Source organism: Monodon monoceros, unplaced genomic scaffold, assembly GCF_005190385.1.
Source record: "Monodon monoceros isolate NGI ecotype Baffin Bay Population unplaced genomic scaffold, NGI_Narwhal_1 Super_Scaffold_9, whole genome shotgun sequence".
In the NCBI taxonomy this organism is placed as follows: domain Eukaryota; kingdom Metazoa; phylum Chordata; class Mammalia; order Artiodactyla; family Monodontidae; genus Monodon; species Monodon monoceros.
Genome location: NW_021703786.1, coordinates 46,643,738 through 46,712,551, shown reverse-complemented (window position 1 = coordinate 46,712,551; position 68,814 = coordinate 46,643,738). Strand labels below are relative to the sequence as shown.

Genomic DNA, 68,814 nt, shown 5'->3' with positions numbered 1-68,814 from the left:
TATAAGAGCTGGGGCGGGGCGGGGCGGGGAGGGGGGAGGGCCTCTTGAATTTTACTTTCCACGAAAGTGCTTAACTGATAGAAAGTGCACTCTCCTATCAGATCTTTGCTTCCCTTCTCTCTCTTAGTCAACTTGGGAAACGGGGGTGGGGGGATCTACACAGAGCAATGCCACTCTCACCCTATCTGGTTCTTCCCCCAAGAAGGAGAGAGCGTCCCCTTGGCTCCCCCGGAAGAAAGACAGCCCCTCCCGCCAGGCAGGATCACCACCAACCAACCCCCCACCCCCACCCCGCCTCCACTGCCAAAGCGCCTCTGCCAGCATCACCCTGCCGATGTCTCGGCAGCCCGCCTGCTTGACAACCGGCCTTAAAGAACCCTCAAACTCTTGCCTTCAAGGTTAGATGCAAGCATATCTTCACCGATCATGCTTCTAGCATCCCCGTTCAGCAAGTTTCTGACACGGAAGTTCCAGCTGGTTTTGCGGTGTGCAAATAGGCCTGAGAGCGCCGGGGAGCCGAGGCCGGGGAGGGCCCAGAGCTGGGAGGCCAGCGGGACCCATCGGCCTCCGCACACGTCGGGCTCTCTGGCCCTTTCCCAGAGTCTGTGCTAGGCCGGGAGATGCCCTTCTCGCCAGCTCCGCCCGGAAAGTGTGATGAAGGGCATCTGCCAGGCCGCCGGGGGACCTGCGGCCCACTCCCTCCCCCACTGCCCTCGGCCTCCGCCGGGGACCCTCTGTCACCCCCACCCCCGAGTAAGCCCCGCCCTCTCCAGACTCAGGCTCAGTCCTGGACCTCCGGCCAGGCCCGAGTGAGTCTTCCTCCTGGGCCGGTTCTGAAGGTAATCCGCACTCTGGGTCTTAAACTGTTCGCTCTGCCGTTGACAGCAGGTGAGTTCTACCTCCTGGTTCCGTCTTGGATTCATCCCCCAGGTTGTTCCCACCCCCTCACACCACACATACCTCTGGTCTCCAACTCCTTACACCCCCAGGCCAGCCTCCTGCCTCCGGCCTGGCTCAGGGCCACCTAGCTGCCTGTGATCCATCCAGGCAATAGCTTTTCTTCTAATTAACTTTTAATGATGAAACACCGGTGCCTGGTTAAAGGCACATAAGCTTCTTTTGTTTTCCCAAGCTGACAGGTAAAACTTGCTAACAAATTCTCTGTCTGCAAGTGACTTTGCAAGAGAGAATTGCTCTGCTAGAAGCCCTGCAGCCTCTCCTCAGCTGTTTAAGTCGGGAGCCCAGCTGCCCACAGCGGGTGGGGACACAGGTCCTGTCCCCTGGCTTGGACAAGACTGCTCTTCTCCATAGGTCTTGGTGAGAACTTTTCACAGGGGCCAGAGAACTTCCCATTTCACTCATCCCTACTTATACCCCACCTCTGGCAACCACCATTCTGTTCTCTGTATTTATGATTTTGGTTTTTTGTTTGGGGAATTTTTCTTTTTTCTTCTTTTGGTAAGATTCCACATATAAGTGAGATCATACAATATTTGTCTTTCTCTGTCTTATTTCACTCAGCAAAATGCCCTCCATGTTGTCAAAAATGGCAAGATCGGGCTTCCCTGGTGGTGCATTGGTTAAGAATCCGCCTGACAACGCAGGAGACATGGGTTGAGCTCTGGTCTGGGAAGATCCCACATGCCGGGGAGCAACTAAGCCCGTGCGCCACAACTACCGAGCCTGCGCTCTAGAGCCCACATGCCCCAACTACTAAAGCCCGCGCGCGTAGAGCCCGTGCTCCGCAACAAGAGAAGCCACCGCAATGAGAAGCCCGTGCACCGCAGCGAAGAGTAGCCCCTGCTCGCGGCAACCAGAGAAAGCCTGCGCGCAGCAACAAAGACCCAAACGCAGCCAAAAATAAATTAATTTTTTTTAAAAAATAGAGAGGTTTAGTAAAAAAAAAAAAAAAAAAAGAGGCAAGATCAAAAGTCTTGCTTTATTTGAGGAAATGACTTTTTTTCTTAAACACACAGCTAAATTACTGAACAAAAACAAATTTCTGCATTGGAAACCACGGGTAGATTTGTTTTTAATGTCTGTTTGTGTAGGTTGTACCTCCAGTGTGGAATTCATGTTTTAAGTGTTTCTAACTGGTTAACTTATTTTTTAAACGGGTTCCCCACATCCCCAAACCCAGAAAGGGCTGATAACAAAAGAGTTCATTTGTTCCTAAAACAAACCCAAGTTTTTATTTCCCCAGTAGGCACATGACCCTCTGTTTTTGGTCTGTTTGCAATAAAAATACAATTTGTCAGGGTACCTAAATGACATGTTCCTTTAAGGATTGAGCCCCTCCCTTGAACCACAAACCTTATTGTTTGAGAACCGTCCTCTTGTTAAGGGAGGTTGGAATATCTATTATGTTTCTAAACAGTATCCAAGACAAAGAACAACAGTTGGACTGTTGTTGAACTGTAGTTGTTAGATCAAAAAATGTTATTATACATTGGATTGAACTTGAAAGAACTAATTTTGTATTTTAGGTTTGTGAGTTGTTCTCTTTTCCTCCCTAAGAGCAGAAAACACAGCCCTGCTGTGGGAGCTGGTGGGAGGGCAGAATGTTCTCCCTAGGCGATAAAGCCGCCAACCTCCGGGGAGGGGCGGGGGACAAGGAGCTGGGAGACAAGAACTACAAAATCCAAACCAAATTTAAAAGCTTCCTGTTGAACTTTTGCTCCTTTCACCCCAGGAATGTCTCCACAGCAAAACAAACTACTAAAACTACAAGGCAGGCTTGTTTGATAGCAAAGCCCCTCCTCTGCCTTCTGCATGATGGAATGCAGGTCGCTAGGATGATGGGGGTTTAGATTGGAGGAAAGAAGGCATTTCCTCTGCTGTGTGGCCTAGAAACTGCAGGGGTGGCCAGAGGGGGCCCTAAAAGGACACAGGGGGCCAACCTCATTGTCAACGCTCCCAGCGGGTATCTCTGTTCAAAGCAGTGCTATCCTTTTACACCGGCCTTCCTTGCCCACACTGACATCATGCAAAGGAGGAATTTGGGGATTCCAAAACAGGAATTCAATACAAATCTTGCTGGATGCCTTCCTCGCTTGTAGGGTTTAATTTCTTAATAATCCTAACTGCCCTGGAGAGAGATTTTTATTGGTGGATTTGGCTCTTTTGTAGCATCACAGATTTTCAGAGGTGGCTCTTTTACATGCATCCACGTAGGAAGGGAGCTGTCTTCGTTTGCTAGGGCTGCTGGGACAAAGTACTGCAGACTGGAGGGCTTAAACAACAGAAATTCATTTTCTTGTAGTACTGGAGTTTGGAAGTCGGAGATCAAGGTGGGGGCAGGTTTCGTTCCTTCTGGGGGTCGTGAGGGAAGGATCTGTTCAGGGCCTCTCTCCCTGGTTTGTAGACGGCCGTCTTCTCCTTGTGTCTTCACTATATGTGTCTGTATCCAAATTTCCCCTTCCCAGTCATATGGATTAGCACCCACTCTAATTACCTCTCTTTAACTTAATTATCTATTTAAAGTCCCTGTCTCCCAATACAGTCACATTGTGAGGTACCGGAGGTTAGGACTTCAACGTATGAATATTGGGGGGACACAGTGCAGCCCTTAACAAGAGTATAATACAAAGTTTATGCACCTAGGCTCTGATGGCCAACTTGAAGATATGCTTTTTGGACAAAGCCTGCATTTGGGGGCTGCTTCTGTATTTGTACACAGGTATAGGCTGCCCTCTCTGAATATATGTCCTTTCTGTGGCTTTACCGCCCCCCCAAAGAAATTGCCCCCCCCCCACAAAAAAAGCAGTTGCACTCTCACTGATTGTTGTAACATTGGCATTTGGTCTCGGGTTCAGGGAAGCCAGTCCTAATGTCTCTGGTCGTAAATGTCCAGAGTGAGACAGGAGAACTCTGCAGTCCACATCTCTCCCTGAGAGATGCATGCCTGCCTTTCCCCTACCCGTCCAGGTCTCTCTTGGTATCCATGCTCTACTCCTCCCACTGTGGAAGTCTGCCTGTGACCACCTTGAGGCACCCTGGGGTGACCCACAGCCAATGCAGGTCTGACTAGGAAGCAGGACCTGGTCTGATCAAGCTTGAGCTACCATGGTCATGATCTGGCTAGGCTGACCTTGGCAATGCACTTGAGACGTTAACCATTGCCCATTTTGAGCCGTAGGATTAAAGAGACAGGTCTGTGTGACACCTAGTTATTTTATTGATAGGAATGCACTTCCGAGAGATTCTGGATTCACTGAGTTAGTCAAAGGAGCTGAGAGCAGCTCTAACAATTTGGTTGATCGATTGAAATCTGCTCTGTACTGGTAGAGATTGAGATAATACCAAAGTGTCCCTGGTATCATGCAGATGAAAGAATACAAAAGCTGGACCTCATGATGGGGGCGGGGGAGGGGAGGTTGGAGACCAGCCAGTCACCCACCTAGTAGCACTTTACTGGTTAATGGTATTGGACGTCATGGAGGTGGCAGCATATATATCTAGTCATTATTCAGCCTATAGATTTGCCTTCACTGCCTGCAGTGCTTCTGCCAGCACCACCACTCATGCCTGGACTTTCAGAAAGCCTTACTCACAGTTGTGGTATACACAACGTACTCCTGAGCCTGCAACTCATTTTACAACAAAGGAAGTACAGCACTGGGCTCAAGCCCATGGGATTCACTGGTCCTTCCTTGTACCTCGTCGCCCAGAAGCAGTTTATCTGACTTCTGGTGGGATGATTTAGTCAACACTGCCTAACTGTGCCAGCTGGGCGACAACACCCTGTGAGACTGGGGTGCTGTCCTACAGGATGCTCTGTAGACTTTGAACGGTTCCTCCCATAGCCTGGATTCACAGGTCCAGAAATCAAAGGGTTCTTCTCCCTATTCCATTTAATAACTAACTCATATTTAGCTTCTGTTCTACCAACTTTAGAGTCATTAATTCCCAAGGGTGAAATGCTTCCATGAGGAAACATGATTGGTTGCACTGAACTGGAAATGGTATCATCCCCATGACCATTTTGGGCCCCTCCTGCCACTGAACCACAGAGAGGTTACTGTACTGTCTGGAATGATCGAGCATGGTTATCAAGATGGAATGGGGTTGCTCCTACACAACAGGGGCAGGGAGGAGTATATCTAGAATTCGGGGCTTCCCTGGTGGCGCAGTGGTTGAGAGTCCGCCTGCCGATGCAGGGGACATGGGTTCGTGCCCCGGTCTGGGAAGATCCCACATGCCGCGGAGCGGCTGGGCCCGTGAGCCATGGCCGCTGAGCCTGCGCGTCCGGAGACTGTGCTCCGCAACGGGAGAGGCCGCGACAGTGAGAGGCCTGCGTACCGGAAAAAAAAAAAAAAAAAAAAAAACACCTAGAATTCGGAGGATTCACGGGCAGCCCTTGGTCCACCCATGCCTTATAGTAAAACTTAATGGAAGACTACAACAACCTAATAAAGGCAGAAAAACCAGCGACTCTCCAGGAATGAAGGTTTGTGTTTCCCACCAGGAAAAGGCACCCTGTCTGCCTACTTTAGTGCATGCTGAGGGCAGAGGGAACAGGGGATGGGTAGTGGAAGAATGACATCATAAAGATGAACTACAGCTCTGTACCCATAACAGAAAGAAGGACTGTAGCAGATATGTATTTCTTCTTCCTTGCTTGTTACAGATTTGAATTCATTAACCAGTTATTTCCTTTTTCCCCTTTTCCTTTCTCCTCCCATATCATATAAAGAGTGGTGGTGGTGGTTAACTTTAAATTTTATTTTTCAGGTCACATAATATCCAGGAGTGGTTGTGACAGAGCTAGAGGAGAAATTAACATCACCCAGAGATGGATAAGGGGAATGATAGGACTTTCTGTCTCCCCTTTTTTGGGCGTCTTTACTGGAATGAAAAACAGTTGCCCCATGTTGGGTAGAAGTGTGATATTGTTATTATTATATGAAAATTAAGCATGGGTAGAAGGGTGATAATATTGAACCATCCTTGCATTTCCTAAATAAAGTCCATTTTGTCATAATGGTACCAATTCTTTTTTTAAAACAATTTTTTAAATTGAAGTATAGCTAATTTACAATGTCATGTTAGTTTCAGGTATACTGCAAAGTGATTCAGTTATATATATATTCTTTTTTAGGTTCTTTTCCATTATAAGTTACTACAAAATAATGAATATAGTTCCCTGTGCTATACAGTAGGTCCTTGTAGTTTATCTATTTTGTATATAGATATTGGGTCCCAATTCTTTTAATGTGTTGCTGGATTACATTTGCTAATATATTATTTAGCATTTTTGTATCAATATTTATAACTAAAATAGGTAAATAATATTTGTGTAATTTTTATTAAGTTTTGGAATTAATGATGTATTGCCTTAATTAAAATAATTTGGAGATTTCTTTCCCTCTTTTTCTGTGCCCTGGAACAGTATCCATATAATCCCTAAAGGTTTGTTAGAATTTTTTGCAAAACCATCTGAGTCTGATCCTTTAGGGGAAGCTATTGGCTCTTTGAAAACTACTTCTTTTATTAGAAATGTCTGTTTATATTTTCTCTCTTCTGGGATTTTTTTTTTTTTTTTTTTTTTTTTGCAGTACGCGGGCCTCTCACCGCTGCAGCCTCTCCCGCCGCAGAGCACAGGCTCCGGACATGCAGGCCCAGCGGCCACGCGCGGCACACGGGACCCTCCCGGACCAGGGCATGAACCCGTGTCCCCTGCATTGGCAGGCGGACTCTCAACCACTGTGCCACCAGGGAAGCCCCCGCTTATGGGATATTTTTGATGAATAATATTTTTTTAGAAAATGATGCAGCTTTTCAAATTTGTTTTTTATGAACAACAAATGAATTAACGTGTATTTCCATCTTCCCTCCTTCCTTCTCTCAACTCTACCACTGAATTTTTGTTTTAGTCTTATTTCTACACTAAATATATTCAACATTCACTACCTTCCTCTCACTAAAATTTACTCAGTTATCCCTTGGTTAACTCAAGTTCTTCCTCTAGTAATTTCTTTAAGAAGAGCTCGGGCTTCCCTGGTGGTGCAGTGGTTGAGAGTCCGCCTGCCAGTGCAGGGGATACGGGTTCGTGCCCCAGTCCAGGAAGATCCCACATGCCGTGGAGCGGCTGGGCCCGTGAGCCATGGCCGCTGAGCCTGCGCATCCGGAGCCTGTGCTCCGCAATGGGAGAGGCCACAGCAGTGAGAGGCCCGCACACACACAAAAGAGCTCGTGAGAACAATATTTCCTGAGATCATACATGTTCAAAACTGTCTATGGTTTAGAGAATAAAAAGACAAGCCACAGTCTGGGAAAAAAAATATTTGCAAAACATATATCTGATAAAGGACTTGTGTCCAAAATTTACAAAGAACTCTTAAAACTCAACAATAAGGGACTTCCCTGGCAGTCCAGTGTTTAAGACTCTGTGATTCCACTGCCGGTCGAGGAACTGAGATTCCACATGCCACACAGTGTGGCAAAATAAAACAACAACAACACCTTAACAATAAGAAAATAAACAACCCAATTGAAAAATGGAGAAAAGATCTGAACAGCCACCTCACCAAAGAAGACACATGGATGGCAAAGAAGTATCTGAAAAGATGCTCAACATTATTTGTCATTAGGGAATTTTACATTAAAACAACAGTGGGTACCACTACACACTTATTAGATGGCTAAAATCCAAAACACTGGCAACAAATGCTGGCAAAAATGTGGAGCAACAGGAACTCTCATCATTGCTGGCGAGAATGCAAAATAGCACAGCTACTTTGGAAGACAACTTGGCGGTTTCTTACAAAGCTAAACATAGGCTTACCTTACAATCCAGGTGAGGTAAGCATTACCTTACAACGCACCCAGGTGTTTACCTAAATCAAGAGAAAACCTAGGTCCACACAAAAACCTGTACACGAATGCCCACAGTAGCTTTACTCATAATTGCCAAATTTTGGAAGCAACCATAATGTCCTTCAATAGGTGAATGGATAAGCAAACTGTGGCACTTCCATGCAATGGAATATTATTCAGTGCTAAAAAGAAGTGAGCGATCAAGCCAAACAGGAAATTTAAATGCACATTACTAGGTGAAAGAAGCCCATCTAAAAAGGCTACGTAGTATATGATTCCAACTCTGTCAAATTCCGGGGAAAGAGAAACTATTGAGACACTAAAAAGATGCCAGAAGGAGTTGGGGGTGGAGGAGAGAAAACTGTCAGTGACCTTTTTATAAAATCCTAACCCATGTTTTCTTTCCCTGACTATCTTGTACCATCTCTTCTGGCATTCGATATGGGTCTGCAGACATCCAAGGCTAGCCTGATTTTTATCCCCTTTTAAGTGACTTGACTTTTTTCCTGGCTGTTCAAAAAATTCTGTATTTTTAAAAATTCAATAACTTGATCAGTTTTCCCTGGCATAGAGCTTTTTCTTTCCCTGTATAGAGTCAAGTCTCTTTTATCTCAGAAAAACTGTCTTGAAGTCATATATTTAAATGTGTGTTCCCCCAATTTCATTTTCATTTCTCTAATGTTTGTGATGTTTTCCTTCCATTGCTTCTTGAAATTCAGCCAGCTCTCATTCCATCTGCCCCTGTTGTCCCATAATCTCTTTTCTGAGCTCTTGCACCTCTGCCTTTGTATCTTCCTTCATCAGGATGATTGCTTAATTTTTTTTAATCCCTAGGAAAATGTTCAATCGGTGTTTTCAGCTGCTCCCTGGCAAAATTTTTTCTGGTGGGTACTCTTCCTCTACTTGTGAATTTTATGGCTGTCTCCCACATTTTTTTCCCTTTGGTATATCTTCTCAGTGCTGTGCTAGTTACTGTCTTGGACTCGTCATTGAATGAGCTGGATTTTCCTAGGTCAATATTTGCACAGTGTCCTTCCCAGCATCACAGCCCAAGGCTCTCTCCTCAGCTGCTTCCTCTAAATAAGGCCCAACTGTGGGAGTCTTTGTGGAGCCCCAACTCCTCTGCTTCACTGAACAAACAGTGAACAGAATAACCTCACTCCCTCCAGTTCCTGCTTCTTGCTCTACCCCGAGGATACACCAGAATGGTCCTCTCACCTTCCGGAACCATATTTTTGCTCAGACTTTCAGAAAGCTGCAGCCCCTCCATCCTCTTGCCGTGTTCCCACCTTCCCTTTCTCCTAATCACAATCTCTGCCTACTCACAGCTGGAATTTTGCTGTCTGTGGATAGGTCTATTTTCTCGTTTTATTGAAAACGGAATTTTCCATTCTCTTTATTGCTTTTATGTAATTTTCAAGCAAAGCATTTAAAGTTGACTTTTCTGCAGACGTGTTTGAATTGGAAGTCCCTTTTGGAGATCTGAGGATGTTAGAATGGCTAGCAGCAGTGGTTATGGCCTCATGGAGAAGCAGATCTGGGAGAAACATGCCAACGTGCAGAAAAAGACAGAGCATCCTAACAGCATTTGGGTTCCTTCCAGGAGCCTCAAAGATCAGCTCCACCCCTGTCCTTCACAAGGTTTGGTTTTATGAGTCAATAAATTCTTCTTTTGGTTTCTACCACTTCCAAAAAGGGAGTTCTGACTAATACAGGATGTAGCCACACTCCCCGGTAATCTTTTCCTTGTTTGCTTGGTTTCTCCAGGTCCCGCTGCCCCAGCCTGACACATAACACAAGGTGACTGTTGTCCCCCAGGAGGAGCATAAAATAGGTCACCACCATAAACCAGCATCACACGTGCCAGGATGCAAGAAACGGTCAACCGTTGGAAGCCTTACATCCTTTTACCTCGTCCAGCGGCATACCAAGTCCATCCTCCATGCCACGTTCCCTTTTTCCTCGCCATGTTGTCTCTGCCCTGCGTTCCCGTTCCACCTTGGACATCGTTTCCAGGCTTGACTGCTGATCCCAAGGCTGCACCCAAGCTTTCAGAGGGATGTATTGGCTAGTGGTCCTGGACCCACAGAAAAGGCATTTCAGAGATAGAGGGCTTACTATAAAATGATAAAAGATTCAAAGATTCTTTAAAGATATAACAACTAGAATTCTAGGAACTTAAATGAAATAACCTCAACAAATATAAAGGGAAAACTTGATAGAACTACAGAGAGAAACTACCAAATCCACCATCATGGTGGGAGATTTCAACATGCTTCTTGCAATTACTAATCGATCAATGCCCCCCCTCCCAAAATAGCAAAGATATGGAAGATCTGAAAAACCCAATTTTAAAACTTGATTTAATGACACATATAAAACCCTGCTCCAAAGAATTAAAAATTACGCAGTCTACTCAAGCACACCTGGAATCTATACTAAATTGGCTGAGCAACAGGATGGAGGCAAGTCTCAACAAGTCTCAAGGAAGGAATATCATATAGATCTCTCATCAAACCTCAGTGAGTAAGAAGCCATTAACAAGTAGAGAAATTTAAACATTCTTGTACAGTTGGAAATTTAAAAACCCACTTCGAATGTCTTATAAATCAAAAAAAAAACCAACAAATTTTAAATATTTAGAATTGAGCAATATTAGACATCAAAACTTGTAGGATGCAGCAAAAGCAGAACATAGGAGAAAATTTATATTCTCACGTCTTTTTATTAGAAAGCACAGACTGGACTTCCCTGGTGGTCCAGTGGCTAAGACTCCGTGCTCCCAATGCAGGGGGCCCGGGTTCGATCCCTGGTCAGGGAACAGCTCCAGCCTCACTCCCTCCAGTTCCTGCTTCTTGCTCTACCCTGAGGATACACCAGAATGGTCCTCTCACCTTCCGGAACCATATTTTTGCATGCCGCAACTAAAACCCGGCGCAGCCAAAATAAATAAATAAGAAAAGTATAGACTAAATAGCCTTCTTTAGAAGTTAGGAGTGGGGGCTTCCCTCGTGGCGTAGTGGTTAAGAATCCACCTGCCAATGCAGGGGGCACGGGTTCGAGCCCTGGTCCAGGAAGATCGCACATGCCGCAGAGCAACTAAGCCCATGCGCCAAAACTACTGAGCCTGCGCCAAAACTACTGAGCCTGCGCTCTAGAGCCCGTGAGCCACAACTACTGAGCCCGCGTATGGCAACTACTGAAGCCCACGCGCCTGGAGCCTGTGCTCCACAACAAGAAAAGCCACTGCAACAAAGAGTAGCCCCTGCTCGCCACAACTAGAGAAAGCCCACGCACAGCAATGCAAGACCCAACGCAGCCAAAAATAAATAAAAATAAAATAAAATAAATAAATTTAGAAAAGTTAGGAAAAGAACAGAATAACTCAAAGAAAGCTGAGAGCCAAGATTAATTAAATAGGAAACAGAGACTCACCACAGATTATCAGCAAAGCCAAAGGTTGTTTCTTTGAAATTGACTGAGAACACCAATCACGAAAAAAATGCAATTCAAAAGGAAATAAAACTTCAGATATAGCAGAGATTAAAAAGAAATAGAATACTATAAACAATATTGGGACATTTGAAAATAAAAATAGAATGGACAAATTACTAGAACAAGTATAACTTTCCAAAAGTTACTCAAAAAGAAATAGAAATCTGAAAATTTTGTTATAGCCAAGCCTTGAAAATAACCCAACTGAGCATCAGAAGGAAAATTAAAATGGGAGAGAGGGAGATTGTAGTAGTCAAAAAATGGAACCCTTTTGAGGTTTTATATGGACATAAAAATATTTCTACATACATTGACATGGATACATCTCACAAACAAAATGTTGGGTGAATAAAAGCAACTTGTAGAATGATTTATAAGTAGGATATTATGCATGTAAAGTCTAGAAACACACAAAATAATGCTAGCCTTTGGTAATGGGCACATACTACGTAAACAAATTAAAACACAAAAACTCATTAACTTCAGGGCGGTTTGTTTACCTAGGAAGAGAAAGGGACAGGATGGGCTTGGAAACAGATACGCTGGTGGCTTTAAATGAGTAGGTATCATTTTTAAAATATATCAGCAATACATGCAGCCAAATATTAAGACCTATGAAAGCTAGATGCTGGGTATATGGATTATTTTTCTTCTGTTTTTCTGTAGGTTTGAAATATCTCTTAATATTAATTTTTTTTAATTAAAAAGAGACTAGGAGGTGAGGAAGTGAAGACAACGAAAAAGCAACTCAAAGAGTTTCGCTCTAAAGAGAAGCAAAGAAGCTGAGAATTCGCTGAAGTGGTCCGTGTTCCAGAGAGCGGGTGTCTGAGGCGGGAGTGGGGAGAGCTTGTTTGTAACTTGTGGGAATGGCTCAGCAGGGAGAGAAAACTCATGGGTGCAGAGGGGAGGGAAGCCCTGGAATCAGTGAGGAGGTGTGGGCTCCAGGGTCTTTGATAGGAGCAGAGAGGCTCCACCGCCATTAACAAAAGGGAAGGAGAGGTGTGTGGGTGGAGATGCAGGCATGGGAGTTGGTACCTGGAGGTGGGAAAGTGAGTGTCTCCTTAGCTGCTGTAACACCCATCTCGGTGGTTTAGCATCACAAAGCGTGTTTCTCACTCACATCACAGTACACAGGAGGACAGGTTTCCTCAGTGGGGCGGCTTAGGGGTCCAGGCCCCTGCCAGCCTCGGCTCTGCTGTCCGTCAGGGCCTCCTTAGGATCCCTTCCATCTGGCAAGCTGAGAAGTAAAGAGACAGAATGAGAAGGACCAAGTAGGACGCATTATGGCCAGGCCTGGACACACACTACAGAAGCCAGTCACACTGACGCAACCTACCTCCAAGGGAGGCTGGGGTGTGAATTCCCCCACGATCGGTGAGAGGAGCTGAGATCAGTGCCGATCCAGGTGGTCTCCACCACGGAGTATGGGTCGGTGGGGCGGGGTGGGGGGGCTTCTCATCAGACCAGACATTTTCTCAGTGAAGTAAGAAGCAAGGTCATTGACTGAAAGTGAGGAAGGATCAAGAGAGGGAAAATTATAAAACAGCGATCTTGGAGAAATGGAGAGCAGATCAATGTATAGAACCTGCAGGAATGTCGGGCAGTGATGAAGAGTCACTTGAAGTTGGTCACAATTTTAAAGTCAGACAGGTCATCATGTGCTGGTGGGGTTTTTTTGGTTTTTGTTTTTTCGGTACGCAGGCCTCTCACTGTTGTGGCCTCTCTCGTTGCGGAGCACAGGCTCTGGACGCGCAGGCTCAGCAGCCATGGCTCACGGGCCCAGCCGCTCCGCGGCATGTGGGATCTTCCCGGACTGGGGCACAAACCCGTGTCCCCTGCATCGGCAGGCGGACTCTCAACCACTGCGCCACCAGGGAAGCCCTGTGCTGGTGTTTTTGTTGTTATTGGAACTGCTTCATACAGCCACATCCACCTGCCTGGGTGCAGGACCAGAGCAAGAGGAAAAGAATTTAACTGGGGTTGGAGTTTTGCCTGGTGAGAAAGACAGAGGGAAAGAGGAGCAAGGGAATTCAGGGTACGAAAGGATTATAATTATAATTTTAATTATAGTTGCTTCAAGCTCGCCGAGAAGGGCAGTAAGCATGACAAGGGAAAGATAATTTGAAGGGGCCACAAGGAGCCCCTGCAGTGTCCTCAGGAGACAAGCTTGCCTACATGGCTGTGTCCAGGCAAGGAAACTCTGAGGAAGGTTTTGAACCACTGGACCTTGCATGATTTGCTTAAGAGCAGTCATGTCTGGGTAGGAGTCTGGGCTCCGTGCAGAAAAGGCTAGTGTGACCACCCCACTGTTGATGGGAGGCATCCCTGGATGGCACATGGGGTTCATTTTCCAAGAGGTTGGAAAGTTGGCTGCAACATCTGTGAGAGGTAGATTCTCTCTTCTCCTTCAGTTTGCAAACCATGCTGGGTGCATCAAAGTGTACTGGCAGCTTACTTGAATAAGTAGTTTTCATGTTTTCAATACGCAGTTTTGAAAAATGAAGATTCTCCTACATCTTTTTTAGATTTACAACTAGGAAACCTTCCTCATATTAACAATCCATTTATATGTATTTTCCTTAAAGTATTCTAAGGCCTATTTTCCAAGCACAGTTCTGTCCTGATTGGCTTTTTATTCTGAGAGGTTATGCAACATTTGCTTCATGATAGAACTTTGAGGTCAGTTCCTATTAAATGAGTCCTTCTGCAGATAGCACATTCAGTAGCCTTATCCTTTCGATGGAATACTGTACCATATGCTCAACTCTGAAAACCTTGAACACACCAAAATCCATAAAGATTATAAAAGCAAACTAAGCCGTGAACCTATAGTACATGTAGGCATTTAGTTAAGGATAGCAATTCAAACTGACCGGCATCCATTCAAAGCAAGTTCCTCCTTCAACCTTATTTTCACTTGAAATCTGCTAGAAGAAACAGCAAACTGAAATTTGTTTTATGCACAAGTTAATACCACTGGCTCAGCAAATACAAGTTATTTTGCTTTGGGCAGGAGACTTTTTTTGTAATGGAAAAAATGCTCTACCAATAAGAGGACAGATTTTTGCTTAGAGCAGGAGGCCCTTTATTATTGCTGCAGAAAACAAAAGCCTGGCTGCATTGATGTTTGACACTCACCGTTACTGAAATCTACATGACGCTTCTTGCTGGGTTTTTGTACATGTGACTATTGTCAAGCTGTGAAAGAAAATGGCTGGAGGTGTGCTTTGTGTGAAAGGTGAGCAATAAAGTATTTGTACTTTCAAAAAAAAAAAAAAGTTTACTGGCATCGAGTAGAGAAGGATATGAAGAAAGCCCAGAAATTGCTGAAGATCCCTAAGAGCAACCAGATACCTATTGACCTCAAAAGCAAAACCAAGAAGATGGCATCATTTGTGAGGAAGAATGTTCCAGTGACAGGGGTACTTTTCGGAGGCTTTTGGCTTGGTATGGCATCCTTAGGAGGACGATTCCACTTCCATTGTCCCTGGATGGGTTTTTTCCCCTTCCATCGTTCATCAAAATGTGTCAGTTGTGTTTCCCAACCAGCAGACTCTACACTCCATCAAGAGACACTGAGTAGGAAATGGGGGAGAGGACGTATAAAAAAAGAGAGAGAGAGAGAGAGACACTGTCTCCTCCTCTTCTTCTCTCGGGTCCTCCTCCCTGCCGTTGCAAATCCGAATGGCTTTCTACAGACATCTGTTGGTACAGGCTAACTAATATGGCCCTAACATGAACTTGATGACCATGGAAGAGACCCTTCTCCAGCACATGCCTCACTTGGCTAATCTCTAGGTCAGCAGGAATGTTTCTTCTCCCCCACACCTTGGATACTTACCAGAATTGTTCCAAGATGTGTCACCTTGGAGGTTGAGTGGATCCTCAAATGCTGCTCCAAACTGTTGATCTGGAAAAGAAGTAGCAAGTGCATAGACCTGGTTATTATGTGCTGCGTGGAAATTAACTTAAAGCATTTGCCTTTAAGTATGAAATATTTTGCCATCTAGGTTTCTACTTTCCTTTTTAGTTGGTTTTAGATTACAGAAACAGAACTGTTGGTACCTGCTATTATTATCCTGACAAAAATGGCAACATAAGCACTATAATTGAAAAATCTGAATATGAGCGAATTTATGCTAAATGTATGTGCTGAAGGTATGGTGTTTGGTGGAAGGTCCTTAGGGAAATCAGTTGATTTCCAGACGGTGAATCATTTAGGGGCATTAAGATATTATCCATGGGAGGACTTCCCTGGTGGCACAGTGGTTAAGAATCCGCCTGCCAATGCAGGGGACACGGGTTCGAGCCCTGGTCCGGGAAGATCTCACTTGCCACGGAGCAACTAAGCCCGTGCGCCACAGCTACTGAGCCTGCGTGCCACAACTACTGAAGCCCGCGTGCCTAGAGCCCGTGCTCCTCAACAAAAGAAGCCACCGCAATGAGAAGCCCGCGCGCCACAACGACGAGTATCTCCTGCTCACTGCAACTAGAGAAAGACTGCACGCAGCAACGAAGACCCAACACAGCCATAAATAAATAAATAAAAAGATATTATCCACAGGAAGTTTTCCACCATACAGGTGGAATGCATTCCATGGCTATTTCAAAAGAGTTTATTTTTGGCAAAACATGTGACTTCAGGGGGGAAGAAGTTCTTGGAGTTTTATTTCATAGAAAGGGTTTTAAGCTTTGAAATTTGAAGTTTTCTTCACCTCTTATTAAAACTATGGGGTAACCATAACTTTTCCGTACCAATTTTACTATTCCTGGTCCGTCAGCATAAAATGTAATATTTGAACTGGCATTTTTGAGAAGTAGCATTCCAGGCATTCAGAATTGAGAAAGATGGCACATAAGAAATGAATTATCCCATCACCCAATATTTTTTAAGTGATGAGGTCAATGAATTGGATAAGTGTCCCACCAGAATTTGCATCTTTTCATTTCCGACTTGAAATGTCTCCTTAATTATTAAAGGAAAACTCTGGTTTCCTCTATTCACAACAATTCTGACACCAAATGTGGGGGATTTTCACACACCAGTCAATTCTCAAACTCTGCATATGCCAGCAGGGTGTCCTACAATTCAATTATGACACCAGCTACCTGGAGTTAGCACAGACCCACAGGTTAAGCACTCGGTCCTACAAGACTGTCCCCACTTCAGATACCATCACAAGTCCTGATTGTCATCTGTTCTTCTGACCAACCAGCTGTAAACCAGCCCTCATGAGGTGCAACAGTCTGCTATGAGGGCTCACAAAACTCGGGGAAACACATTTGCTGATTTATGATACAGGATACGATAAAGGATATAGATGAGCAGACAGATGAAGGGTTTCATAAGGCAAAGTCCAGAGGGTCCTGAGCGCAAGAGCTTCTGTCCCTGTGGAGTTGAGAGGGCCCCACTCTCCTGGTACTTGAATGTGTTTCCCAACCTACAAGCTCTCCAAACCCTGAAGTTTAGGGGGTTTATGAAGGCTTCACCACATAGGCATGATCAATTATTATTGATCAGTTATCAACTCAGTCTCCAGCCTCTCTCCTCTCCATGGAGGATGGAGGGTGGGACTGAAAGTTCCAAGTTTTTCATCATGGCTTGGTCTTTCTGGTGACCAGCCCCCATCCTGAAGCCATCCAGGAAGGACTCCACCAAGAGGAGCCTCATTAGAACAAAAGATGCTCTTATCACCAAGGAAATTCCAAGGGATTTAGGAGCTGTGTGTCAGGAACTGGGGACAGATACCAAATATATATTTCTTATCACATCACAGCTATCTACTAAATTCCTATATGCACTTGGATATAATAGATATCTATTGTTTGGCTTGCACATCCCTGCCTCCATCCCCCAATCACCACATTTCTGTAAACCCTCCCCCTCCTTTCCATGTGGTCACTACAGCAGATGCCATGACATGACCCTACCCTTGGCTCCAGTTTATTGGCACAGAGTTAGCTGACCCAAAGAGAGCCAATCAGTGTCTTCCCTGGGAGTTTGGGGAGAAAGAGATGGGGTGGCGGGGGGAGAGAGGGAGAGAGAGAATATGTAGGCTATAAAACCCAGGAGTACTGTAAGCATGTGAACTGAAGAGCAGAGAAGCCATCCTGCAATAAGAGAGAAGAATGAGGAAGGTGCTCTGAAAAAAGCACAGCTGATACACAGAAAGAACTTCCTGGGTCCTCTATAGAGCTCCAGTCCCCCTTTTGAACCATGAGCCCCAGCTGCACCCCTGCCCCGAGATCCCATGAGACACCCCACAATCCTTCTGATAAACTCCTTCTTTGCTTACGCTGGTTCCCACTGGATTTCTGTCACTTACAAACAAAACAGCCCCTACTAAGTCCCCGGATCCGTTTCTGGAGTCTATTCCATGTCACTGATTCATCTGTCCATCCCCATGCCAGTGCCAAGTGTGGTTTAATTACTTACCTTCTATTTTAATATCTGATAGGACAAGTTCCCTGATTGTTGGGTTTTCTCCTGCAGGTTATTCTCACACATTTATTCATGTTGTCAAATTCCTAAAAAAAAATTGCATAGGAATTTTGATTTGAATAACCTTGCCTTTATACATTAATCTAGGGGAAATTAAAACCATTGCCCTATTGAGACTCCCTAGCCAAGGATAAGGTGGCTGCACTCAAGTATTTCTATGACCTCCATTAGAGTTTTACAGCTGTTTTCGTACACATCTTACACATTTCCTAAGTTCATTCTCAGGGGTCTTATGTATTGGTTGCTATTGAGCATCCTCTTGTTTCTTTCTGCAGTCTGGGGATAGGGGCTGCGGTAGACACCTCTGTTGCCCTACATCACATCCCCTTGACTGCTTCCTATTTCAGCCACAGCAGAGGGGGTAGTGCCACGTGAGCTCGGGCAGGTCCTCCTGCTGACAGCATCCCACCTCCAGGTGCTGCCTGGTCAGCCAAGTACAGCCCAGACCTGCCGAGGAGTGAACCCACAGGGAACAGGAGCTGTGGGGAAATGCTCCAGCCACCCCTCCTTTAGGTTGGTAGCTCAGGAGATGCTGAGGAGCCCCATAGCCCAAAGCTCCTGAAGCATGCAACAACCCCGGTGATGCATCCCTACTGGTCTCTGGTTCCTGCCCCACTCCCCCTGTCTTCCCTCCTTCTTTCTAGAACCAGTTCCCAAGAAAACTCCCTCCCTCAAGCCTTTCTCTCAGGGAGAGACCCTTCTGGAAGAGACTCAAACCAAGACAGGCCTCCTGGGGGATTCTAACTCATGTGAGACAATGGAGTTTTATAGGAGAATCACTCGAGCTGGTTGGTTTCCCTGCTGCCAAGAAACATCACAGCACCTTCACGCGGCATTGAACAGAGCTGGGAGTAGGCTGCCCTGTGTCTCTTCAGGTGAGAGTGATCCCGAGGGATAGTCCTCTCAGAGGACACAACGAGGGGCAGGAAAGGCTAACTTGGACATGGTTTCCTCTCCTCTGACTCTCCTTCCCAGCATGCACATGTGCGCACACACACACACACACACAGACAAACATAAACAGACATGCACACATACATACATGCAGAGACACACATACACAAACACACATGCACACAGACACATACATAAACATATACGCAAACATACATACACACAGAGAGACACACAGACACAAACATAAATACCTACACACAGATACACACACACACACAAACACACACGTCAATCTGTAACCCAAATATTCCTGAGTTTTCTAGCCTTTGGTGCCTTACCAGTCTCTTTAATACCTCTGACAAGCCTGTAACTCCACAACCCTGGAACCCTCCCTGGTCTGCCTCCCCCAAATCCAGGCCACAGCCCCTCTCTTTATTCCCCAAAGCAAGGTTAGCTTGAGGCAATAAAGAGGAAGGTAAGACAATGGCTGGAGAGGGACCAGGTCAGGTGGGGAATTTTTGATGGGAAAGTCTTTGAACATGGAGAGAATCCATGGAGGGAGAGAGGATGAAAATACAGGAGAAAAGCGACAATCACTGGAGTGATTTAAGGAAATATAGAGCAATGGCAGGGCTTTTTATTGGGGAGGATACTACATAGATGAGATTATATTGTATATATTATTTTGCAGCCTGGATTCCTTTACTTAATTTCCTAAAGACCTTAAGCATGAACTCCCACTTCCAACTATCCCCACAAATTTGCATCATACATTCCAGACTCAACATTCTGCGGGACTTCCCTGGTGGCACAGTGGTTAAGACGTCGTGCTCCCAGTGCAGGGGGCCTGGGTTCGATCCCTGGTCAGGGAACTAGATCCCACATGCATGCCGCAACTAAGACTTCATATGCCACAACTAAGGAGCTCACGAGCCACAACTAAGGAGCCCATGTGATGCAACTAAGAGCCGGCACAACCAAATAAATTAATTAATTAAATTTAAAACAAAAAAACATCCTGGGAGAGAGGGTCCAGTGGGCAAAGTCTAAAGTACAAGCCCACCCCAGGTACACCAGGGAGGCGAGAGGGAGAATATGGTCCCCCTTGGGCTACTTATGGCCTCAAGTATGCACATAATGGGGGAGTCCCTAAAACAGATGACAAATGTTTACTACAATATCCTGCTTCTCTGTTAGGTTGCTTCTTTTTCTTGTTATTGTAGGAGTTCTTTATACTCTGGATATTAATTGCTTGTTATAAATGTTGCAAATATTTCATCCAAGTCTATTGCTTGTTTCTAATTTTAGTGAAGTCAAATCTGCCCATCTTTTCTGGAGAAGCAAAATATCTTTTCCCCCATATTGCACTTGTAAAAAATCTATTATGGCCCATATTTTCATTAAATCATATCTGCAGACCTGCATTTTCTAATTCAGCTGAGGTGAATAAAATATGTACAAAAGCTGAGAGAATAGTATGATGAACACCCATGTACCATCACTCGCTTCAACAATTATCAACATATGACCGGTTTTGTTTCTTCTACACCCATCCCAACCTGTCCCCCTGACCCTGCTGAATTATTTCAGAGTACATCCCAGACATGTAATTTCACCTGTAAATATTTCAGCATGCATCTCTAAAATACAGAATCTTCTGTTTTTAACTTAACCATAATACATACTATATACCAAAAATAATTGACAATAATGCCTTATCCAGGTAATATTCAGAATTACCTGATATTCACATAATGTCTTTTTACAATTGGTCTGTTCAAATCAGGAGCCAATGTCCCCATGTTGCACATACAGGATATGCCTCTTAAGGCTCTTTTAATCTATAACAATCCCCCCTCCCTCTTTTTTCCCCTTGTCATTTATTTGTTGAAGAAACTGGAAATTGGCTCTGTAAAATCTTCCCCCTTTTGGATTTGACAGAATGCACACCTGTGTGCGTGCTCCCCTCCCCACTAAATTTCCTGTAAACTAGTAGTTAGCGCTAGAAGCTTAATTAGATTCAAGTTCAAGGTTCTCTGAGAAAAGTCTTTCTCAGGTGATGCTGTGTAGTCCCTATTGCATCAAAATGGGAGCTACATAATGTCTGCAATGTTTTTAAATTGACCTTCTCCTTTCTAATCATTTTATTCTTATTTCTCGCTCTGGATCGACCTCCAGAAGTAGTCCAGGCGATGATTCACCTCCTTTTCTGGGTCCTATTTCTCATCTCTCCCCATTAAGAATCCCAGCAGAGTGGAGGTTGAGATGTGCATGAACGTTTTTCCTTCTGTACCAAAGATAAGGTGTGAGCTTCTCTCACTCACAGTTCTCAGCTTCGGTCTATTCAAGGTCCTCCCAGTGATGCCCCCTTTCACCCTGCTCACGTCCTAGTCTCCTCCCTTCCTTAAAGCAACCGCTTGAATGGGGTAGACGTGTCCTTGAAAATGTGTGGATCCTTGAAATGTACGTAGTGCTACTGTGTGTGTAGGCTATTGATTTTTTTTTTTTTTTTTTTTTTTTTTGCGGTACGTGGGCCTCTCACTGTTGTGGCCTCTCCCGTTGCGGAGCACAGGCTCCGGGGCCACGGCTCACGGGCCCAGTCGCTCCATGGCATGTGGGATCTTCCCAGATCGGGGCATGAACCCGTGTCCCCTGCATCGGCAGGCGGACTCTCAACCACTGCGCCACCAGGGAAGCCCTAGGCTATTGATTTTTGTCAGTGTTCTTGAGTTCTAGGCAGTATTCTATTTTTTAGTTTTTTCATTCAATGCTGATTTTAGGTGTCTCTTATTATTGTATGGACATGTAGTCACTGGGGTTTTTTTCTGTGCAATATGCTTTAAACATTTTTTCCCCAGCTTTGTTGAAGTACGATTGACAAATAAAAATTGTATGTTTTTAGATTGTACAATGTGATTTTTTTAAGGTATACAACATGGTGATTTAATCATATACATTGTAAAATGGTTCCCATGATCAAGTAAATTAACATATCCATTACCTCACATGGTTACCAATGTTTTGGTGTGAGAACAATTAAGATTTACTTTCTTCCCAAATTTCACGTATACAATATGTATACAATACATACATACAATATATGACAACTATAGTCACCACGCTGTACATTAGATCCCCAGAACTTATTCATCTTATGACTGAAACTTTGTATCCCTTGACCAACATCTCAGCATTTCTGCCACCTCCACTCCCAGCCCCTGGCAACCACTATTCTACTCTCTGGTTCTATGGGTTTGACTTTTTTAGATTCCACATATAAGTGAGATCATACAGGTTTTGTCTTTCTGGGACTGGCTTATTTCACTTAGCATAAACAATGTCCTCATGGTTCATCCATGTTGTCACAAATGGCAGGATTAGGATTTCCTTCTTTTAGGGCTAAATAATATTCCATTGTGTGTGTGTGTGTGTGTGTGTGTGTGTGTATATATATATATAAAATTTTCTTCATCCATTCATCCATCAACAGACACTTGGATTGTTTCCGTTTCTTGGCTATTATAAATAATGTTGCAAGGAACATGAGGGTGCAGGTATCTCTTCAAGATACTGATTTCACTTCCTTTGGTTATATACCCAAAAGTGGGATTGCTGGATCATATGGTAGTTCTAGTTCTAATTTTTTGAGGACCCTCCATGCTCTTTTCCATAGTGGCTGCGCCATAATTGCTGTCCCTAAATGCTGGACCGTAGCCCTTCAGGCACAAGCACCACATTATACTATCAGCGGGCACCTAGGTCGCCTCTAGTTCCTGCTACCCAAACAGCACTGCCATGAACATCTCCACAGTGTCCCAGAGTGGACCAGTGAGAGAATTTCTCTGGTATGTATACCCAGAAGTAGGACTGCAGGAATCGTGGTATAAACGCACTTTTAATTCCACGAAATACCTTGCGGAATGGCTATTCCAATTTATGCTCCCATCAGCGTGCATATAAGTTTCCCATTTCCCCCACATCCTTGCCAGCACTTGACTTTTCCTCTCTCATTTTTGTCAACTGAATGGGTGTAAAGGGATGGTTCACTGATGTTTGTTTTAAGTTGCATTTCTCTCCCTACTAGTGATTATAAGCATGTCTTCATATGCACATTGGACCCCTGGGGTTCCTCTTCTGTGAACTGCTGTTTATATCCTTGGCTACTTCCCTAGTAGATTTCCTATCTATTTCTTCATCTCTGGGCTCCTTTGGTGCTGAATGTCTTCTGTTTGTCCCTCTGCATCCACTGTCTACCCTTCTCCATGTCATTCTGTGGCCTCAGAGGCTGAGCTGTATGGCTGCATCAAAGTGTTCCCTTGCCATCTGGCTTCAAGCCCTGGAAGGAGATCAGAGGGAGGAAGAGGAGGGAAACGAAGATACTGACTCCCCAGCTCCCTCCCTGCTGGGTAGCTGTGGGCTAACTGCCTTCTGCAACCACAAGTCACAGACTGAAAAAGTCACGGCTTGGCTCCCGGAGGCCCTCTCCATGCAGCTTTCTCTTTCTCTGGGCTCCTGAAGGTGCCACCAGCTCCCCACTGTTGGGATACCTGGGTCCCTGCCCTATTTCTCGTGGCTTCCTTAATCCTGCTTACAGGATTTTGTAAATCATCTCTTTATTAAAACACCTTCCAATTACCCATTTCATATATGCCATCTGTTTCTTGCTGGGAGCCTAACTGATACATTGTCACTGAGCTGAAATTTTTAATTTGCACACTGTCAATTTCACTGATTTTGTGTGTGTGTGTGTGTGTGTGTGTGTGTGTGTGTGTGTGTTATGGTATGTGCTTTGGGGTTCTTATTTTTGAAGCCCTTCTGTACTCATAGGTAAAAGATTCTCCTTCCTTTTTTCCCATTATTTTTGTAATTTTACCTTTTATATTAAGTCTTGAATCTATCCAGCATCCACCTTTGCATGTGTTGTTGGGTATCAATTTTTTTTCTTAATATGGAGAGCCACTTTTCCCAATAATGTCTTTCCTCCACCAACTTGAGATGCCTCCCTTATTATATATTAAGTTCCCATTTATGCATAGTTCTGTCTCCAAGCCCCCTGTTCCATACCATTGGTCTATTTGTCTGTTCTGTAAAATTACCATACTGTCTTTATGAATATGGCTTTGCAATATATTCTAATGCCTGGTAAATCTGGTTTCCCTTCAATTTTTACTCTTTTTTTTTCCCAAATTGACTTTTATCATTTTTTTTTGACTTTTATCATTTTTTAAAGATTGTTGAATTGCTTTTAAAAATCCAGCTGAAACTTGTATTTTTATCACATTGAATTCCTATATGAATTTGGCAAGGATTTTAATTTTGTTCTTGTATATTCTTTATATGTCACTGTGATGATAGGTAACAGATACACCTCCTAAATCCTCTTATTAGGTCTAATTGTTTATTGATATTGATTTTCCATGTGAACGATCATATTGTTTTATCTCTTCCCTTCATGGATATAGTTTTCTCTCTTTCTCTTCTCACCTTCCTCTTGCCCAGAATGTGTCACAGCTGGAGTGGGGCAGTCATCTTGGAACAGGTGATAGAATTCATATGCTGAGAACAGTAGAGCAACAATACAGAAGCAGCCAAGGTCCTAAAAGATTTTATCATACATAGGTGTGGAGCTTTTGCCAAGTGCTTTTTCTGCATCATGTAATCTTTTCTTTTGTACTCCATTAATGTAGTCTTCTGTACTCTCTGTGTCTATCTTATGAATAGATTTTTCTGTTGTTAAAGCATTTTTGAGTTCTTACTCAAGGCATAGCTATTACTTGAATATGTTATCTCTCTTAATACACCATTTAATTGGGCTAGTTAATATTTTATATAGGAATCTTACATTTTTTGGTCATTATAGCGAAAATACTCTATTTGAAATTTGTTAAAACTTGCCTTATGGGGGCTTCCCTGGTGGCGCAGTGGTTAAGAATCCGCCTGCCGATGCAGGGGACACGGGTTCGAGCCCTGGTCCAGGAAGATCCCACATGCCGCGGAGCAACTAAGCCCATGCGCCACAACTACCGAGCCTGTGCTCTAGAGCCCGCGAGCCACAACTACTGAGCCTGCGTGCCGCAACTACTGAAGCCCACAAGCCTAGAGCCCACGCTTTGCAACAAGAGAAGCCACCGCAATGAGAAGCCCACGCACCGCAACGAAGAGTAGCCCCCGCTGACCGCAACTAGAGAAAGCCCGCGTGCAGCAACGAAGACCCAACACAGCCAAAAATAAAAATAAATAAAATAAATAAATTTATTTTTTTAAAAAAAACTACCTTATGGCCCAGTATTTGCTCAATTTTTTAAAAAATGTGCCAGTGCACCTGAAAAGAATGAGTATTCTGCAGCTGATGAGTGCACTATACTAAATGTGTCCATCGGATCATCATACTTCAGCCTGGCATTCACAACATCTGTATACTTCGTGATTTTTCAGTCTGCTTGATACATCAATTACCGACAGAGGTGCATTACAATCTCCTACTATGAATATAGATTTGTCTTTTTGTACTTCCAGATTTTTTATTTCATGTATTTTGTGGCCATGTTATCCTGTGCACATATATTTAACACTGGTGTATCTTCCTGTTGAACTAAACCTTTTATCATTAGGAAGCGACCCTCTTTATCTCGAATAATAATTTTTGTTATAAAGTGTACTTTATAAGAAAATTATTTGGGGACTTCTTTGGTGGTCCGGTGGTTAAGACTCCATGCTCCCAATGTAGGGGTCCTGGGTTCGATCCCTGGTCAAGGAACTAGATCCCACATGCATGCCACAACTAAGACCTGGCACAACCAAATAAATAATTAATTTTTAAAAATAAGATAATTATTTGGTTAGAATTTTCCTAACATATCTTTCTCATACTTTCCCTTTCAACCTCTCTCTTTAGATGTGTCTCTTGGGCATGTGGTTGGACTTTACCTTTTATTCTGTCTGTAAGTTCATGTCTTTTAAAAACATAATTTAGGGAATTCCCTGGCAGTCCAGTGGTTAGGACTTGGTGCTTTCACTGTAGTGACCCGAGGTTCAATCCCTGGTCAGGGAACTAAGATTCCCGCAAGCCGCACAGTGCAGCCAAAATAAATAAATAAGGAGGTAGATAGATAGATGACAGATTATTTAGTCTTTTGTATTTAATATAATCATCAACATATTTGGATTCATAACTCTTTATTTTGATTTTTCTTATCTACCTGTTCTGTTTTTCTCTCCTTTCCTGCCACTCTTTAGATTGTTTTTTCTTCATTTTTTCCCCTTTATAAATTTGGAAGTTAAAAGCTCTGTTTCTAAGGGATTAACCTAAAAATTACAACAATGGTAGGAGAAACTGTCTGTTCTCTGCTGTTTCAAATCAGAGAGTGTTACAGAATTATATCCTCTATATCTGTTCTTCTGTAACCTCTTTCCTTTCTAAAATCATGTACCTGTATTTCCTTTATTCTCCTTCATATTTGTTTGTTATTTACCTTTTCCAAGAATCAGATTTTGTTTTTACTGATGATATCTACATTTTTATTTTCTAGCGCATTAAGTTTTGCTTTTTTCAAGTGTCTTAAGTTAAAAATAAGCTTATTTCCTTTCAGCCTTTCCTATTTTTTTTAATAAATGTGCTTAAGGCTATATACTTTTCCTCTGGGGAATTGCTTTACACCATCGCACAATCTCAGTCTGTAGTGTTCTCCTTGTTCACTTCTAAACCACTTGACTGTTTCATTTTTATTTTTTTTTAAACTCAAGTTATCTAGAAAGATGGTGAGTCATGTATATGTTGATAGATCTTTTTTAGCTATACTTTTGTGTTTATTTCTAACTTTATTTTATTGTGGTCAGAGCATTGCTCCTTTTTAGAATTAGTGGAGGTCTTATCTGTGGGTTAATTTGTCCATTTTGGTTGATAAACCCATAAGTGTCCATAAAGTCTTCATCTGTTTGTCCTGTTAACTCCCATCTGGGTTGTGGATTCTATTTGCTGTGGTTTTCTCTTCCATGGTATTGGTTTTCCTCCCATGTTGGTGATTCTGGGTTGTGGGTTCACCTTTGCATTTGTTGTATTTGTTACCTAACTGTGGATGCTGCTTCTGTTCACACTGGGGTGGTTCTATTCCTGGGGGCATTGCTGGAGGCAGGATGATCCCAGTGAAACCAAGCAGGACCCTGCGGGGACCTCCCAGGTACAAAAGCCCCTCCATGTCCCCTGTCTCTTGTTTATAAAAAAAATAATAATAAAATGCTGTACTCTCCCAAGCCTCCCCTGAGTCACAAAAAAACAAGCTTAAGAAGTTAATGATTAGGACAATAGAATCACAGAATCTTTAGTTCCTCCCTGAAGGACATAGACAATAGTGTCCAAGGCACACTCCTGAGTTGTTCTGCAGATACTAAAACCACCACCAAATGGAAAAACTTAACTGCACAATGACCAGACTGTAGTCATGACACAAGCTGCTCCATCTTGTACAATTCAAGGACTGGTCTCAAGGAAATGGGAACAAACCGACCCTGGAACTGAAGATTAACTATACTTGAAACAATCAAGATGATGCTGCTCAGACCTCCGCATGACCAATTTCAAGGTGATTATCAGAGCTAACTGTGCTGTTCTGCATGTAGCCCCCTGCCCTGCCTACGTACCCATGAAACTCCCCTTTAGAAGCCCGCGCGCCCTGATCAGCAAGGGCAAGTTGGTTCTTTGACACATGAGTCCACCTCCTCCCCAGGACTGCCAGCTTCCTCAGTAAAGCTATCTTTCCTTTTACCCAGCACTTGTCTCTCAGTATTGGATCCTTGAGAGACGAGCAGCCCAAACTGAGTTCAGTAACATCAGTACCAAATGCCGCTTTACAGCTGAGACTCAGGGAGCAGAATAACTTGCCCTAACTCACATACCTGTAAATAACAAATCCAGGCCACCTGGCCCAAAGCCCAGACAGTTCTCAGGATGACCCGCTGCCTGCCCAAGGCTATCTAGTGCCAACCAGCCCAATCCCAATTCCTAATCCCCAACAACAAGACAACTCAGAATATTTCATATATTTCTCTTCTTTTTACTCTAAAAAACAAGTTGACAATAATAACCTGCAAACCACAGAAAGTGGCATGGGTTTCAATCTCTTCGCCCCTCCAAACATCAGTCTACATTCCTCAGACACTACCCTTCCCTCTAAATCTTAGATGAAAATCCAGAAGCCCCCAGATAGGAGGGTCCCCAAACCAGGAGCCCTATGGCAGGTAAAGGCATTGAGGAAATAAATTAGGGGGAGAGGAGGCTGCTAGTTTTCGCTGTCCCTGTCCCGCTGTGTCTCGCAGACCCACCGGTAGGGCCTCTGACAGACGTCATCGTTCCAGCGGCCGTCGTCCGTGAAGTGGGCACAGTCCTCACCTCCTCCGAGCCCGTGCCCATACCAGTCGTCCGGCTGCTCTGGTCTCCAGTTCCTAAAGAGACCAGATGGATGCAGGCCCGAGGGGCCCAGACCCTCAGCCAAGCCGAGCAGCCCCTGGCGCCCTGGGACCCGCCAGGCTGGGGCACAGGCGGAGGGCAGAGCTGTGGGGCGCACACACTCACTTGAAACCCGACTCATAGTCTGTCCCGTCCACCCATTTCCAGGGCCCGTTTTGGTCAGTGAGGCCCATCCAGGTGTTCACAGGGCCCATGTGGTGCTGGATAAATTTCTGGGGAGAGAGGAGGGGCTGGTGATCTCTCCTTAGACCTGCCAGCCTCCCAGCCGTGCCCCGCCTGGCCCTCACCTGCTCCTCCCAGGAGCCCACCACCACCAGGTGGGCGTCCTCCAGCTGGCAGTACTTCTCAGCCTCGGGCCAGGGCTTCCCCGAGCGAGAGAACCAGTAGCATTTGCCTTCAAAGTCCACCCAGTTCACCGGGCAGCAGGTCCTTTCAGAGCCTGGGGGGGTGGGGGGTGGGGGCGGGGGCAGGCAGAGGGAGGGTGAGGGGCTGAGGGGAAGTGGGCAGGAAAGCGGGGCTGGGCAGCACCCACCCCCTCACCGTTGCCCTGGAGGACGGCCATCTGACAGCTCAGGCTTCGCAGGTCAGACACAAACTGCTTCACGTGGAGCAGCAAGCTGGAGTGATCTGGGGAGACAGAGGGCAGAGGGGGAGGGGAATGAGTGGGGGAGGGGACTGGGAAGGCTCTGTCATCTGCGTGCTGGGGCGTGAAGATGGATCACAGATGCTCCTGCCGTAAGGCCCCTTGGTTTGGCCTGAGAGACCCCTGTATCCTGCATGCGGAAGCGCGCGCACGCACGCTCCCTTGCTGACCTTCACTCAGGTCCTGCTGCTGTTTCTCCAGTTGGGACTCCAGGGACTTCATCTTTCTGCCCACATTTCCTCCTAGAGGAGACACTTGCTCAGTGTCCCAATGTCCCTACGTTCCCAGCCCCCCCAGCCCCATCCCTCCTCACCCTGGACGCTCAGGGCCTTGACCTTGGCCTCCGTGCTCACTGTGAGGTTGCTGAACGTTTCTCTCAGGGCCCGCAGCTCCTCCTGCAGCTTGGAGTCTGGGCAGAAGAGGGTGTGGATAGGACAAAATTAGGAGGTTGTGTCAACCATCACAGCAGCCAGCACGTCCCCTACCCACCCACCCTCAACATTGCTCCCTTCCCAGCCCACCCCCAGGGAACCCACTCTGGGATCCGATCACACAGACAACCACCAGCAGCAGGAGGCTAAGGCCGATGGAGATCAGCATGAGGCTGGGTCCGGAGCAGAGACGCCGAAAGAGCGAGTGGGGAGGAGGCGGCCCTGCAAGAGGAGAGGGCATCAGGAGCCTGGGGCAGCTCTGGGGTCCTAGAAGGAGGGCAGTCTGAGCCTCCTCTAGCCGACTAGAGGGAACGTTATACATGAAGAAGTTTGGGCGGTGGGCGGCCCGGAGAAGCCAGAGGCAACCGGAGGTGGGGAGGGGCGCGAAGCTTTGACCCGCCGGAGCCCTACCCAGGCCCTGGGCCTTTGCTGACACCTGCTGGCCTGGCTGAGTCACTGCAGCCTCAGAACTCAGCCTGGAGGATGGACGGAGTTTGCGAGCTGGAGGAGACTGGGGGCGGGGGGGGGGGGGCGCCTTGCAGGTGAGGCGAGAGCAGTGGATTTCTTGGTCACCCCTCGAATCCCACTCCTCTTTGGCTGCACACAGGGAAAGAGGCGGAGTAGCCAGACTTCAGGTCCCTCAAGTTGCTCCCACCCGGGAGCCCTGTCCCAGTGAGCTGGAATATGGGGGCTTCCCCTCCATTTTTGCCGGCAGTCCCTTCCCGCATCGAAGGTCGCTGCCCACTCCCATCCACCAAGAACTTCATCCTGGCTCAGCCGAAGCAACATCCCTGCTCGCAGGAGAAAGAAAGGGGGCTTGCTTTTTTTTTTTTTTGCGGGACGCGGGCCTCTCACTGTTGTGGCCTCTCCCGTTGCGGAGCACAGGCTCCGGACGCGCAGGCTCAGCGGCTATGGCTCACGGGCCTAGCCGCTCCGCGCCACGTGGGATCTTCCCGGACCGGGGTACGAACCCGCGTCCCCTGCATCGGCAGGCGGACTCTCAACCACTGCGCCACCAGGGAAGCCCGGGGCTTGCTTTTTGATGTAAGAGAGCCTCATCCTCCCCCAATCAGAGATTCCCTCAGAGCCGTCCAAGAAATCTTCCCCTTGACCAAACTGATCCCTGACACCCATGCACTCACACACACTCACACACACTCACACAGTTGGCCAAGGCTCACAGGGTGTTGAAAGAGGAAAGAAGAAGGAGGCCTAACTTCTTCCAGTTAGTCCCACGGCCCTGGGCGCCCTCCTCCCCAGGGTCCTGAGAAGTCGGTGACAAGGTGAGGGACAGGAGGGTCATGCAGAAGCCTGGGGGCAGCCGTCACCAAGAAAGGAAATCCAGCCCTACACCCTGCACCTCCCCTAAGAGGGGCGGCTCAGACGCTGTGTCCCTGTGAGTGGGGCAGACCCAGGGAGAGTCGGGGTTACAGAAAGAAGCAGGAGCTGAGTGGAGAGAGCGAGAGCCACCTAATGCTCGCCTTTCAGAAATGGGGGGAGGCATCCCCTCACTTTTTCTGTGCTGATGGTCATTCTCCTCGTTGTCCAGATGCTGAAGATCTTGATACTCCTTTGTCATGGTAGGGCTGGCTGGACCTGGGACCAGGTCAGGGCTGGAGTTAGGGCTGAGGCTACGGCTGAACAGAGTTGGGGTGTGTGGTCCAGTCCCTTTCTAGGTGATCAGCAGGAGACCTTTCTTCTTGCTCCCATTCCCTCCCAGGCCTGACATCCAAACTCTGCCTTCTACAGTTTTCCCACTCCATCCCCAGCCCTCCTGACATGGGTCCCCTCCATCCCCTCCCCCACCCCACCCCCCAGTTAGTCACCCCCCACAGCCGTTCTTCCCCTTTTACTTGCTGAAGGTCTCAAGGTTGACTCTTGGGTCCCTCGATGCTGCACAGATCCCAGGCTAAGAAACGGGCTGAAGCCTGGAGGATTAGGGTGTGCAGACAGCCCTGGGTGGTGAGAGAGGAGGGGGCAGGGTCCATATGAGGGCCCTGAGCCCTGTGCGTCTGCCTGTCTGTGCGTCTGCGTGTCTATGTGTCCAAACACACCAAACCTGGCATCTCCAGTGCCCGGGACTTTGGACGTAAACAGAGGTAGAACTGGATTTGTAGCTCTGGGGGTGTGGGGCTGGGAGCAGGGGATGGGTTGCCTCTTCTTTTCTTCCCAGGGGTGGGGAGTCTCCCCGGTCTGTCCCCATTCCTTGTATGCAGTCACCTCACTCATGGCACCGTTTGGGAGGGGGCCAGGCCAGGAGGGGCCAGGGTGCAGTTTGCCGGTTCCCCTCTGCCCCTCCCCCCTTTCACTTCCTGCCTCTGAATTTCCCAGAATTGGTGGTGTCTCCAAATATCCCTGACCGGGATCAGAGGGGCCGATCTCTGCTCTTGCCCAATCCAGGCCTGTGACCCTGGCATCTGAGCCTGGGCCCGGCTTCACTGGGGCTCAGCCGCCAGACTCCCCAGCCTGCGGCTGAATGGCTTTGCTCTCCGGGGGGAGTAAAGTCCTCCCAGCTGCGTAGGGGGCGGTGCGGGGAGAGGCAGGAGGACAGGCTTTTCCCACTCAGCCGGGATTGGTGCCAACAAACGTCCAGTGATTCCTGTGTGCTTTTCCTTCATTACTTCCTCTCATTAGCCCCTCGAGCACATCCCTATTCGATTCGCAGATGAGAAAACCGAGACCCTGAATGGTAAGACCTTACCCAGGCTCACACTGCAAGGAGGGCTGGGATGTGGGCAGCCAGACTCCAGGACCTGTGTGCTGCCCCCAGAACCAGGGTCCCATCCCGTCACCATAGCTGGGCCCCGGGGTCCCAGAAATGCTAAAAGTGGTCCCTCACAGCCCCAGGGAGAGTTCAGGGAGTGTTATGTTCAGAGGAGTGTCTGGATTGGAATTATGCTAAATTAGAAATTGGGCAATGTTAAAGACGTTAATAAGTCTCACTTTAGGACCAAGTGTGAAGTCATGGGAATCCTAGGTTACAGTTATTTCAGTGAGAAAACTAGACCTGAGTTAGGAGAGTTTACATTACATGAGATATTCAGGAACACGTCCCTTGCATAAAATAAGAAGCCCTGGCTACATCTCCTTTGTCCGTGTCTTGAAAAGCCCCACGTTGTTTGCATGCACTGGGACTGTGGCCAGTAATTTTGGTGACTGTTGGGCTGTTAATTTGGCCTTCTCTGATATTATCGCTTACGATCCGGTTTATTCAGGCAAACAAACCTACGATGTTTCGGTCAGAATAATGGTCACCCTTACAGGAGTGGTGATTGGAAGGGAGCTTCTGGGCGATGGAAATGTTCTACTTCTTGAACTGGATGCCAGTTGCAAGGCTGTGTTCAGTTTGTAAAACTGCTGAAAGCTGTACACTTAAGATCTGTGCATTCTTCTGTTTGCATCTTATACAGGAATAAGATGTTCCTGCAAGCTGGTTCTACCCTATAACCATATTCCCAAACCCATTGCTTAGGGAGCAGTACTTGGACCAGTGCCGAAAAATACGCCAAAGCCAACAGGTTTAGGGTGAGAGTCAGAGGTGATAAAACACTGTGAAGAAAGCCAGACAAACAACACGATACACCCGGTGGCTGACTTACAAGCCACCTGTACGATACCAGAGATAATCCTGAGAAACTAAAAAGTAGCTAAAAACAAAACAACAACACATGGCGGTAGATATATGCACCCTGAGAACTCTTTACATTTATCGCTTTAAGAATATATACCTTGGGATTTCCCTGGCGGTCCAGTGGTTAGGACTCCGCACTTCCACAGCAGGGGTCCTGGGTTCGATCCCTGGTCAGGGAACCCACAAGCTGCGCAGCGAGGCCAAAAAACAAAAAAGAATGTATACCTTGAATTATGCAAGGTCTTCAGGGACACAGCCTCACGTATTCATTTTCTATTGCAGAGTAACAATGTACCCCAAACCTAGTGGCTTGAAATGACACCCATTTATTAGCTAATAGCTCCGTAGGGCAGAAGTCCAAGCTGGCTTCTCTGCTCAGGGTCTGACAAAGCTGAGATTAAGGTGCTGGCAGGACTGTATTCATTTTTGGAGGCAAAGGAGAAGAATCTGCTCCCAAGCTCCTTCAGGTTGCTGACAGAATCCAGTTCCTTGCAGCCGTAGGATTGAGGTCCCCATCTCCTTGCTAGCTGTCGTCTGGGGGCCACCCTCTGTTCCTCGAGGCCAGCTGCCTTCCTCATCGCATGGCCCCTCCATCTGCAAAGTCAGCAACAGTGCCTGGAATCTTCCTCAAGGTGCAGATCTCTCTGACTCCCCCTGTGCTTTCAAAGGGGCTCCTGGGATTAGATTAGGCCCACCTGGAGAATCTTCCTGTCCTAAGGTCAGCTGTGTACATGACATACACAACAACTTAAGAACAGGAGTCAGAAGTGATGAGACACTATGAAGAAAGCCAGACAAACAACACGATACACCGGGTGCTGATTTACAAGCCAGCCCCCTGTACAATGTGTACGGCCATAGGTAAGGGTCACTTCCTATAACATAACAATTGTGAGAGAGATATCTCAGCATGTCCTCAGGTGCTGGGGAGGACAGTATGGAATCTTGGGGGCCACTTTTAGAACTCTGCCTCTTCATGCAAAGCGACGCTGTCCCCTCTGAGTACACTTCACCTTGGGATATGGAGCACGTGCAGAGAGCAATTCAGAGAGGCCGGGCTCCAAACCTGGGAATCCCACCACCAGGCTCCCTAGGGGAGGTCTGTGACGCTGGCCTGAAAGAACAGGAAGGATTTTTATCAGCTGTAATAAGCAAGTGGCCCTGGAAAGAGTGGGAGAAATGTCCAGAGTTGTAGCTTGGGCCACCCTGAGGAGGGCCTTCAATCTCAGGGTGAGGCATCTTGAATGTCATTCAGAAGCACAGAGGTCTCCAAACTGGGGGGACATGTGCCCCAGGGGTATCACAAGATCATCCATTAAGAAGGTGGCAAGGGGCGGACTCGAGGGCTCACGCCAAGGAATGCTTCCCAGAACTTCTGCTGCCAGTGTCCTTGTCCCCACGGTGAGCCACGGCCATCCCCCCTCTGCAGGAAACCCTCCAACACTAGCAGGTCTCAAGATTCTGCCCTCCAAGAAAATCTTGCCATGATTGGATAGGACCCCCCAGATAAATATTCCAGCCTTCAACCTGTTCACTTTTACATCCCTGAAAATGAATCACCATTGGAACAAAAGTTAAGAGAATTAAGACAAGAAACACAAGAACGGAACCAACAGTTCTGGGCAAACCAGAATTTGACTTTTCTAAAGGCTTTGAGATGGGCCACTTCTCAGGAAATCCACATCCAGACTTCTCCAGAGCACTGAGAGCTGTGTCCTAGCCAAGGAAAAACAAAAAGACGAAGAAAGGGAGTTCTGATAGCTGTCTTCTTTTAGGAAAAAGAAGAATTTATTGACTCAAGACTAAAAGCCAAAGGCCTGGAACTGAGAGCTGAATCAGGTCAGAAAGCAACATTGAATGCAGAAGAAATGTGTGACTTTTTTTTTTTTTTTTTTGCGGTACGCGGGCCTCTCACTGCTGTGGCCTCTCCCGTTGCGGAGCACAGGCTCCGGATGCGCGGGCTCAGCGGCCATGGCTCACGCGCCCAGCCGCTCCGCGGTATGTGGGATCCTCCTGGACCGGGACACGAACCCGTGTCCCCCGCACCGGCAGGCGGACTCCCAACCACTGCGCCACCAGGGAAGCCCGAAATGGCTGACTTTTACAAGGAATTTTTAAGTAAACATTTTCGGAAGCACATGTATTGTAACAGGGACTGGTACAAGCGTAATTTTGCCATCACCTTCTTCATGGGAAAAGTGGCCCTGGAGAGGATTTGGAACAAGCTTAGACTGAAATAAAAGAAGACCAGCAATGAGGAGCCCACCCTGACCCGCCCACCCTGAACCACCCACCAGTGTCTGAGTTTCCACGAGAAGCTGCTGCTTATAGGAGCTCATTTTATGAGGGCTCTAAAACCTGTGAGTGCAGGGCAGGCTGGGAGGACGCGGGTCCTGGTGCGCTGTCGCCCATGTGGCTCCATCCTGACTGTGGATTCCAAGCTGGCTCTTGGTCACGGAAGTGATGTTAAATAAAACCCAAGCACTGTGGGGGGGGGGGGAAGAAAAATAGAGGGTGTGGCAAGAAAACATTAGAACTTTATTTAGGGAATCCCCTGGAGGTCCAGTGGTTAGGACTCTGGGCTTTCACTGCTGAGGGCCCGGGTTCAATCCCTGGTGGGGAGCTAAAGTCCCTCAAGCTGTGTGGCGTGGCAAAAAAAAAAAAACAACCAAAAAACAAAACCAAACACTTTATATATATTTTTATCCCTTTTCTTTAGATTTCTACTTGGGGATGTGTTTTATCTCGTGCATAATAGACTTGTACAGTGGTGAATGTGTGTTAGTGATCTATTGCTGTAAAATGATCACTCCAAAACTGAGCAATTTAAAGTGAGGAATAGTTATCATCTCACTCAGTTTCTGAGGGTCAGGAATCTGGGTGCAGCTTAGCAGGTTAGTTCTGGCTCAGAGTCTCTCATGAGAGTGCAGTCAGGATGCATATCCATGCTACAGTCATTTGAAGACCTGACTGAGACTGGAGGATCAGCTTCCAAGGTGACTCACTCACAAGACTGGCAAGTTAGTGCTGGCTGTTGGCAGGAGGTCTCAGCTCCTCACCACACGGGCCCCTCCACAGGGCTGCTTGAGTGTCCTTGCAACATGGCAGCTGGCTTCCCCCAGAGCAAATGATCGGAGAGCACAAGGTGGAGGCTGCAATTTCTTTTATGACCTAGCCTCAGAAGTAACACTCCATCATCTCCACAGCATTCTAGTGGCTCCCCAGTGTGGAAAGGAACCACACGAGAGAGTGTGAATACCAGGGGGTGAGAATAATCAGGGGCCATCTTGAAGGCTGGCTGCCACAAGATGTATAGAATTATTAGATGAGTGAATGTGCACTGGGGACACACAACCAAAACCACTGTACTGATGTTGGCACCTGAACAGCCAAGTTAAAGACTGACTACAGGGGCCCGTGAAGAGTTGCCGGCAGGGCAGTGGTGAGGTCAGAGCTGTAAGCTGAACAATGGCCTGGCCTCGGGGTGGGTGCTGGGTCAAAGGTGGGTCCCTGAGAGGCAGGGGGCTCTGTCAGGAGGCTGCCGAGTTGGTCTCAGTAAGAAAGTGTGAGGCTTGAGGCCAGAGAGGGACGGTCACAGGGGCAGAAGGTTGCAGAAGAATGGAGCTGACCTGGTGGCTGCTGAACACAGAGCGAAGGGGGGGATGGGGGCAAGGACAGCAGTGCACCTGACCGGGGCCCACAAGGCTCCTGGAGACCACAGAGACTTCTGGTTACACTGAAGGCAGGGTCTTGGGTGCTGCCCTGTGATGAGGCCACAGTGGAAAGAAAGCAGACCAGGACGGAGTCCCCCACTGTGGGGGAAGCAGAAGAAAGAGCCCCAGGAAGTGGGGGTGACCTTCAGGGCCAGCTCTGGGGACCCCAAGTGCCAGATTAAAGATGATCAAGGAGAAAGGGGTCTGGGCCTCCTATCGGAGTGAGTCAGGAAGAGGCAAGTGCTTTTCTGGCAGGTGGAGGCGGGGCCTGGGCAGTTGGGGGACAGAGAAGGGGCTGGTGGGGAGAGGGACGCTGAGAAGGAAGGATGCCGACAGCCAGAGGTCCCCAAGAAGGATGTTAAGGGGGTGGAAAACTAGAGAAGCAGAAAGAACCTAAAGGCTGCTATCAGCCAGATCTGAGTTCACCTTATCTAGGAAGTGGGTTTAATGCCCATCTCAGAGTTACGTCAAGGTTAAATAAGATAATGAGTGGAAAGCCCTTAGAACAGTGCCTGGCATGTACCAAGTGCTCTGTGCATGCTACCTATTTTTATTCTTATCACTAGCAGCACAGCCAAGAGTTGAGTTACCTCCAGGGCCTCTGCATGAGGGGAAAGGGGGAAGGCTGGGTCAGGATAGCAGAGGAGGTCTCTCCCCAAATCCCAGAGGGTGGTGAGCAACTTCCCCGGGGCAGAACTGGGGCCCTGGGGTGTTGTCTGAGTTAAGACAGCCCCCTCCCCTTCTATGGAGGAGACCTGCGTCCTGAGCCCACACCTGCTCACACTTCTCTCTCAGAGCGCTTTTGAACTCGTGTTTGGAGTGGGCCCCAGACCCAGAGGGCTGGGATTCCACCTCGTGCCTCTCAGCACCCTGTGGGTTGCAGAGTCGTGTGCCCAGCAGACCCAGCAGAAGAGGTGACAACAAATGGGCAGAGGGGCACAGAGAAGGCTCTGTGCTGACTTTCCAAAGAGGGTGACCAGTGGTTCCCCAAATCTAGCCGAGGCTGACTTGGGCTTGGGTGGAGATGAGACAGGGGAGGTTAGGGGGCTGCACTAGGGCTGGAGGGCTCAGCTCCAGAAGCAGCGGCAGAGAAAGAGGGGGCTCTGAGCAGGAAGCGGGGGAGCCACTGCACACAAGTTTCAGATGTGAACTGATAAACCCACCCAGGGGCTTCAACATCCCCTCCCTGGTGCTGGGCGAGAACTCGCCTGTGTGGAGGGGCCGCAGCGCCCCGTCTCCCATAGGCACGCCCCATCCTGGCTCTGTCCTCCCCAACCCCACTGTCTTTTGTGCTGGGACAGCCATGATCCTGTGACCCAGGACCCTCTCTCCTCTTTCCTACTTTTAGAGGGTGAAAATTTTAGAAAATTGTAAAACTCCAAAAGTTTCCAAGTTTTATTTAACTTTCAAGTTTACCCAGTAACAGAGAACAGATCAAGAGGCCAAGAGCAATAACCATTACCAGATTCTAACATGTGCCAGGCAGTGTGCCAATGGCTTTACGTGTTTTTTCCCTTTATTCCTCACAAGAATCCAACAAAGTAGTTACTATTCCCATTTAACAGCCAGGGAAACAGGGTCAGAGGAGTTAAGCCCTTTGGCCAGTTGCAGTGACACCACGCCTCTCATCTTGACCTACGACCACCTCCTCCCTGGCTCTCTACTGCCCCCGACCATACCTCCTTCACCAGGACCCACGGCAGCCAGCCGCTGCCCTCTTACAGCCCTCCCGCAGGACTTTTCCTGGTATTTATAAAATCCGCGTGAAGGCCTCAGACCTTGCTGACTCCTCTGACCCATATCCTACTTCTCTCCCTCCCCTGACTCTGCTCCACTCTGTGACCTCTTTCTGTCCACCAACATTACAAACTTCTTCCTACCTTGCATCCTTTCTCTACCTGACACACTCCCCCACCCCATGCTTCATCACAGTTCAGGTCTCAACTCAAATGTCGCTCCAAGAAGAAGCCGCCCTGACCACCCTGTCTAGACTAGCAAGGACACACACCCAGTGGTCACTTTCTTTCCTCAATAGCACCATCATTATCTTAAATTCTCTGCATTCCTTTACTTGCTACTCTCTGTCCCCACTGGGTAGACCCCCCCACTGTGTTCCCAGCATTTCAAACACTGTCTGGCACCAAGGAAGATCCAAATTAGTATTTGTTGAAAAAAATAGAGGGGGGTGAAGAGGAGCCAGGCTTTTTAAAAATAATAATAAATTTAAAAATAAATAAAAGCGGGAAAAAAAGAAAAAAAGAGGATCAGGCTTTGAACTCCAGTCTGTGTGGGAACCCAGCGCGCCTACCACTCAAGCACATGTGGTCTCCCTAAAGGGACAGGAAAGAGCTCTTTATAGATTTGGAAGAATACATCCCAAACTGCTAACATGCTTCCCTCTGAGGAGTATGTGGAATGAGATGGGGAAGGAACTTTTTTTTAACCACACGTATTTCTATATTTATTTGCAGTTTTGTAAGGTATGTGTATTAGTGTTGTAACCTAAAACATAACGCATGCACAACTAGGGGATTTTACCCCTTCTCAGTGAACTCTCCTTAACCCCTTAGATGCAGACGGGTTACCTGCACACACCTTCCTCAGCTCACAGCTTTCTCCCTTCAGCCAATGGCAGAGAATGTGAGCACAGCCTCAAACCATTTGCTCCTACGCAGAATCAAGCTAAAAGAAGGGTTATTGGAAAAGGCGGTGCTTCTCCATCCAGCAAGACATCAGAATCACCTGCGACGTTTCCTGAAAGGCAGACACCACCCCCCCCCCAGTCCCACCCCCAGGACTGGCCTCTGCTGGATTGAGTGCTGCTCAAAAACCAGCAGGGCGATCCAGAGAGGACCCCTGCTTTAAGGGCCACACCTCTGGGGATCTCCACCTCTAGCCTTGGATCTGGTCAGGCCAGGGCAGCACCCCCCAACACTGCCCCCCAACGCTGCCCCTGGGGGTTGGTCTTTTCCATCCAACTCTCAAATCTGGCAGGGGTGGCTACAAAATTGCCCTTTTGCACAGTTCAGGACTTAACCACCCCACCTCAGCCTTCCTCCCTGGGGTCCCTGAATGAGAGAGAGAAAGAGGTAGGTGGGATCCCCCAGCTGGTGTCAGCAATGGCTCATCTATGCTGCAGTTGAGGCTGGTGTGAGGGGAGCCTGTCAAGCATATGAACAGTGGCAGACGGGAAGCTGAGAACGAGTATCTACAGAGCAGCATCTGAGAAACTTCAGTTAGGATTTAGGGCCCAGGAAAACCTGACTCCCTAAAAGAGCCAGAAGTTTTTCTCCTTCATAACATACACAACATACATGTATATGTATGTATGTATGCATGTAATGGACCATTTCCCTTTTTGCCCTGTCTACCAGGAAGCTCAGAAATCATATTTACCCTCATAGCTAATACATCTGTTTCTCCCATTTTTACCTTTGGTATCACATTCTATTTTCCTACCCTTATTATTTGCAAAACTGCTTCAAATATTTCCTATAGAGATGGGGCAGACATAAAGAAATCCAATGAATATTCACACAGCATTTCTTATCAGCAAACCTCTCTGAAGGTCACTGCCAGAGCCCAGCTCTGTCCACAGCTCCAAACATGAACGAAGTGTCCTCACTATTTTCTTTAGAGACCATTGTGCTGCCCGACAGGACTGAGACAGCCCAGGGGAGTGGTCAGGGCTGGGCTACATTTGCAAGTCCTCTTTCTGGGTCTGTCAGTGACCTTGGACCGAGCTCCAGCCCTGCCCCACCCCACCCCCAGGCCCATTCTTCATTAACGACTCTGAAGCCTTGATTTGCAGGTTCCTCCAAGGCCCGTTTCAGGCCACTCTATCCTGTGGGGTGGGGAGTGCAGAGGGGGGGGGAAGAAGGATCTGACCTTACCAGACCCATCCCTATGCTCCCACCCGGTCTCCCCCCTCACCCGGGGCCCAAATAACCAGGCCACACACCAGGTTTCAAGTATCTGTCTCTTCCTTTCACTCTCTCAAAAGAAAAAATAAATAAATTGCAGAAGGCGGCAGCATTTCCAGTCTTCCCCTGGCTCCCAGACACCCTACCCCCAACCCTGCCCCCCCCCCCCCTTCCCCCCCCCCGACCCCCCCCCCCCCCCCCCCCCCCAAAAAAAATCCCAGAAAAAAAAAAAAAAAAAAAAAAAGCCACAGTTAGACCTTCCACTCATGCAAACCGGCAAAGAAAAAAGGTAGGGGGCATGTAGAAAGCAGGGGGCTCACAGTGGAGTCCCCCTACTTATCCCCCCAAAAACCACCTTTGAGAAGAAAAAAAATGGAAAAAAATAAATGAGAAATCAAGGGACAGGGGGAGTTATGATGGGGGCAGGGATGACCCCAGACCCTGCCTCGGGAGAGCGCGGAGGCCTGTAGCCCTGCATCCCTGCAGCGGGGTGCTCCTTGAGGGGGGCCCTGACTTCCGCAATGTGTGTGGGAGAAGATGGGGGAAGGCAGGTGGCCCCTGGTGGGTCTGTGTGTGCGTTGGGGGCGGGCAGGGGCGAGGGGTCCTAAGGAGCTAGGGCTCGGGATCAGGAGCCCAGGGCTCCCCCCCAGACCCCAGGTTCCTGGGGTTCAGGAGTCCAGTTCTGGGGTGCGGGGATACATGCAGAGGAGTGTCCCCCCTCCAATGGGCTGGATCCAGTTAGAAAGGAAATAAATAAGAAGGGGTGGGAGGGAGGCTGGAGGTGCGAAGGGCGTGGGCAATTCAGTCCAGACCAAGGGCCTGGGCGATGGAGGCGGGGCGAGTCCAGGCCAAGCCAGGGCAGGAATCAGAGTCTCTCTCGGGCTGGGACCCAGATGTAGGGGCCTGAGAGGTCCTCGATGACGCGCTTCACCTTGTGGTAGATCTCCTCAAAGCTGTCTCCCTCCACGATGGCTGGGGGTAGGGGGGGAGCAGGGAGTCAGGCCCAGAGGGACACCTTTTTCTAATTCTCCTATCCACGTGCCGCGGGGCTGCACCCACCCAAAGGGGACACCTCTCTCTAAACCACCCACCCAGTGGGGGCCCCCTCTTTGAATCTGAACCAAAGGTGCCTTGTGTGCACCTCACCTGAGAAGCACTCTGTGAATTCCTGCTCCAGCTTGGTGGCTCTGTCGAAGGCTTTGCGGGCTTGCTCCTCTGTGATCCGCTTATTAATCTCTCTGTGGACAGTGAGAGACACACAGACCTGAGGGTGGGTCCTGCCCCACCTTTTATCTCCTCCATCCAGAGCTGTGAGGTCGCAACCAGTATTTTCTCATCTGGAGCACGAAGCAAATAATACAATTCCTGGGCTTCCCTGGTGGCGCAGTGGTTGAGAGTCCGCCTGCCGATGCAGGCGACACGGGTTCGTGCCCCGGTCCGGGAAGATCCCAAATGACGCGGAGCAGCTAGGCCCGTGAGCCATGGCCGCTGAGCCTGCGTGTCCGCAACGGGAGAGGCCACAACACTGAGAGGCCCGCGTACCGCAAAAAACAACAACAACAACAAAAAAAAACAACAATTCCCAATATCCTCTGGGGCCACAGACGGGCCCCCTCCCCATGACCCACCCCAGCCGGGTGTGGCCACTCCAGGGACCTCTCCAGAGCCTCATCCTTCCAGCCGGCATGAAGGGATTAAGACCCTAACTGCCGACAGCCCCGAAGCTCTGGCTCGGCCTAGAAGGTGTGTACCCCCAGGGGTTGCTGGGAGTTGTAGTCCTGCCTAGCCCGGGGCAGGAGAAAAGGAAAGAGGCCTGGGAGTCCCGGTATCCTCTGGGTTCCAGCTCTAGGTGCAGATTTCCCTCAAGGGCTGCCGGAGCTGCTGTCTAGGGTTCTGAGGGGACAGTTCAACACAGAGGCCTTCTGAGGCCCAGAGCCACAGGTGTGGGCGAGCAGAGGGGAAGCCCCCCGGAACCATACTCACAGCACATTCTCCAGGGAGCGGGGGCGGATGAAGATGGCGATAGGGTGCAGGTGGGCCGCCTGCAGCCGCCGCACGGCATTGGCCGAGACATCGAGGATGCAGTGCTTCCCCTGAGGGCGGGCGGGGGGGTGGAGGCGGACCAGCAGGTGGCGGGAAAGGACACAGGTGCCAGGACAGGACACAGTTCATGGAAAGGTAGGGAACGGGGGATTGGCCGAAAGGGAAAAGACATGGATGTCGAAAGACACGTGGACAAAGAGAGTTGAGGCAGGAAAGGTATGGATAGACAGAATGAAAGACAGAGAGAAAAAGGCGAGGGGCAGACGGAGGGCAAGGGAGGGGTCAGCACAGGAGGGAGGGAGTGGGGGGAAGGAGGGAGGTGTGAGGAACCAAAAGATGGGGCAGAGCAAGGCGGGGCGGGGGGGGGGGGGGGGAGAAGAAAAGAAAAAGGAGAAAGGAAGTAGGATAGAGGGAGGAGGGAGGGGAGGAAGTAGGATAGAGGGAGGAGGGAGGGGAGGACGGACAGAGGACAGACAGATGGAAGGAACAAGGAGAGACAGATGGGAGGGAGGAGAGGCAGATGGAGAAAGGAGCCATGGAGGGAGAGGGCAGGGTGAGGGCAGCAGGGAGAAGGTGGGGGCAGAGGAGTGGGAGGGGAGAGAGGAGAGGGCCAAAGGGGAGCCGGCAGAAGGGAGGGACCGAGTGGGGGGAGGCCGAGCCACCAAGGGCAAGGCCGCAGGAAGAGAGGTGAAATGGGGCAAGGAGGAGGGCAGGGGAGGAGAGGGGACAGATGGCAGAGCAGAGTTTGGGGTCAGGGACCAAGGGAGGGAGGGAGGCAGGGAGAGCGGGGCACCAGAGAGCAGGCAGGCAGAGTTGCCCAAGAGGAGCAGGAGGTGGAGAAGCGGAGTGGAGACCCAGCAGGGAAGAGACAGAGAGAGAGCGCGTTAGAGAGCTAAAGGAAGGCCACGGGGGGCGGGCAGGAGGACGGCGCCGCGGCTCCTACCTGTTCGGCCACCTCGCGCACGGACTGGACGCTGGTTCCATACAGGTGGCTGTTGTACTGGCCGGCCTCAATGAACTTGTGCGCCTGGATGTCCTTCTCCATTTTCTCCCGGGATGACACGAAGTGGTAATCCCGGCCATCTATCTCATACTCCCGCTTGGGCCGTGTCGTATCTGCCAGGAGGTCACCCCACCACCCAAAGATCTAACCACCATCCCTCTAGCTTAAACCCTGCCTACAGCGAACCCCCGCCCCCCGCCAGAGTGCCCAGCCAGTCCTTCAGGAAAGGGGGCAGCTGGGGAGACTTCCTTAGCAACCCCGGGTCCTCCAAGTCCCCGGCCTGGAAAGGGCACCATGGAACATGAGGGTGGCTGAGAAGCACCCTTCTCTGAGAACCCGTGTGTCCGGCTGCATCCCAATGCCCGGAAGCGGCTCTGCCTGTGTGACCGCTTGGGCCCCCCCACCCATTCCAAGGCCCCGGCACTCACGGGGAACACAGGATCCAAACTTGTCGGGGAACTCGGAGAGGAGATCATCATTGGCACGGTCCTTGGTGGGCCCGAGGATGATGATGGGGCGAGCGTAGTGCACTGAGGAGAGAGTGCGGGGTCAGGTGGGGAGCAGAGAAGGGAGCGGGGGTGGCTGGGCCAGGTCACACAGCCAGACCTCACCTTCCATCTGTGTCACCGTCTCGTAGCTCAGGACCGAGTCTTCTCGACCTAGTGGGAGGCAGGGCGTCGGCAAGGGGGCTCTGATGCAGGGGACCTGGGGCCCTGTGCTGCCGCCCTGAGGACTCAAGCGAGGCTCAGGGCCCCTCTCACCTCAGGTCTTCCCAAACTGACCCTACGTACCCTGTGATCCAGAGCTGGAGCCCCAATCCTAGGAAGAAAGAGCAGGCCATGCGATCGGTCAAGAGTCCAGGCCCACGAGCCCCCCACTCTTCCACCCACGCTCACGGCGTCCTCTACCTACCTTGGCCTTTAACCTTGACCACTCCCGTCGCTCAACCCTGTGGGATACATGGAGGGATGGTGGGGGGGCGTGTAGGGAAATGCTCATGAGGAGCCCGATGGCCTCACCCCGGGCCAGCTGAGAACCCCATTTCTCAGCAGCCCCTGGGCCCCGTGCTCCTAAATGAGGCGTTTGCCAGAAGTGCTCTTGTGAGTCATGGTGCTGCTGGGAAGGCCCAGCAGACGGATTCCCAAGGAGTCAGTAGGCAGACCCATGTCCTCCCTACTGGCTGCCCAGCCTGGGGACCTTGGGAGCGCCAGTGTCTGGCGCAGGAAGGCTCACCGCCGTTTGCTGGGGATAAAGCCGATGTCATCAGTCTCGCTGTCAGAGTGGACCCGCCGCGCCTGCCACCACTCCTCGTCACTGGCGTCGATGACATGCAGCACATCCCCAAAGCGGAAGCTCAGAGCCTGGCTCAGGAAGCCACAGTCCTTGGTCTTGTCATAGTCAAACAGGGCCCTGGAGGGCAGGCGGCCTTTGGTCAGAGCCTGGTGAGGACTCCGTCCCCCAGGACCCAACCTGGAGGTTCTGCCCCAGGGTCTAGAGACGAGCACAGGTGCCATGGATTCTGAGAAACCCTAGAACTGTGTGGGGACCAAAAGCTCTCCCGAAACTCATGATCACCATAACTATGAACTGTCATTCAGTCCACACCATGTCAGGGATCAGACAGGCTATGGATTCAGTGCAATTTCTAGAGTAAGATCTAGAACGGCACCCTCCCAAGAAAGCAGTTGCAGTATGCACACACGTCACAGTCACAGGGGTAACGTGGACCCGAACTCGTAAGGGAAAGAAAAAAAGATCACTCTCTGCAAACTCTGGTTACCCTCAGCAGTATGAAACTCCTGTAAGTCATAACCCCTGAGGTCAGGACAAGGAAAGGAATGACCGCAGAGATAGCAGAGATGTTGAGCAGATCACTGGGGCTAGAAAGATGGGAAGGGACCCCAGGATTGCCCGGCATCACCTGGGAGTCAGAACTGACCAGCCCTGGGAGCCAGCTGAAGCCTGCAGGGAGGAAAGGGCCAGACGAGGCTCCGGTTTGAGCCGGGTATCTGGGCGGATGGAGGTGCCATTCAGGGAGAGAGAACACTGGGTGGGACAGACAGCACGAGCGCACGGGAGAAAGAGGTGAGCTCACAGTTTGGGACATGTTGCGTGTGAATGCCTGTGGGACATCCCCATGGACGTGTCCAGAAAGCAGATGGCCAGAACTGCAGGTCTAGACCTCGAGGAAGAGGTCAGGCCAGAGCTGACAGCTCTGAGAGACATCTGCAGAGCGAGTGGCAGGTGAGGCCATGGGAGTGGACGGGCCCCCAAAGGGAGAGAAGGGAAAAAGCATCAGACACAGCGCCTAGGCCTGCGGAGAACGAGAAAGAGGAGCCAATGGGAGAAGGAGCCCCAAGAAGGTAGCAAAACGCCACCGGAGAGATGGGGACAGACTGGAGAGAGCGGTGGTCCACCTCCCCTAGACTGCATTATCCCACGGGGCTGGGCAGCCTGCAGCAATATATTCCAAAAGCCGAGAGGGCCCCCTGCTCTGCCAGGCATTACCCTTTGAGTTACCAGATTGTGGGACAGCTGGGGGTACCAGGGGAGGTGCCAGGGTGACCGGGGCTAGGGGCAGTAGGGATCATAGGGACTACTTCACAATGCTAACCTGTGCGGGAATGCCAGCTGAGCGTCGCCAGCTGAGTGTCGGCCGGCAGGGGTGGGGGGAAGGGGGGGCCAGCAGGGTTGAGGGGGAAAGCTGGCTGGGGGACGAGGGGCACAGGAGGACTTGGAGCCCAGCCCGGGAAGCGTCCGACCTGATGTAGAAACCCCTTTTGGGATTGCTTCGCAGGGAGGCAGTCCCTGAGCCCAGGCTGCTGTTCATGAGCTGTTCCCGAAGGTCGTGGATCTTGGCCTCGAACCGGCTGTACTCTGAGGAAGGACAAGAAGGTTCCTGAGCTCGGGCCCCATACTACCGCCACCCTCCCTCGCCCCCTGCTGAAGCCAGGAGCCGAGGAGACAGAGAGCTGAGCCCACGAGAAGGCGCGCTTCAGGCCCGATACCTTCCGGTTTATACTGAGCAATGATCGTGACTGTCTGGCCCGCGTTCTTCAGGGCAATGGCAGCCTGCTCATGGCTGGCGTTGCGGAGGTCAACACCATTGACCTAGAGAGAGCAGGAGAGGCTGAGTCACTGGAGATGCAGGCCAGGCTCCAGACTACAGGGCTCTGCCCTCAGGGGAGGGGGTGGTCCGGGCAAGGGCTGGCCTTCCCTCACCGAGAGGATCTGGTCCCCTTTCCGCAGCTCCCCACTGAGGTCCGCAGGGCCCCCGGCCAGGATGAAGGAGATGAAGATGCCTTCACCGTCCTCGCCACCCACGATGTTGAAGCCCAGGCCCGTGGATCCCCGGTGGATCACGATCCGCCTCGGTTCTCGGGGGATGTCTTCCTCCCCGAGCAGGTCCTTGGCCACTGGGGAGTAGCGCCGAGGGGAGGTGGGGGTCATGGCTGTGGGGTAGTCAGTGCCCAGGTAGCTGCTATGACTGATCTCGTTGTCCAGGTGCTGGGAATAGGCTAGGGGAAGACGTGGGCGAAAGGATGAGATGGAAGTACATGGAAGAAGACAGCGCCCACCACCCCACCTCCTCCCTAGGGAATCAGCAGAGCCAGACTCAGGGAAAGGGGAAGTCACTGTGCCAGAGGAACAAGGCTGGGGTGGCAAAGGGGGCGTCAGGTCACAGCAATGTCAGGGGCAGGAATTCACAGGTGACGTAGCGGTTGGTGCTCCTAGGGGACAGTGGATCTTAAGGGTACGTGACCTCGGTATGGCAGGGATCACGGAGCCAAGGAGAATATTAATACCGGGCTTTGGGGTTTTTCGTTTGGTTGTAGCATCTCTCAAATCCCTTCATCTATGAAATTCCTCTCCCTTTTTCCCCCCCCCCCGCTCTTGGCCATTCATTTGTTGAAAAAACTAGGGCATTGTCTAGCAGAATTTCCCACATTCTACTAGGGAAATTCTAATAGGTAAATCACTGCTTGCATCCCTGTCCCTGGGGTGTTAACCTGCGCCTCTGCCCTGTATTTCCTGTACACTGGTCATCCGAAAAGAGACTCAAGTTCACTTTTTGGCAAGAATATTTCATAGGTGGTGCCGCGTACTTTCTGCATTATGACAGGATGCAATAATGTCTGGTTGCCTTTTCTTAGGTAAGACAAATCTGTAGGTTCAGGTATTGTCAACCTGATCCATACATTATAAAGCTCCCCATCAGGCTTTCACCTAAGAGTTTTAGCAGCCACTGATGGTCGCTGCCTGGTCCTCACAGTTCACTGGGGACAGCAAAACAGCGCTGATATTCTGTGTTTGTTTGTGGTTTCTTTTTGAGGGAGGAACATTTATTAGTGAGAATTCGTCTGTAAAAGAGAACGTTCCTGGGCTTCCCTGGTGGCGCAGTGGTTAAGAATCCGCCTGCCAATGCAGGGGACACAGGTTCGAGCCCTGGTCCGGGAACATCCCACATGCCATGGAGCAACTAAGCCTGTGCGCCACAACTACTGAACCTGCGCTCTAAAGCCCGCGAGCCACAACTACGGAGCCTGCATGCCACAACTACTGAAGCCCGTGTGCCTAGAGCCTGTGCTCTGCAACAAAGAGAAGCCACCACAACGAGAAGCCCGCGCACCACAAAGAGTAGCCCCCGCTCGTTCCAACTAGAGAAAGCCCGCGCGCAGCAACGAAGACCCAATGCAGCCCAAAAATAAATAAATAAATAGATTTAAAAAAAAAAAAAAAAAAAAGAACGTTCCCGTATCAACCATTTGGTTACTCTAAGGTGCAGTTTGTACAGGAAGGGAGAATAAATGCTTGACTCTTTCCCTTTATTTGCCAGTTTTCAGAATGGATGAGTTCCCTAGCATCCTCTAAAGGTACCCAATTGTTTTGAAGTATCATTATAATCCTGTAGATTTTAACATATCTAATGAGTTTTGGTTGAATGGCCAGTTTCAACTTCTGTGTCTTTGACACGACCCTTTCATATCTTCCTTGCTTTCTAGTATGAAAGATGTTACAAGCTCATCTTGCACATTTCTTGCTCAAGATTTGGAATTGAAAAAAAAAAAAAGATTTGGAATTGGCCCTTTCTCCAAGGAGCCAAGGTTCCTTTTGGTAGGTTATGGTGTTTAGAAACAAGACCACGTGATTTTAATATGGTCTTACAGTATGATTTCAGATTTGGACGGAGCAGTCACATCTCGTTATTCTTTTCCAAAAATTTCTTAGCTATTCTCCCAAATGTATTTTTCCAGTTGGGGGTAGGGGGGACATTAAAATTCTGATGAGGACTACGTAAAATGTAGAGATTAACTTGGAGAAGATTGAGATATTTAGCATATTATGTTTTTTTGCGTCAGGAAGCACGATGTGACTCTCCAATTCTTCAGTCTTCTTTTATGTCCTTCAGTAAAGTTTCATCATTTTCTTCATGTAAATCTTACACACTTCTTGTCAAGCCTATTTTTCTACAAATTTTATAGAGCTTTTCTCCTATGGCAAAAGGGATCTTTTTACCCATTACATTTTATGGCCACTTTCTTAACCCTACATATTATTTCTAAGTTCTTCGGTTAATTCACTTAGATTTTAATCTAGATGGACAAAAGTATAATTTACAAATAAGGATAAGTTTGTTTCTCCCCTTTCAAATGTAAGTAACATCTATTCATTCTTTTTCTCTTGCTACACTGCCTGAAGGCTCTAAAGCAGTGATTCTCAAGCAGGGGAATTTCGCCTCCCAGGGGACATTTGGCAGCATCTCAAGACATTCTTGGTTGTTCTCACTGGTGGGGAGGGGAACCATTTCATCTGACAGACAGAGGCCAGGGCTGCTGTTAAACATCCTACAGGGCACAGAACAACCCCCTACAACAAAGAATGTCAACAGTCCCAACACTGAGAAACTCCGCTCTAAAGCAATGTGGAATAAGAGTAGCAGGAAGAGGCATCCTTGCCTAGTTCCTAACTTAATGTACACACTGCTAGGATTTTATCATTAGAATGTGTTCATTGTTAGTTTTTGATAGCTATTCTTCAATCACGTTAAGGAAAATTCTTCTGTTCCTAGTATACTAAGTTTCCCTCCAAAAATAGGATGATGGATTTCATCAAATGCCTTTTCCATATCTATTTGAAATGAACTTACCCTTTTTCTCCCTTAACTTTTTAATACAATAAATCATACTGAGAGGTTTCATAATATGAACCACCTTTAATTCCCTGAAACAAACCCTACTTTGTGACAATGTTATTCCCTTAATATACTGCTGTGTTTGTTGTGCAACTGTGTTGTTAGATACTTTTACATCTCTGTTCAGAAGCAAAATTGGCCTATACTTTCCTTCTTCTTCCTCCTTTTTTTTTTTTTTTTTGCCACACCGCACGGCTTGCAGGATCTTAGTTCTGCCACCAGGGATTGAAGCCAGGCCACGACAGTGAAAGCCCAAAATCCTAACCATTAGGTCACCAGGGAACTCCCTACTTTCCTTCTTTTATATAATCTTTGTGACCATTTTCAAATGCCCTCATAAAATGAAATGTGAGACATTTTATCTTTTCTTATATTCAAAAAGAGCATAAGAATTATCTACTCCATGAGGATTTGATAAAATTAGCCATAAAACCATCTGGGCATTGTGCCCTCTGCGGGAGGAACTATTGACAATCTTTTCTAGTTCTTTGATGGTGACCGATTTTCCATCTATTCTCCAACCACAGGAAGTGACAGAGGTTGTGGCCAGTTCAGGGGAAATATCTGAAGAGGAATGGTCACCAGGGATGTCATGGGGTGACTGAGATGGGGCATGGGCAGCTCTGGGGTTTGGAGGGCTCTCACAGGTTGTGATGTCTGGGGGAGCATAGCTGTCACTCAGGTAGGCATTGCTGGGCTTGGCCACCTTTAGGTAGACAACATCATACGTGTTCTTCAGGGCTGCCACGGCATCCTCATGCATGACGTCCTCCAGCCCCACACTGTTGACCTAGGGTCAAGGGAAGCAGAGCTCAGACAGAACCAAAAACATCCTCAAGACGGATGCACTGAGGGTGAGCCGATAAGGAAGCCTGGGCCTGCTCAGGACCAGTAGGCAAGACCTAAGTGTGGGCTAGAAAAGTGACGGGGGTCCTCACCGCCAGGATCTTGTCTCCAATCTGCAACCTCCCATCCTTGTGGGCAGCACCCCCTTCGATAATCTTGGTTACATAGATGCTATTATCTCCAGGGATGTGCTGGTTCCCTACACCTCCAGCAATGCTGAAGCCAAGACCTAGATAGAGGGGAAGGCAGAGGTGGGTGCCCAGGTACCGGGGGAGCAGGCCTTGGGGCAGCGGACAGTGGGATGGGGGTGGAGACATAACAGGTTACTACCTTTAGGCCCCTTGATGAGCTTGATCTCCATGAGCTTCTCAGCTGGGGGCTTCCGGCGCATGACGTAGAGGCGGACGATGGAGCCTGCCTCTTTGAGGGCCTCCACCGCGGCTGAGTGGGTCACCTCCCGCACGTCCACTTCATTTACAAACAAGATGCTATCGTTGACCCTGAGGGCAGCAAAGTGGGCCTGAGCCAGGAGCTTCCTGCTGCCCTGGCCCTCCCTTTCAAGGGAATCAGCATCCTAACCCCTGTCTCTTCTCCCCACCTGAGACGGCCATCCTGGGCAGCAGCCCCACCAGGAATGATCTTGGTGATGAAAATGGATGGGTCGTCACCGATGTGTGGGTTATCAGTGCCACCTGCGATGCTGAAGCCCAGACCTGAGTTACCCTGGGCAGAAGGAGGGGAAGAGGGTCAGCTCCCCTCACCACCCACTCTAGACAGGGCAAGGGGGTAGGGGAGTGGGTCGGGGAGTTGTGACCAGAGCAGGAAGGGACAGGGTTAAGAGGCTGGCCACAGAGAAAAAACGGGCACAGAGAGAAGTACAGACAGGGAGCGAGGGGGGAGGACCTTGGAGGGAGGAGCCTGCTCACCCTTTCCAGTGTGATCTCCTCGTATTCCATTTCCCCCTCTGTCCCGTTCACCTGCAACTCCAGCACGGGCCAGAAACACAAGAGCAGTGAGACAGACTTCCTACCTGAGAACCTGGCCCTACCCTGGCTGCTGGGACCCAGGCCCTCCCTGTCTCCCTCCTCTCTTCTGTAATGGCCACAAAATCTAAACAACTCACATATCCCGGGGCTTCTAGGGTATCTGTGTTGACAATCACAGGGGGAGAATTGGCCTGTGAGGGGAAAAAGGAGACGAAAAGCTGCCTGAACCTTGGCTCACGAGGGAGCCGGTAACCAAGAGTCCCACCGGCCTGGCTACCTTCTCAGTCTCTGAACACAGCCCGCTCTGCTACCCTTGACTCCCTGAAGGACCCAGCCTCAGTCCGTGTTACATACACACACACATACACATGCTGGACCCAATTCTGCCCAGCCCAGGCCCCCTGCATGTGGAAGGAGGTGTCTGAGAAGGAGGAAGGGAGAGACAGCCAGATAGGGGAGCAGCAGATGGTAAAGGGTTGGGTGGAGGGGCGCCTTGGGGGGGGGAAAGCGTCTCACCGGATGTAACACCACAGAGTGTTACATGCCTTATGTGCTACACACAGACACCACAGGACTTATGTCCACTGGGTCCTGCTCCTCCTTCCTGCCCCCATCCCTGTCCCTATCCGCCCACATACACCCAGATACCTTCATAACCCTCCCTCAGATTTGCCTCTCATTTTCACACACATTTGCCCTAAACCCTGGGCCCCGGGAATCCGGGGTTCCCCCAGATGCAGGCCCCACCCTCCCTCTCGCCCACCCACCATTAAATCTACTCCTTCCTCTAGGGACCCTGTTGCCTAGCAACGGTATCTAAGCCCAGCCAAGGCCTGGGGAGACCCACCTCCTGGAGGCCCCGTCGCCAGGACAACAGGAGGGGGCGATGGGGCGTGGCCTAAGGGCAACCAGATTCCCAAAGGCAGAAGGGATCCTCTAGCCCTGCCTTTCCTGACCTGGGCCCCGCCCCCCTCCCCCCCACCGCCGCGTTAGCCCGGCAGAAATAAGTCCAGGCTGAGGAGGATTGAGGGCGCAGCGCACCCTGAATAACTTCCTTTCCTCCCTCCCGTACGCCCCTCACCCTATGCAGTGCAAAGAACATCAGGAAAGGGGAGTGGTGAAAGACATCCGGGTCCTATCCTCTCATCTATTCTCCGCCCGCCCACCACTTCATCCGGGAAAGGGTTAAAGTGGGGTGTGCCCAGGTCCCTGACGTCAGTCGCCTCGACGCAGCAGGGTCTCTAGATTCCAGGGCGGAGCCCGCTTTAGGCCGGTCCTAGGGGCTTCCCCAATTGCCTGGGCAACCGAAGCCACGTTTCCATGGCAATGGGGGAAGGCGGCCAAAAGCCTCCTTCCGGGGTCCCCAACCTATCTCCTCCTTAAACAAGTATTTATTTGGAGCCTACCAAGCGCGAGGCACCCATCACGGATTCCCCAGACTCCTCGCTCTCTCCTTCCAAAGGGGTCCCTCCTCTCTCCTACTGCTATTTGTCCATACTACACATTTTCAAGCTCTATAGTTGATTTCATATCCATAAATCTATTAACACCATCCTCCGACCCTTCAAATCTCAGCAGATGCTAACTGTCCAACCAATAGCCACCGACTGCCCAACTCTCATCCGCGCGTCCGTCCTCCATCCCACAGCCTGTCCTCAATCGCCGTCCCCATCCTTCTAGAATTTCCTTTCCCAGGCCCCATCTTGCATCCGCAACTACCTTCATCTGTGTCCCCTCCCTCTCTCTACCCCACCCGATAACCTCCATCTACATCTCTGCCCCACCCTTCAATTCGCGTCTTCCATTCTCCATCCGCTTCCCTGTCCACTTCCCTGTCCTCATCCTCCCATCCGGGCCCATCCCTTATCAGTCTCCTGCTCTTATCCGCCACCTTAATTTCTGATTCCCCAGAGAGATCAGCACCACCCTCCCTTAGTTCATCCTCAAACCCTCAAGATTCTATGACCAAATCACAATTCTTCATTCTCAACCCATTCCCCCTCTCCTCTGAAAATTGAGGCTTCTCCTCTCCCCCAGCTCAGGCCTTGTCGTGGGACCTCCCTCCCACACTCATGGCCTCCAGCACTCTCTCCTTCCACTTCCCTCTGCTTCCTGGGCTCAGATTCCAAATCTCCCTAGTTCTGTACTAACTACCACCTTCTCTCCTCTTCTCCTTCCCCAGGGACTTAATGGCCCCATCTTGGGGGAAAAAAAGCATCTCTAGTCTTCTTCACTCCTTGCAGCCCCCAGAGTTTCACAGGAATCCTCTGCACCATCTCCTCATCTCCAGAGCCTTCCTTTCCTTCCTCTCAATCAGCTCGACCTGCTGCCCTGATTTCACAGTCTCATCCTTGTCTGTCTCCTGGCCCAGGACCTCTTACCCTTCTGTTGCCTCTCCACTTTGCTACCTGCCTGAGAACAGTCTTTTTCTCCCTCTCCAATTCCTCTCCTACCACATCCTTCTCACCCCAGAACCTACTGCTGCCCCCTCTCTGCCTCCTCATCTCTAGGCTCAGAAACCTCCTCACCATCTTCTTGGTGAAATGTCAACAACCCCCCCTTCCAGGGCATCCCACAAGATCCTAGAATCTCACCTGTGACCCCACAGTGTTCCCCTGAATCTCCCTGCTAGCCTGGTACACTCCATCCTCCCCAGCCTGTGCCCCCAGAAGAGGAGATTGAGGGGGAAGAAGTTGGGATCCGGCTGCCGAGGCAGAAGTCTGATCAGGCGGCAGAAGTCTGATCAGGCCGCAGAGGGCCTGAGCTGGGGATCAGGGAGAGGGAGGAAGAGAGTGCGTGGGAGGAAGAGAGAGACAGCATCTAGAACCAGCCTGCCAGCCAACAGGGAGGGAAAGGCAGCGAGGGGGGTGGCGCACAGGAGGGGTGCAAAGGCCGGGGCAGGGGATGGAGGCAGAAAGGCCCGGGCGACTAGTCTCAGGCCAGACAGATGGAAAGGGCTGGAGAGCCAGGCCCAGAGGCCGGAAGTGGGGGGGAGGAGGCAGCGAAGGGACAAGAGCAAATGAGGGCAGCGCTCTGGCCGCAGAAAATGGAAATGGAGATGGAGGGTGTGAAGGAATGAAGAGGGCTGGGGCGCGAGAGCATCCTGGGGGATGCACACATCTCAACACACGTGCGCACAGACACGCAGACACACACACACACACACACGCACACACACACACTCCTGTCTGTAAGCCCTACACCCACTCCCAATTGCCTGGCCTCTCTTTCTCCTCTTTGGTAATCAGGTGTTTCCAACGCCCCAAATGCCCCCTCCCTCCCCCGGCCCCAGGAGCCCAAGCCCAGCTCCCCAGCCCCAGTCTCCCCCCACCTACGGCTCACGCCCTACCGGGCCTTGGGGGATGTTGTAGCTCCGAGGCTCCGAGGGCCGCCCTGGGGAGGGGGCCGCCTGAGTCTCCTACCTTGAGGGGGGAGAAGTGGGCGTGGCCCACGACCCCTTGGACGGCCTCGAGGTGGGACAAGTTCCTCTCCGCCACGTGCACCAGCTCGGGGGCGTTTACCTGGTTGGGAAGGTGGGCCGGGCTGTGCTCCAGAGGGGGCGTGTCTTCATCTTGGTAGCGGTATTTCTGGGGACGGGGACGGAGGCGTCACAGGGGCCGGCCTAGCGCCTCGGGCTCCAGGCTGCCCGCCCCGGCGCGCCTCCTCTTCCCCCCCCCCCCCCCCCCCCCCCCCCCCCCCGCCAGTGAAGTGCGGAAGGCCCTGGGGCCTGGCCAGCTCCTCCCCCTCCCTGTCCTCCAGCCCATTGGCTCCCCTCTCTCCACCTCCCCGCATCCCCCTCTCCCGCCAGGGCCTCGGCACCTCTCCTCTCTTCCCAAAGCCCTGCCCCATCCCCCAACTCCTTCAACTCCCAGCCTAGGACCCCCGCCTTCTACCCAGCACACTCCCTCCTCTGGCTTCCGTTTCCTCACCCCTCTCCCAGAGCACCAGCCCCTCTGACACGTGCACCCCCGTTCTCTACATCCATCCCCAGCGTCCTTGCTTTCCTCATCAGCTTCCCCCCATTTCCTCTTTACCTCAATCCCACTGCCTCCTTCCAGTTGCTTCTCCCACTCTGTACCTCACCCCACCCTCCTTGCCTCAGTCTCCCCACTGCAGCCTCTACCCCTGGAGTGAGTGGCTCTCCAGCACCTTGCAGGCCCCAGGCAGGGACCACAGTCAAGCCCTTCGACTAGCCGGTACTTGGCGTCAGCCCCCCGGCAGGACACAGCTAAACCCGGCCAGCTGGCCTCGCTGGTTCCCAGGTCATCGGCAAAGGGGCCCCAGGAGTCTACCCCGCCTCTACAAACGCCTACAGCCCAGGCAGCTAATCGGATATACTAGAAGGAGAAGGGGGAGAAAGGGGGAGGAACAGAGACAGTAGGGCTCAGAAGGGGGGCAGGAATGGGTGTGAGCTTCCAGGTTTGCTGACTGCGGGAGGGGGTAGAGCCTCAGAATGAATTCCTGGTCTCCCTCCGGCTTCTTGGAGTGAGAGACCCAACCTGACCCCTGACTCCCTTCCTAACTAACCACGTGCCATCTCAAGGGCCTCCCATACTACCTTAATAGGGACATCAGTAAATGAGATTAACTGGGGACCAGAGAGAGGAAAAGGGCAGCTGGAGATAGTGAAGGGCAGTGCCCCTGCCTGGGTCCTCCCACATCTGCCTCTGCTCTCATAGAAGCAAATCCTCCCCAAAACCAGGCTCCATGGCGGAGGGGGAGGCTGCCATATGCAGGGCTCCCTCAGAGACTGGAGAAGACAGAATACACTCCCCAGTACACGTGGGTGAAAAGAGAAGGCAAGATTTCCCTCTCAAAAAAAGTATCTGAGAAACTGAGAGGACCCCAACATTTGGAGGCCAACAGTTACAAGGTCAAACTGGAGGAAACTTATCAAGGTCAATGCCTGATGCTACAGTATGACTGAAAATTCTGAGGATGAGGAACCAAGGCTGAGGATGTAATCCAACTTTGGCCGTGGTTAAGGATGAAGAGAATAGGAAGAAGAAGATGGTACATGGAGATTCTCAAACCCAGGACACACCTTGATACATTTGAAGAGCCTTAAAGAAGGAAAACATGGGGCTTATCAAGGTACACTCTGTTTTCTGGCCTTGGAGAGAGACTTGACTTAGAGACAGTCTCGGAGAGAGAATCCCAAGCTCCCTCCAGGTTTCCGTATCATGAACACCAAAAGTGGAGAAGGGAAGCTAGGGGAAGTATAAGCTAAATAATCCTCCTCAAAGCTGGGCCCTCCTGGATAACAGAATTCGATGAAATGAAAGAGGTTGTCATTCCACACCCTGAAAAGGTGGTCTTCAGCCTGGACAGTGCGAGATCTGAGGGACAGAGCCCCAGAACTGGAGGGGCCAGGGAGAAAGGGAAGAGGCAGCTGTGCCCCCACTTCACAAGGTCCCCAATTCCCTGCATGACACATGAGGCAGGGCCAAGGGTTGCAGCTTCAAGTTTTGGAGTCAGGGGAAGGGTTTGAGCCCAATGCCCCTCCATCTTTATTTACCCCACCTCTCACAGAAAATTCCTGAATCTCGATGAAGAACTATCAGGGTGCACATAACGAAAATGGAAGTTTGCAAAGGGACATTTCATTGCTTATTCTAGATAGGAGATGAAAGTAAATTTGTAGCACAGTGAGACTGCAGACACCTCTCCCTGCCTCATCCCCATGGGGGGCGGGGGTGTCTAGGACTGAGGAAAAGGCTCCTCCTGATTGGGAGACAAGGTGAGAGAGATAGGGAACAAGGAAAGGGTACCAAAGTTCCCAGAATGTGGCTGGAGGAGGTTAGGGCCTGTGCTCAGTCCCTGGACATTTTCTAAGTAAATGTAGTAAGGAAAAACCTCTGGAGAGGTGGGGCTGGGAGAGAGTCATTCAGAAACTGCAAACTGGTAGGTGGGGGTCGGGGTCAGCACCTCTCATCCCAGATGACAGGACAACTAAAGCAGGACAGGCAAGAAAGGAGGATCCCCTCTTTTACCATACAGGGACTCAGGGCCGCCACGGGGCGACAGCTCCAGTGCTATTGGGATCAAGTCTGAACCCCCAATATATTAAGGCATAGGATAAATCAAAAGGCTGGGGGGTGCTGTTATTCTTTCCCCCTTGGCTCCCTCCTCACCGGAGCCCCAGTTACAAGAATGACCTGGAACCCAGCCTTGTACCCCCAGAATAGAGGGGTGTGAGTGAAAGTGGATGATCATAGGAGGGGCGACCCACTGTGCCTGTCCGCGAGACACTACAACCCAGAGACCCCACCAAGCAGAAGGAAGAGCGACAGCACTTGAAGCTTGCACCCTGAGATTTGGGGGGTCCGGGAAGAGGGGAGCGGGGCCGGAGCCCGTACCGCGGCACGTACCACGCAGAGACACATGGAGGCGAATCTGTTCCGAGCCGACATGGAGAAGGGGAGGGGGACTGAGGGGAAGGGGTGGGTGGGAGAGCAAGGGTCCCAGGGTTGGGGGAGGGGGAGGGGCAGAGGGGCGGGGGCTGCGGCGGCCGCGGCAACTGGAGGCTGCAGCCTGGGGGGGGGGGTGAAACGGCGCCTGCGCAGTGCGGGAGAGCGTCACGATGGGAGAGAAGGGGTGAGGGGAGACCCTCTTAGCCATCAACTTCCCTGGTTCCAGCTGTTTCTCTGTGCACTTCACCTTCCACAGTATATTCCTATTCCTTTACAAATAGACTCACTCCTAAAATTTACCAATTTATCGCTCTGGTTCTCTGGGACCCCTTATTCTATCTAATCTCCCACCCCTAAAATCACCAGGCCCTAACTATTACAAAACCTCACTGGACTCTCAGGGTGCAGGGAAGGAAGCAGCTCTTCTCCCTCACTTCAGAAGGACCCCCAAGGGATCTAAACTGCCTCCCACAATCCCCTCCCCCCAACCTCCCCAAAGATTGTTAATGTAGACAACATCCCCACAGATGCCAAGACACCTCCTATTCTAACCAGCGGGAAAGCCCCACATGATAGCCAGACAATGCTTTCCAAGAGTTGAAGGACCACAGATCCTGTTGTGCCCTCAAATTAATCTACCCTTTAAATCATCCCTATTAAAATTATATCTATTCCCCCAATCCACTGACAGAGACCTTGAAATTAGTGCAACTATTACCCTTGCTCTAATGTAAACACCCAAATAAGCAGTCCTCAAATTTGTTTGGGGTCCCCTGTCCAAATCCTTGAACCTAATGAGATACTCATGAGTTTCTAATATACCGTTCCCCAATACCACCAAATCCCATTTCAGGGAATACGTAATGTAATTTAAAGCTGACCTTCTAAATTCAATTGAAACCTCTTCAATTTATTACCAAACCTTTAAATTAAGAGATGTTTCCCTATTCCTTTTCTTTCGCCCTTAAATGCATACATTACTCCCTTTTCTGGCTGCCCTCCCCTACATCTCAACATTCCCCCCACCATGATTCTGAATTTTAACTTTGTTGGAAGATTACTCCCAAATATATCTATCTCCCCCACACCCAAGTCTCAAAAAATTTTTACCAAAATAAGATCTGGCCTGCAACTTGCAGTGACCCACAAATCTCCCATAACACCCCAAAATGACTGCCTCAGATGTCTTGCATTTTGTCCCAAACTGAACCTGAAAGCATCTCTTCCAAATATTCTCCCATTGAACGCCCACCTTTCCAACTCTTAAAGCCCAGTGAGCAGTCCCCTAAAATCTGCTTCTCTTGGCTTTTCTAAAATGCCTACATACGGTAGAGAGGACGGACTTCCCTAGAACCTGACCCATGCCCCCTCTCTCCCCGTTGGTTGGAATCTGTTAGATGCGCCCCCGAGATGACCCCCAAGGTCCTAGTTTCATATCTGGATAGAATGCTTGGATCCGGGAGCCAGTGCGGAAAGGGCTGAACTCGAAATTCCTTCTAGAAAAGAAAATGCACAGGCCCTAGCTCTCCACCAGTGGGCGCTGTGGCCCATTAAGACCCTCCCCCATCCCCCATTTCCTTTTTCCCTCCATTTTCCGTTTCCCCGTTGCCTGGCAACGCAGCAATCCAGGACTTTGCTGTCGCCTAGCAACCGTCTCCCTGGAACATAGAGCTGAGGTAGGAGGTTTTGCTCTGATGGAATCCGAACAGGTCTCCATCTTAGGAAAACTGAGACGTCAGATCGCCCAACCCCCGGATTCTCCTTTCCAAAGACCCCCGCGCCCCGCAGTTTCTTAGACAACAAGCCCCTCAAACCCTGTCTCCTTTCGGCACATGGGACCACGTCACGCCCCTGCCGGGTCAGCCCCGCCCTCATTTCGGGCCGGTTACCCAGCCTAAGGCCCCGCCCCTTTCGTTGCCCGCCACCCTTGGTAGAGTAAGCCAGACCCCGCCCACCTGCCTCCAGGAGACCGCGCCTCCGTCCACTTCCCGCCCATTCGCTCCCCCGGCCTCGCCCACACTGCCCCTCCGCCACGCCCCAGTCGGCCAATGAATGAGGCCGTTGGCCACACTGCCCCGCCCCCGGCATCTTAGCTTTGCCCAATAAGGACCACCCGGAGGGTTTAACCGCTTCGCCTCCGGGACTCTGGCCAAATACCCCTGGTCTTTCCCCACTTTCCCCCCTCCCCCACTTGTTCTGCTCCGCCCTCCGCCCCCCTCGCCCGGCCCTCAAGTCCGCCACGCAACTTCAGTCGTCGCCGGTTACCATGGCAACGGCGGCAGCAGCGCGGGGAGAAGGGGGAGGGACGGGGGCGGAGTGGGAGAAAGAGATGCTCAGAGACAAGAGATACAGGCAGAGAGCTAGGCACAGAGTAAGACTAAGTGACAGCTATAAAGGCAGAGTTAGCACAAAGCACAGGACCTGGCACATTGTAGGTATTCAATAAGTGATCCTTAAATTACTGCGGCAGAAGTCTAAATATAGGCAATGAAAGATGGAGGACTCAGACGGAGCTGGGAAGCTCAACGACCGCAAAGCATGAGCACCGTCTACCCCACCCAGCATTTTGGGGGGGGGACAAGTGCCATGTGCCCCCTGCTGGCTCCTCCGAAGCTAACCCTCCGCTGCCCTGGATAGAGATGAACCACAACTCCCAACAGCCCCACGGGCAGCAACTCGCCAACACCGACGGATCTTGCGCCTCAAGGCCTTATGGGACTTCGAGTCCCCGCCATCCCGAGACTGACAAGTTTTCCGGCCAAGGAACGTGGCAAGCCTGGGTCTCCACACCTCTGTAAAACCACAAAATGCATGATCCTCTCTGCGCAAGACTCCTTCCTTCGGGGATGCTCAACCCTGGGCTCCAACGAAGAAGCAGGATTCTTGAAGGGAAATGAATAAACCCATCCTCCCAGAATAGCTGCCACTGCAGGCAAACCCCTCACCCTTGCTCGTGTATGTGTGTTCACATGTTGGAAGCAGAGCCCACACATTCCAACTGGCTTTCTGTGTACACCTGCACATAAGGGACCATAGCCAGGGAGCCTAAGGCTAAGAGGCAGGCTAAGGGCAGGAGACAGGAGGAACTGAGAATCAGACAGACATTAAAGGAGAGCAGGCCAGAGAAACTGAGGCACAAAAATCCACTGAAACTACAGGGATGGGAGGAAGAAGCAGTATGGGAGAAAGCCCAAAGCCCACAAAATGGGGGATAAGCAAGTAGCCCTGGAGAGGCGGTGGGGGCTTGGACTTAAAGGTCCCCAGCCCCCAGTCTCCTCCATCCATGCTCACACATGCATGACGCATGTGTAGATGCATGTGTATATACATATATGAGTTTGTGGCAAAGAACATGTGTGTCCTCAGCTCCCTCCCCTGAGAATCTGCAGTTCCCACTAAATATAACCCCCTCCCCAGCCTGTGACTCACCCAGACCCCGCCTCCCGGCCCCCACTTCCTGTCCCACCCCCCAACCCCCAGCTGCCTGCCACCCGCCCAAGCCTCCCTCCACACACCAGGCATCCAGCTTTCCAGTCCCAGAGTCTTACAGCCAAGACCTAGGTATTCTGCATCCCACCAGAAGCTTGCTAGTGCTCCCCATCCAAGACCTCCTGCACTTGCCAGGCTCCAACCACAGGGACATCCTTGTACAGATCTTCACTGCTGCCAGCCTGGCCTTTCCCCTACACCTTCTCACCCCAGTAACCTTAGATCCAGGTGTCTTCCCCCACCTTGATCCCAAGTGTCAGGGGTAACAGGAATATTCCCCTCCATCTGCTCTTCTCCCTCCTTCTCAACCAGGGGTAGATTCAGTGTGGGAGGAAACGGGGATGTTGGGCACCTTCCTGGGCCACCCCCAAATTGTGCACCATGCACCTGGTGCCCCTCCTCAAATCCCCTCTCCCCAAACCTCTCATCCTCCTCCTCAGGAGCTGGCAACCTCAGCTGCTGCAACCTTCTATCTCCCAAGGGAATACCCCAAATCCTAACCTCACCTGGTCCATTCCCTCAGGTGATCCTATGTCAGGCCCCAGCTCTCTGACAACTCCCAAGTATCCCCATTCCACATGATCGAACCCTAAATTGACAGTTCCCTCAAATTGAGAGCGCCCCCAAATGTATCAGCCATGAGACGCTTCTTTTATAGCCTGAAGGCCCACCCCTTCCCTGCCAGCTGACACCCCCAGACCAGTCAGGTACTCACAACCAGTAACCTTCTACCCTCAAGCCAGGAGCCCTGTGAAATTGGGCAAGGCACCTGGAAGCCAGCTTGTCCTCCAAGAGGGAAGAGGTCCCCCCCGCCATGCAGTCCACCTTCTAACATACAGCAAGCAGGACTCCCATGTGAGCCAGGCTTCTCCTTAAATAAGTCTCCCTCAAACATCATTGGTGAACCTCAAAATCCACCAGATCCCCCAAGTCACAGAATACCCCCAATTTTCCATTTCCCTCAAAGGGCTCACTCCAGGGGGCACCTGTGGCCAAACCCAGCATTTTCTCAGATGTGAACCCCCCAAACTAAATTATGACCCCCGCAGATACATCTTCTGATGCTCTCACCCCAGGGCCCCCAGCCGCGGATTAGGCCTGACTAACCCCTCCCCACGAACTCATACCCTCCCCCCAGTTTATAGGTCCCCCCTCATGCTTACCTTGGTTGTCACTATACAGAGACAGTCCATGTTGGGGGGCCTGGCCGCGGCGGCGGGTAAGGGGCTCTGACTTCATCGGAGTTTCGTTCCTCCCCTCCGTGGGTTCTCACCCCTCCCCCCTCCGCACCCCACTTTTGCAGGGGGGGGCCAGGATGGGGGGAGGGGTGAGAGGGGAAAGAGGGGGTTGGAGAAGGGAAGGGTAGGGGAGCGTGGGAGGGAGGGGAAGGGGGCCCTAAAAAGGGGTCCCCAATGGAGGGGAGGGGGCTTAGGGAGCACACCCCGATTCTCAGGAGGGGCGGGGGCACCGGGGGCTGGCAGCCCCGGAGTTCGGGTGCTGGGGCATGAGCTGAGGTGGGGGAGGGGAACTGGATTTCGGGGAGCCCCGGGGTAAGGGGGGGGTCTTGCCTAACGGCCAGGGGCTAGGGGCCGTGGCGGGGGAGTGGGGTGGGGGGGGTCGGAGGCGGCAGCGGCCGAGGGAGCCGTGGAGCCGAGGAGGGAAGGGGAGAGAGGAGGAGAGAGGAAGCAGGGGGAGGGAGGGAGGGAGGGAGCGAGGAGCGAGAAGGGGGGGGGGGGTGCCTTGGCAGAGTTAACTGCTTCCGCGCTGGCAGGAACCCGGATAATGGGAAAGGAGAAGGAAGCAGGAGCCCAGAGGCCCTGAGGCAAACATGGAGTCTCGGCCAGCCACCAGGAGGGAGTTCATTTCTCAGACGAGGAGGCACACACAGATGGGCTGGGAGCACCCAGGGTTGCTGAGATACTGGAGAAAGGCCATGGTAGGGGGTAGGGAGTGAAGGAGGGGCTGGCAGGAGGGAGTCCCTGGGGGCCTAGTGCTCCCTCAGGATTCACAGGAGGAAGCCTGAAAAGTGACTGCGTCCTAGACTCTTTAGTGCCTGAAACTGGGGCAGGTAAAGAAGAGTGGGAAGCAAGAGGGCGAAGGGGCTACATGACGGGAAAGAGTGCATTCTCCTTGCCCCTGACTCAGGATGTTGTCCCCAGGGCCCCCAAGTCTCAGGTTCATATTCGCAGTACTTTGGTCCCCCTCCAGCCCTGCCTGCTCCCTCGGGAAGTCAGGCCCCCACCCTCACCCCTTTACCTGACTCTCTGAGATGGAAGCCTCGTAATAGTCCAGGATGTCTGTCACAGGAACAGAGCTGAGTTAGCTCTCCCCCCCACCCCCCCACCCCACCCCCCCACCTCCCTGGCTGCCCCTGCCATCACCTCTCCTCCACCTGCCTGGTAAGGACAGAGGAACTCCTCTAGCCAAGGCTGGTGGACTGGATGCTGACGGATGACCCCTGCCCGGGGCTCCTGCTTGTACCAAATGATCTCCAGGCTCCGAACCAGCCCCCAAGTTCAGTAATTGCCCTCACAGGCACAGGCCAGCCCTTTCCACCACCGCCCCCCAGAAAACTGGGGCGACTCACCCAGCAAGGCCTGGAAGAGGTCACTGTGCAGCACCGTGAGGAGAGGGGGTGCCCATCGCAATAGTGGGGGGGGCCAGGAGCCAGAGGGCTGACCTGGGAGCTGGTGAAATGCAAGTGAGGGGGGATTGGGACAAGGACGAGATTGAGGGACCAACACACTCACCTCCTCTTCCCCAGCCTTTGCCCTCTCACCCGACTCTCTGGAAAGGTCCAGGGAGAAAGATCCCTGGGTCCCAGCCCCCCACCAGCCCCCAGGCCTCTCCTTCACAAGGACTCCTGTTTTTCACCTCTTGGTCCTGGTCCCTCAGACATCTCTCTCTTCTCTCACTTTAATCTCTCTAATCCACCGGATCAGAGCTGAGCTGTCTTCTCCCCACCCAGCCTGAGCTGTCAGGTAAAGTTGGCAGGCTTGAGCCGCCCACCATTCCATTCTTCCCAGGTCCCCAGGCACCACCGCCACCACCACCTTCCCCCTCACACGCTGGCCCCTCTCCCCAAAGCCAGGCATGACCGCAACATTTTCCTGAGGACCGGGGAAGAGGGCCACCCCCAAGGGGCTCTGCTCTTACAGCTCAAAAGGAGGGGAAGCTGTCACTCTCTCCTCCTGGGGCCTGTCCCCAGTGAGAATGGCAAAAAGAGGGGCATAAATTACCTGGGACTTCTTGACCCAGAGTAGACGTGTGTGTGTGTGTGTGTGTGTGTGTGTGTGTGTGTATGTGTGTGTGAAGGGGACGGGACATGAGAATTCCTACAGTTCCTCTCAGGACTGGGAAGAATCCATCTGCCCAGAGGTCCAGAGGGCTGCCCTGAGCACATGGTCTCAGGAAAGAACAAGAGAGGGTGCAGAGAGATGTTCAGGAAGGTTTCAGAGGCCCTAAGGGGGAGGCAGCAAACCTCGGGGTCCTTCCTACTGTGAAAATTTTGGTGTTTCCAGAGTTAGTGACAACTCTGTCGTCTCAGGATAATATGCCTGAGCCATTCACACCCACCTTGAGTCACCCACCCCACTATTTTTTTAAATTAAATTAATTTATTTTTTTATACAACAGGTTCTTACTAGTTATCTATTTTATAAACATCAGTGTATACATGTCAATCCCAATCTCCCAATTCATCCCGCCACCAACACCCCCGCCCCCCACCCCTTTCCCCCCTTGGTGTCCATACGTTTGTTCTCTACATCTGTGTCTCTATTTCTGCGTTGCAAACGGTTCATCTGTACCATTTTTCTAGATTCCACATATATGTGTTAATTTACGATATTTGTTTTTCTCTTTCTGACTTACTTCACTCTGTAAAACAGTCTCTAGATCCACATGTCTCTACAAGTGACCCAATTTTGTTCCTTTTTATGGCTGAGTAATATTCCATTGTATATATGTACCATATCTTCTTTATCCATTTGTCTGTTGATGGGCATTTAGGTTGTTCCCATGACCTGGCTATTGTAAATAGTGCTGCAATGAACATGGGGGTGCATGTGTCTTTTCCAATTATAGTTTTCTCAGGGTATATGCCCAGTAATGGGATTGCTGGGTCATAGGGTAGTTCTATTTTTAGTTTTTTAAGGAAACTTCATACTGTTCTCCATACTGGCTGTATCAATTTACATTCCCACCAATAGTGCAAGAGGGTTCCCTTTTCTCCACACCCTCTCCAGCATTTGTTGTTTGTAGATTTTCTGATGATGCCCATTCTAACCGCACCCCACTATTTCCCTCTGTTTTGTGTTGGTGGAGACGGATTTCACGAGGAACCCCAAAGAGTCCTCTTTCCATGCCTCTGCCTCTGGCATCTATCTTACGTTTATGTCTTCCCACCTCTCCCTTCTAATTCCACCTGGGAAGTCCTCCCTTCAGTCTACCCTCCATCCCTCTGGCTGCAATCGCCTAAGTTCCTCAGTCTTCCGTCTCAGCCTATCTCATCACCCCTTCTGAGGGCTACACTCCAGTTCGGACAGGCGAGATGAAGGAGTTTGGGGGAGACAAGGGACGTTTGGAAATGACCCTAGGTCAACCAGAATGCAGGGGTTCGGTGGCGCTCCGGAACTACAGCCCCCAGCATGCCCCAGCGGCCGGAAACCCCGCCCACCGCCTCCCGGTGCATTGTGGAGGATGAGGCAAGGCTGGAGGACCAGACTTTGGCTAACCCGGCGAGAGCGCTAAGTCAACGCTCAGGGTAGCAGCGGTCGGAGCGGTTCGGTGATGCAGGCGGCGAGGATGGCGCCGAGCATGGGGCGGCAGCTGCTGAGGTTGGGGAGCGGGAGGTGTGTGTATGACAGGGGGTAAGGGGGCGGTGGGCCCGGACACCGGGCCAGGACTGAACCCCTACTCCCCACAGCTCGCGGTCCAGTGCGCTCCTTGGGCAGCCCCGGCCCGGCCTCGCCTGGCGACCCTATGCCAGTGGGGCCGCCCAGGTAAGTGACGGCCACCTTCGAGGGTATGAGAGCGGGAAGCCGCCTCGGCTCCCACCTCCCCGCCGCCGGCAGGGGTCTCCCTCTTGGTCCCAGTCACCTGCCGATCGCCCTGGCGCCGAAAGTAGGGGAAAGGGCAGCCCAGGGTGCCCTGAAGATGAAACTAGGGGAAAGGTGGCGGATGCGCCCTCCCCTGGCACCCAGCTCTTCCCCTTTGCTTTCCTTGGTACTTTGGAATCCCCTTCCCCGGCCTCACTAACCATCCCTTTCCCCAGGCGGCTGTGGAGAAGTCCGATTCTCTCTCTTCTGAGGCTTCGACCAGGGAAAAACGGGCCAAGCCGGTATGTGGCTCGAGCCCGGGAGGAGCTAAGACAGGGACAGACCCACCCCACACTGCTCCCTGAAACTCCCTTCTGCCTGTGCAGGAATCTAAGTCCTTTGCTGTGGGGATGTTCAAAGGCCAGCTCACCACTGATCAGGTGTTCCCGTACCCCTCTGGTAAGGAAACGTATAGGCGGAGCTGGATAGGGATGGGGCGTCTTCCCCTGACCGCCTCGCCTGGCCTGACCTGCCCGTCCCTCTTGCCACTCCAACCCCTGCAGTGCTCAACGAGGACCAGACACAGTTTCTTAAAGAGCTGGTGGGGCCTGTGTCCCGATTCTTTGAGGTGAGCAATGCCAGCCTGAGGAATAGAGCTTGGTCCCTGATGGGGTGGGAAAGAGGATAAGGAGCTTAACAGGAGCCTGGATATGAGATCCTGTGCCTTCCCCAGGAGGTGAACGATCCTGCCAAGAATGACATGCTGGAGCAAGTGGAGGAGACCACTATGCAGGGTCTCAAGGAGCTGGGGGCCTTTGGTCTGCAAGTGCCCAGCGAACTGGGTGGTGTGGGTCTCTGCAACACCCAGGTGAGGGAGCTCCCTCGGTCACCTCCAGTGTCCCAGTCTACACCTCACCCCTGGAGCTAAGGTCTCTGCCAAGAGCTGCCCTGGGGGCCTGTGGGATGTTGACTCTTACCACCAAACTACTTGCAGTTCCCAAGGGCCATGGACCTCACCCAGGGTCCCAAGTCCTAATGAATCGCTAAGGTGGGGACTGCCTGAGGATAGCGTGGGGAACCAACCTCCCACCGAGACCTGGAATAGACCTGCCAGTGTCCTTCTGGCCCCACTTGCTCTGCCCACTCTCTCTGCAGGGATGCCCAGGTCGGGCTCTGCCCTGCTGCCCACGCTTTCCTGCTAAGGGCAGGTCCCCACGTAGCCAGTTACAGCCCCAGATGCCTGTTTCCCCTCCAGTATGCCCGCTTGGTGGAGATCGTGGGCATGCATGACCTCGGCCTGGCCATCGTCCTGGGGGCCCATCAGAGCATCGGTTTCAAAGGCATCCTGCTCTTCGGCACAAAGGCCCAGAAAGAAAAATACCTCCCCAAACTGGCATCTGGTGAGGCAGCCCTAGGAGACCCAGAGATCGGGAGTGTCCTGGGCCTGGCACAAATTAGGCCGCGTGGTACTTGGATCACCACACAGCTGGGCGTGTTGGCTGGGCGAGATGCTGGGTAGACATCGCAGTGTGCTGGTGGGGAGATACGAAGATGCTGAATATCGCCAGAAGCGTTAAAGGGGAATGCCTGTGTGTGTGGGTGGGCACTAAAGGGCCTTTCCTGCCCATCAGAACCCAGTGTAAAGGAGCTCTCTCTCCAACAGGGGAGACTATTGCCGCTTTCTGTCTAACTGAGCCCTCAAGTGGATCAGATGCAGCCTCTATCCGAACCTCAGCTGTGCCTAGCCCCTGTGGAAGATACTATACCCTCAGTGGAAGCAAGATTTGGATCAGGCACTCTTCTCCCACTTTTCCCTCCTCTCCACCTCTGCCCACGTCCAGGCCCCACTGCTCCATCCTGACTGCCTCTCACTTTTCCACAGTAATGGAGGCCTAGCGGATATCTTCACGGTCTTTGCCAAGACACCAGTTAAAGACACAGCCACGGGGGCCATGAAGGAGAAGATAACAGCTTTTGTGGTGGAGAGGAGCTTTGGAGGTGTCACCAAGTGAGTGGGCTGGGGAGAAAGAGGTAGAGCCAGGGAGGGGGCAGTACTGAGTTCCAGGGCAGATGGCTGTCACAGGTCACTCTGGGGATGGGTGCAAAAGCCAGAGCATTTGGACGGCATGTTCCTTTTAGGCCTAGTATGCATGCAACTGACCTAAAGTTTGGCTTCAGCAACCACTGAGCCCATCACACGACAGCAGGATAGAGCCGGGCCTCCTCAGCCCTCTGGGCATGCCAGGGACTGCTGCCTGCGCCTCTTACAGGCTGGCTTATAATGAA

The 68,814-nt window shown here is 50.6% G+C and overlaps 3 protein-coding genes and 2 pseudogenes across 24 annotated transcripts in view; 3 read left to right on the top strand and 2 right to left on the bottom strand.

Moving 5' to 3' along the window:
* Positions 1–12,748: 12,748 nt before the first annotated feature.
* ASGR1 (asialoglycoprotein receptor 1) lies at positions 12,749–31,320 on the bottom strand. Of its 14 annotated transcripts, none has more exons than XR_003791958.1 (9): positions 29,355–30,995; positions 29,132–29,227; positions 28,989–29,060; positions 28,716–28,802; positions 28,281–28,614; positions 28,031–28,150; positions 17,750–17,841; positions 15,155–15,223; positions 12,749–12,816 (listed from the first exon to the last, which is right to left on the bottom strand). XR_003791958.1 is itself a non-coding variant. In XM_029211964.1 (9 exons), the coding sequence occupies exons 2-9, from the start codon at positions 30,780–30,782 to the stop codon at positions 24,218–24,220; spliced, it is 969 nt and encodes a 322-aa protein (XP_029067797.1). In that variant the 5' UTR covers positions 30,783–30,886; positions 31,103–31,294; the 3' UTR covers positions 23,479–24,217. The 14 variants fall into 14 exon arrangements, 13 of the variants coding, with proteins under 13 accessions (XP_029067797.1, XP_029067798.1, XP_029067796.1 ...); XM_029211964.1 differs by lacking the exons at positions 12,749–12,816; positions 15,155–15,223; positions 17,750–17,841 and adding exons at positions 23,479–24,308; positions 31,103–31,294 and having other exon boundaries at positions 29,355–29,471; positions 30,731–30,886; XM_029211965.1 differs by lacking the exons at positions 12,749–12,816; positions 15,155–15,223; positions 17,750–17,841 and adding exons at positions 23,479–24,308; positions 31,107–31,294 and having other exon boundaries at positions 29,355–29,471; positions 30,731–30,845.
* Positions 13,094–14,892, top strand: LOC114889572 (annotated as a pseudogene).
* A 2,739-nt stretch (positions 31,321–34,059) lies between the features above and the next one.
* On the top strand, positions 34,060–35,165 carry LOC114889571 (annotated as a pseudogene).
* Positions 35,166–40,558: 5,393 nt separating this feature from the next.
* Positions 40,559–63,167, bottom strand: DLG4 (discs large MAGUK scaffold protein 4). 7 transcript variants are annotated; one of them, XM_029211224.1, is made up of 20 exons: positions 62,653–63,167; positions 55,109–55,174; positions 51,725–51,778; positions 51,528–51,578; positions 51,200–51,324; positions 50,932–51,101; positions 50,694–50,830; positions 50,401–50,545; positions 46,785–47,080; positions 46,571–46,673; positions 46,325–46,439; positions 44,796–44,972; positions 44,475–44,511; positions 44,354–44,381; positions 44,174–44,221; positions 43,991–44,092; positions 43,503–43,675; positions 42,500–42,609; positions 41,663–41,754; positions 40,559–41,488 (listed from the first exon to the last, which is right to left on the bottom strand). In XM_029211224.1, the coding sequence occupies exons 1-20, from the start codon at positions 62,680–62,682 to the stop codon at positions 41,382–41,384; spliced, it is 2,166 nt and encodes a 721-aa protein (XP_029067057.1). In that variant the 5' UTR covers positions 62,683–63,167; the 3' UTR covers positions 40,559–41,381. The 7 variants fall into 7 exon arrangements, 6 of the variants coding, with proteins under 6 accessions (XP_029067057.1, XP_029067054.1, XP_029067053.1 ...); XM_029211221.1 differs by having other exon boundaries at positions 55,010–55,174; positions 62,653–63,032; XM_029211220.1 differs by having other exon boundaries at positions 40,565–41,488; positions 51,528–51,587; positions 55,010–55,174; positions 62,653–63,032.
* Positions 63,168–66,199: 3,032 nt separating this feature from the next.
* ACADVL (acyl-CoA dehydrogenase very long chain) overlaps positions 66,200–68,814 on the top strand; it is a 5,494-nt gene continuing 2,879 nt past the window's right edge. The window contains exons 1-9 of one of the 3 annotated variants that reach the window (XM_029211228.1): positions 66,200–66,327; positions 66,417–66,492; positions 66,765–66,830; positions 66,915–66,987; positions 67,092–67,156; positions 67,262–67,396; positions 67,784–67,928; positions 68,192–68,321; positions 68,411–68,536. In XM_029211228.1, coding sequence (XP_029067061.1) covers positions 66,281–66,327; positions 66,417–66,492; positions 66,765–66,830; positions 66,915–66,987; positions 67,092–67,156; positions 67,262–67,396; positions 67,784–67,928; positions 68,192–68,321; positions 68,411–68,536 — 863 coding nt within the window. In that variant the 5' untranslated portion in view covers positions 66,200–66,280. Of the gene's footprint in view, positions 66,343–66,416; positions 66,493–66,764; positions 66,831–66,914; positions 66,988–67,091; positions 67,157–67,261; positions 67,397–67,783; positions 67,929–68,191; positions 68,322–68,410; positions 68,537–68,814 lie in introns of all 3 variants that reach the window. The other 2 variants (XM_029211227.1, XM_029211229.1) reach the window with 2 other exon arrangements.

Coding starts and splice junctions, on each gene's coding strand:
- ASGR1 (XM_029211959.1), bottom strand. CDS start 29,571: ATGTATAACGTTCCCTCTAGTCGGCTAGAGGAGGCTCAGACTGCCCTC. Junction 29,228..29,354: donor CTGTGTGATCGGATCCCAGA/GTGGGTTCCCTG, acceptor TCTTCTGCCCAG/ACTCCAAGCTGCAGGAGGAG. Junction 29,061..29,131: donor CAAGGCCCTGAGCGTCCAGG/GTGAGGAGGGAT, acceptor TGTCTCCTCTAG/GAGGAAATGTGGGCAGAAAG.
- DLG4 (XM_029211220.1), bottom strand. CDS start 62,682: ATGGACTGTCTCTGTATAGTGACAACCAAG. Junction 46,440..46,570: donor TGCTCAGTATAAACCGGAAG/GTATCGGGCCTG, acceptor GTCCTTCCTCAG/AGTACAGCCGGTTCGAGGCC. Junction 41,755..42,499: donor CGCTCCCTGGAGAATGTGCT/GTGAGTATGGTT, acceptor CACTGTCCACAG/AGAGATTAATAAGCGGATCA.